This window comes from Oncorhynchus mykiss, chromosome 27 (genome assembly GCF_013265735.2).
Source record: "Oncorhynchus mykiss isolate Arlee chromosome 27, USDA_OmykA_1.1, whole genome shotgun sequence".
In the NCBI taxonomy this organism is placed as follows: Eukaryota; Metazoa; Chordata; class Actinopteri; order Salmoniformes; family Salmonidae; genus Oncorhynchus; species Oncorhynchus mykiss.
This window is the reverse complement of record NC_048591.1, coordinates 7135294-7207382: the sequence shown is the minus strand read 5'-3', so window position 1 is coordinate 7207382 and position 72089 is coordinate 7135294. Positions and strand designations below refer to the sequence as shown.

The 72089-nt window shown below is 43.9% G+C and overlaps 2 protein-coding genes across 2 annotated transcripts in view; both read right to left on the bottom strand.

Annotated features, from left to right (window-relative positions):
* Nucleotides 1-9933, bottom strand: part of LOC110507440 (G-protein coupled receptor 4-like) — a 12079-nt gene extending 2146 nt beyond the window's left edge. The window contains exons 1-2 of the mRNA XM_021587433.2: nucleotides 9435-9933; nucleotides 1-16 (exon numbers count right to left, since the gene is read on the bottom strand). The exon at nucleotides 1-16 is cut by the window's left edge and continues 2146 nt beyond it. The gene's annotated coding sequence lies outside the window, so the exon portion shown is untranslated. The remainder of the gene's footprint in view (nucleotides 17-9434) is intronic.
* Nucleotides 9934-23945: 14012 nt separating this feature from the next.
* On the bottom strand, nucleotides 23946-71861 carry LOC110507439 (serine/threonine-protein kinase D2). Its single transcript, XM_036964809.1, has 18 exons — nucleotides 70922-71861; nucleotides 38069-38207; nucleotides 36872-37003; nucleotides 35860-36161; nucleotides 35464-35647; nucleotides 35259-35330; nucleotides 34219-34381; nucleotides 34025-34136; nucleotides 32427-32504; nucleotides 31675-31996; nucleotides 31162-31214; nucleotides 30961-31033; nucleotides 30751-30857; nucleotides 29954-30115; nucleotides 26229-26327; nucleotides 25760-26027; nucleotides 25542-25627; nucleotides 23946-25311 (listed from the first exon to the last, which is right to left on the bottom strand). The coding sequence occupies exons 1-18, from the start codon at nucleotides 71246-71248 to the stop codon at nucleotides 25090-25092; spliced, it is 2901 nt and encodes a 966-aa protein (XP_036820704.1). The 5' UTR covers nucleotides 71249-71861; the 3' UTR covers nucleotides 23946-25089.
* Between the last annotated feature and the right edge of the window lie 228 nt (nucleotides 71862-72089).

Genomic DNA, 72089 nt, shown 5'->3' with positions numbered 1-72089 from the left:
CAAACTGGAGTAGTTCCTGAAAAGACAAACAAGTACATTTTGTATGTAATTCGTGTAAAATAAAATACAGTTTGAATTGCTTGTGATGAATGAACCCTGATCAGAAAAGCTTGATTATCACATCTATGCATTTTTCCCCCCTTTATTTAATCAGGAAAGTCATATTTAGTCTCTTTTACAAGGCCATGACTCATGAATGAGACAGACTAGTCTCTCTTTCCTTGAACTTCCCATAGTCTAATTTATCAGAAAGTTACTCACATAGGGCTCTATTCAATCCACGTCGCAGAAGGTCAACTTTACAGCGTGATTGGAAGTTAAGGGGCCCCCGAGTGGTGCAGTGGTCTAAGACACCACATCTCAGAACAAGAAGCATCACTGCAGTACCTGGTTCAAAATCCAGGCTACATCACAGCCGTCTGTGATTGGGATGTTTTAACTAAGCATACCTCTTTACTTGTTCAATATTAATGAGGTTGTCATTCTGACTGTTGTAAATCTCACATCTCAATATACGGCACAGGATATTACATCCAAATTACCAGACACAGTACATGGAACGATAACCCACATCATCAATACAGGCATATATCATGGCATCCTAATTAATACACAAATAACATATTTTCATTAGGTGACAGATTACATTTAAACAAAGTATTTTTTCTACATATCTAAGCATACCTGGTGGTTCTTTTTTTTTTTTTTAAGAAACAAAACATTATTTTCTGCTTCTCTGCTAAAAATCTGGGTAGACTATAGGAAGGTTTATAGCGGAGTCCGCATTCAAGGTAAACGCTGCATATATCGGGTCATTTGGAAAAGACCTTTCATTTTATATTGCGGAATCTGTAACGCTTCAGCTTTATAGATTCAATAGAGCCCAATAAAGTAATACTATAGAGACACATAAAAATAAACACACAATACTGTATAACATATCCATTGAACACAGTTGAACTCATCCCTCAAAAGATGACATCCTCTTTCTCACAATCATTTAAAAAAAATCTCAATATCCAGCTCATCATACTTTACTCCAACCCCATTTCGTTAGCAAAATCATTCATGTGTCAAAAATACACTTTTGACTATCCACTCTTACACAGTCAAAACTGTAACATACTATTTTAGCTTCGTAATGGGCTCTGGATGAAAAATATGAGTCTACCCTTCAAGATTGGGTCTCTGAGGTTTAGTAATAGTCTCACGGATATCTAAGCTTGATGCCCTCAATCTCACACAAGTTATCATGGAACCTACCAGGTACAACCCTAAATCAGTAAATACGGGCACCCTCATAGATATCATCCTGACCAACGTGCCCTCTAAATACACCTCTGCTGTCTTCAACCAGGATCTCAGCGATCACTGCCTCATTGCCTGCGTCCGTAATGGGTCCGTGGTCAAACGATCCCCCCTCATCACTGTCAAACACTCCCTAAACCACTTCAGCGAGCAGGCCTTTCTAATCGACCTGACCCGGGTATCCTGGAAGGATATTGACCTCATTCCGTCAGTAGAGGATGTCTGGTTATTCTTTAAAAGTGCTTTCCTCACCATCTCAAATAAGCATGCCCCATTCATAAAATGTAGAACAAGGAACAGATATAGCCCTTGGTTCACTCCAGACTTGACTGCCCTTAACTCGCTAACATGTCAAGAGTGTTTAAGGTGTGTCTTAGTAACATCTTGAGGAAGTTAGAGTTAAGTTTGCAGAGAGTAATATGAGCCCTGCTCAGTTGTAGCGAAGAATAGCTTCGTACTGAGAGTAGCTGCCATTTTATGTCGATTGTGAATGAACATGTGCGTTGTTAATGAGATATTTTGCTGTGTCATTTGTAGAATGGTTTTTCAGACACTTTATTGCCTGTTGGTTTACTGAGTTAAAGCTTTGTACTTGACAGTTGTATTGAAATTAGTATCTGTTTCAGTGAATTCCAGTGTTGTGACTTGAATAAGCCTTGTACCCTAAAGACTATCTATTTCCTGTAGATCTGTTGTTCTGTAAAATTTGTTACTTTTGTAAAATGATTTGCACTAAAAGTTATTATTGAGAAAACACGACCGTATCACTTATTTCTCCCCTTTTTCAGGGGCGTAACACTGGCCCTTCTTTGGACACCGTTAACAAACCTCCTGACGAGCTTCAACGCCATACAACACTCCTTCTGTGGCCTCCAACTGCTCTTAAATGCATGTCAAACTAAATGCATGCTCTTCAACCAATCGCTGCCCACTCATCTAGCATCACTACTCTGGACGGTTCTGACTTAGAATATGTGGACAACTATAAATACCTAGGTGTCTGCTTAGACTGTAAACTGTCCTTTCAGACTCACATTAATTATCTCCAATCCAAAATTAAATCTAGAATCAGTTGCCTATTTCGCAACAAAGCATCCTTCACTCATGCTGCCAAACAACAGGTCATGACCAAGATGGCATAGCAGAAAGATGTCCTTTTTCCTCGTCTTGTCGTGTCCCGTGTATATACAGTGGGGCAAAAAAGTATTTAGTCATCCGCCAATTGTGCAAGTTCTCCCACTTAAAAAGATAAGAGAGGCCTGTAATTTTCATCAAAGGTACACTTAAACTGTGACAGACAAAATGAGGGAAAAAAATCCAGAAAATCACATTGTAGGATTTTTAATTTATTTATTTGCAAGTTATGGTGGAAAATAAGTATTTGGTCAATAACAAAAGTTTATCTCAATACTTTGTTATATACCCTTTGTTGGCAATGACAGAGGTCAAACGTTTTCTGAAAGTCTTCACAAGGTTTTCACACACTGTTTCTGGTATTTTGGCCCATTCCTCCATGCAGATCTCCTCTAGAGCAGGGATGTTTTGTTATTGACCAAATACTTATTTTCCACCATAATTTGCAAATAAATTCATTACAAATACTACAATGTGATTTTCTGGATTTTTTTTCTCATTTTGTCTGTCATAGTTGCCCCACTGTATATATTTACATATTTCTTCGCATATCTTTTATATATTTTCTTTTCCAAAAACTCAACTTCAAAACACTCTCCTGAAACCCGCCTCACCATTTAAAAAAAATAAGTATTATTTACCTCAAATCTGAAATCCACAATAGAAGCTAGCCAGAAGCTAACCAGAAGCTAACCAGAAGCTAACCAGAAGCTAGCCAGTTTACTGGCAACGCGACCCAGACCAGAACACACCGGACCTATTTTTCTCTCCATATCCACAGATTTCAACCGCAAGCTCTGGACATTTACACCTGGATCTCGCAGCTAACTAGCTGCTATCCGTGTGACTATTGGCTTACGTCTATCCCAGAGCAAACATCAATTATTCCGGAGCTAGCCAGCTGAAGAGTTCCATCAGCCACTCCTGGGCTTACAATCACCTACCAAGACCCGTTTTACTGCCGATGCGGAGCCCCACCGGGCCTTCACGACTGGACTACCGACGTTATCTGCCCGAGGGAGTTATCCAACTGGCCCCTCTGTTGCGACGTTACCTGAACTTCCATCTAATATTATAGCTGTCTTATCGGCTGCTATCTGAATAGGTCTATCTGACAATTTTTCTTGGGTCACTATAACTTAATCTATTTTGGCAATTGGACGGAAACGCACAAGGTGGCTAGAAACAGACCTCCTTCCTATGCTAGCTTGTTACCGATGGCCCGGCTAGCTGTCTGAATCGCCGTGACCCCAACCAACCTTTCAGTTCCACCACCCACACATGCAATGACATCACCTGGTTTCAATTATGTTTCTAGAGACAATATCTCTCTCATCATCACTCAATACCTAGGTTTACCTCCACTGTATTCACATCCTACCATACCTTTGTCTGTTCATTATACTTTGAAGCTATTTTAGCGCCCCCAGAAACCTCCTTTTGATTTTACCTTTTACTCTCTGTTCCGGACGTTCTAGACGACCAATTCTCATAGCTTTTAGCCGTACCCTTATCCTACTCCTCCTCTGTTCCTCTGGTGATGTCGAGGTGAATCCAGGCCCTGCAGTGCCTAGCTCCACTCCTATTCCCCAGGCGCTCTCTTTTGATGACTTCTGTAACCGTAATAAACTTGGTTTCATGCATGTTAACATTGGAAACCTCTTCCCTAAGTTTGTTTTATTCCCTGCTTTAGCACACTCTGCCAACCCGGATGTTCTAGCCGTGTCTGAATCCTGGTTTAGGAAGACCACCAAAAATTCTGAAATCTGCACTCCAGCAGGTATATCTCTCTGGTCACCCCCAAAACCAATTCTTCCTTTGGCCGCCTCTCCTTCCAGTTCTCTGCTGCCAATGACTGGAACGAACTACAAACATCTCAAACTGGAAACACTTATCTCCCACACTAGCTTTAAGCACCAGCTGTCAGAGCAGCTCACAGATTACTGTACCTGTACATAGCCCATCTATAATTTAGCCCAAACAACTTCCTCTTCCCCTACTGTATTTATTTATTTTTCTCCTTTGAACCCCATTATTTCTATCTCTACCTTGCACATTCTTCCACTGCAAATCTACCATTTCAGTGTTTTACTTGCTATATTGTATTTACTTCGCCACCATGGCCTTTTTTTTGCCTTTACCTCCCTTATCTCACCTCATTTGCTCTCATTGTATATAGATTTATTTTTCTACTGTATTATTGACTGTATGTTTGTTTTACTCCATGTGTAACTCTGTGTTGTTGTATCTGTCAAACTGCTTTGCTTTATCTTGGCCAGGTCGCAATTGTAAATGAGAACTTGTTCTCAACTTGCCAACCTGGTTAAATAAAGGTGAAATAAAAATATATTTTTTTAAATACCCTCGTAAAACTGACTATCCTGGTGATCCTTGACTTCGGCGATGTAATTTACAAAATAGCCTCCAACCCTCTACTCAGCAAATTGGATGCAGTCTATCACAGTGCCATCCGTTTTGTCACCAAAGCCCCATATTCTACCCACCACTGCGACCTGTATGCTCTTGTTGGCTGGCCCTCGCTTCATATTCGTCGCCAAACCCACTGGCTCCAGGTCATCTATAAGTCTTCGCTAGGTAAAGCCCTGCCTTATCTCAGCTCACTGGTCACCATAGCAGCACCCACCCATAGCACACACTCCAGAAGGTATATTTAACTGGTCACCCCCAATGCCAACTCCTACTTTGGCTGCCTTTCCTTCCAGTTCTCTGCTGCCAATGACTGGAACAAATTGCAAAAATCATTGAAGCTGGAGATTCATATCTCCCTCACTAACTTTAAGCATCAGCTGTCAGAGCAGCTTACAGATCATTGCACCTGTACATAGCCCATCTGTAAATAGCCCACCCAACTACCTCATCCCCATATTGTTATTTGACATTTTTTTGCTCCTTTGCACCCCAGTATCTGTACTTGCACATTCTTAATTGCTAAACTGTAATTATTTCGCCACTATGGCCTATTTATTGCCTTACCTCCCTAATCTTACTTCATTTGCACACACTGTATATAGACATGTTTATTCCATGTGTAACTCTGTGTTGTTTGTGTCGCATTGCTTTGCTTTATCTTGGCCAGGCTGCAGTTGTAAATGAGAACTTGTTCTCAACTGGCCTACCTGGTTAAATAAAGTTGAAATAAAAAATTGAAAAAATAAAAAATATAGATTTCAGTGCAACTCGCCAATTCCAAATTGCCTATGAAACTACATCATCTCCCCACTTTTAACCCTTTCGTGTGAAAAGTTTCACCAGTTTCAGGCTTTGTGACTCATCTTTTCTGACCCCCCCCCAGTGTATGATAGCAGTTACTGTCATAGGGTTCAGGACCTTATGATTGGACAAAAATCTGTCATGGAAATATTGGCTCCCACCTCCTAACGGGTTTATATGACCTTATGTTAATGCCACTGTCCAGTAATTGCATCTAAATTTGCCATGGATATTGCTCTGCATGATTTCAAACTGGCTGACTATCTGCTACAGCACAGGTTGTGATTAGTGGGAGAGCATTTGCACTTCATTGTGACGTCCGATGTGCCAGAGCCAGACTCTGTGATTGGATTAACTAGATATTTGGAGGCAATAAGACTGACAGCGGGACAGTTCGTAGGTTTAACACTTGTTTAAATCCTTTACTCTAATGTAAGGACGGACATACAGTAGTTCTATAGAGTTCATATGTGTTGTTGTGATAATAGCAGGAAGAAATCTGTCCTGCGGCTGTAACTTGGTAATGACATTCGGACTGGTACTGCACACTGATAATCAGATCTAAGCTTCTGTCCTAGCTTGCTCATTAAATAGACAGGCAAGTCCGACTGTCACATGAAACCGAGATCATCATTCAAATCTAAATCCCAATTAGACTCTGGGAAACACGGTAGCAACAATCGGATGGATATCTGTATTCCTTTCAATACCACCTACACCAACGTGCCTTTAGATTATTAGTAGCACAATCACACAATTACCTTTTCAGGTCTCCTGTGGAGTAATACAAGGTATCATTTATTTTGCTGTTGATTGCACTAAAAGGTGTTGATTGGTATTGAGGAGGAGTTTGGTTCGAGCTCATTGGAGAAAGAATTAGTTATGAAAGATAAGACAGGAAATCCGTTTTTTATTTATTTATGAGGCTGAGTAGATCATGTTGCTATGTTCCATCCACCTCCTACTCGGGCTTTGTTGTTGTCAGTGTGCAGAAACAGAAGACCCTTAATGGTATAAGTGGATGATAGGGAGGAAGGTTGATTTCGTATCCAGCCTCATGAATTGAGATGCCATTTGGAAGTAGAGCGGAGTGCGTGTGTGTGTGCGTGTTGTGTGAGCGAGTGCCAGGCAATGTACAGTATGTATGATCTTAATTTGATCCAGGTTGCTAAAACAGGAACATATTCCTGCAGCAACAGAAAATGTGACTTATAATGTGGATTTTAATTAATGGGCATTCTTGTAGGGGTTGATACATTTTTCTTGAGAGACAATCAAGTCTGAAATTTGAAAGTGGAAATTCCAAACTTCAGAAGCCGTCTTAAACCTCAAATACACTACAAGTTGAGCATTTCCTGCATTTCCAAAAAAGTTATACTGTTACAGGGTGATCAAATTAAGATCCTAAACGCTAGGGGAAAAATGGTGCTCTCTAGAACATAAAAGAGTTGTTCGGCTGGCCTCATAGGAGGACCCTTTGGAGAACCCTTTTTGGTTCCAGGTAGAACACTTTTAGTTCCAGCTAGAACCACCTTCAGGGGTCTACATGGATCCCAAAGGGGTTCTACCTGGAACCAAAAAAGGTTCTCCTATTGGGACAGCCAAAGAACCCTTTTGGAAGCCTTTTTTCTAAGAGTGTACACGTGTAAGTATGGGTGTGTTGGTGTGCATTTGTGGGTGTGGGTAGGCCTATGGGTGTATGTAGCAGTGCATGTGTTACAGAAGTTGGCAGTCTCACTAAATTGGCATGAAATGTGATGTAAAGGTACTCTACAGTATATAATTAGTATGTTTATCTAGCCTGATAAAGCACTCAATCCTATTCCCTGGTTTAGTCCTCGTGGTATTGATCTAAAAGGTCATTCTTATGGGTGATCCACAGATGAGTCATTAATCTAAGCTCTCACCATGTGGATGACTGAGACATAACATGCAAAATAAAAAGAGCCTGCCTGACCAATGGTCCATGAGGTGGGATTAGTCGTTCATTATGTACCCTCTAAGACTGAGCATTGACTACGTGATGTTTTCATTTTTACCACGTAGTCTAAACCCTCGTGAATAGGGGCAACCTGAGAACTGTATTTAGTTTTGCTGAAAGACTACAGACCTGAAAGACAACTGGTGTAAATCAATAACCAGAACGTTCTGCTAGGCTGGTGTAATCTACAGGGTTTCCCAAACCCGGTCCTGCCCCCCCCCCAGTAGTGCTGGGGGGAAGAAACCCAGAGGGGGCCCCAGGACCAAGTTTGGAAAACCCTGTACTAGAGCACTGACTAGTCAAACCATTTGGCCCACAGTAATCACACTGTGGAATCTAAAAACATCTTCTAGTTTCAGAGACATTGGTGGGATAATCATTGCGTTGTTGAACCTTTTGCCAACAGCATGAGGTGTGAGTAACTCTGGTATTCCCCTCGTAGTAACAAGGATCACTAATGTTTCGTCGACTCCTAAAATACATTCATGTTGCGGACACATAGTGCATGATACTGTAACACTGTGACCGCTGTGCGTGTGTTCTTGATACCTGTGCTATTGTGGTTACCCTTCACTCGAACACAGTTCCATTTCCTCTTTCTTTAGAAAAGAAATGCTTGCTGAATGCCTGTCCAAACTTGTACATTCCAGTACATTACTGAAGAACACTGGAGGTCTACTTTCTCAGGCAAGCTTTGGTTATGTATCAAGTTTGACCTGGAGAATGCACTTTTTTTTTAAAGCTATCTGACCTGTCTCATTAATAAAGCATTGTGAGTGTAGCGGGCAACCCTTCATAAGGAGTCTGCAACTATACATGCTACCTGTCCTTGTGCTCGCTCCCACAGGTGTCTCGGTCTGCTACATGTCAGATTTAAACACCGTCTTGGATAACTCCCTGAGATTGTGGGTGTACTTTCCTCCTTGTATTGTCCATCTTCTCTCAGCGTCAAATGAACCTTGCTTAGCGCCTAGAAGAGTACATTTGACTGACACGACACGTAATATCTACCCACTGAAGCCACCCTTCCTAGCCCTCTAAAGACGTTTCTAATGAGGGTTTCAAGTTCATTACATCCATCCAGCAGTATATGCTAACGTTCTCTTCACCAAACACACAGGCGTGGACTCTCAGACGTCCAGTGACAACGAAAAGTCAGCCCCTCCCAGGCTACAGTCAGCCTCGTGTCCCAACGGTCTCGAAGCACAACTCGTTTACATCTTGAGAAAAATGTCCTCTTCTTTCTCAAATAAGAAGACTGTTCTCCTCCACATGTCCACAGTTCTCAGAATCCACCCTCTGTTTCGCCCTATAAGCACCTGTGGGAGCAATTAGCATGTCTTCGATCATTGAACCAGTCACTGGCTACATTCCCAGGCCTCTTTAGTCTAATCATTGAGTAAGGCTGACACACTGCTACAGGCTAGTCATCCTTCTTTTTACCACTGTCATCCTGGGGCCAGAGCAACAGGGGAAAGGGCGTGTTGGGGGGGAAGGGAGTTCTTTTAGGGCCGAATTCAAATTAAACTTGTCAGCGCAATCTTTAGGTAGAATATTTAAAAAGCACGCACCTGCATCTGTGAGGCGATTAAAGGACTCACCGATCAACATGAGAGAATGTCTTATCTTCTAAAACATACAGTGATACTCTGTGCACTAACTTTTAGTGAATGTCTTAACTCCATCAGAGACGAAGACGTTGACAAAAGCTTTATCATTCCTTCAGCTACACTTTTAAATCACTTCTGAGTCCTTGAACACCGTTTTTAGAAGCCCTCACCTGTCAGTTGTGGGACTTTGTTTGTTGTCGACAACGGTTCTCCACAGTGGGTCAAGAACTTCTGTCTCCTTCCGTAACCCTCATGCACAGGAGATTTCCGTTCAGTCAGCCTGAGGGGAGGCTTCAGAACATTTGAGGTACTGCCAGACCGTGAGAGTCCCACATGGCGACAGGAAGAAAACTGTGACCACTCCAGTCAGAAGCACTCCGATGAGAGAAGACAACCGACAGGCTGGTGTTTTTCAACCCAGTACACGTCCTCCGTGACGGGGAAATGCCAACCATTAGCAGTTAGTCCACTCACTGAAGTCAAGACGTCAGACAGACAGCCAGTGCACGAGAGGAGACACGGAGAGAGAATAAGTCAGCCACGAGAGGGGAAGAGAAGAGGGATGTTTAGGGCAAGAGGGTGGGAGTTTCATTTCAGAATACACGTGCATCTTAAAAGTAATGACTTTAGGGCGGGGGCGGGAGGGTAGAGACTCAGCTAGAGCCCCCTGTCACACACACTAACTCCCCCCAGCACCTCCAGATGGATCATTCTTACTGAAACATTCAACTTGACTGGCAGTCAGGCTGACCACAAATGGTAGTTTCCTCCACAAGAGACCACATTGAAACTAACAAGAGACAAAAGAGAGCTAACAGAAACAGCAGATTCTCCAGACATGCAGGCATTGTGAGTCAATAATACAATGGAAGATAACGATCTTTGATATCTGTCTAACGGGCTATTCCTGTGACGTAGATGTCCAATACAACACGTCAAGCGGACTGAAACCGCCAGTGAAAATGCCGAAATGATTCAACACGGGTCACGTCGTCCCTAACGTCATCTCTGTACTAGAGGTGAACCACATCTGGGGGGAATCACATGACTTGGACAGCATCTGCCTATTAGTACAGGAGGGAGATATGTGTATCACAGTCTATGTTTATCTGGGAATGGGAAGTGAATATCCTGTATAAACCGGCTCTCCCTACACTCTGTGTAAACATGTGTCATTCGGTCTTTGAATTTTGTCTTGTAGTGCTCTCTCAACATGCATGTGAGGTTCAATGAGTCACAGCTGTGACAAAAAAATATTTTTTTAATGAACGTCGCCGCAGGGAGATGTACAGTACAGGAATGCATGAAGGGACAGTGCATTTGAAAAGTATTCAGACCCCTTCTATTTTCCACATTTTGTTTCATTACAGCCTTATTCTAAAATGTATTAGATGAATTGTTTTGCTCATCAATCTACACATAATTATTGTATTTTTATTTAACAACGTCCCATAATAATTACAACGCGAAAACAGGTTTTTGAACATTTTTGCAAATGTATTAAAAATAAAAAAACAGAAATAGCTTATTTACAACCATTTTGCTAAAAGACTCTAAATTGAGATCAGGTGCATCCTGTTTCCATTCATCATCCTTGAGATGTTTCTACAACTTGATTGGAGTCCACTTGTGGTAAATCTAATTGATTGAACATGATTTGGAAAGGAACACACCAGTCTATTTAAGGTCCCACAGTTGACAGTGCATGTCAGAGCAAAGAACCAAGCCATGAGGTCGAAGGAATTGTCCGTAGAGCTCTGAGAAAGGATTGTGTTGAAGCACAGATCTGGGAAAGGTACCAAAAAATGTCTGCAGCATTGAAGGTCCCCAAGAACACAGTGAAGAAGTTTGGAACCACTAACACTCTTCCTAGAGCTGGCCACCAGGCCAAACTGAGCAATCGGGGGAGAAGGGCCTTGGTCAGGGAGGTGACCAAGAACCAAGAACCCGATGTTCACTCTGACAGAGCTTCAGAGTTCCTCTGTGGAGATGGGAGAACCATCCAGAACGACAACCATCTCTGCAGAACTCCACCAATCAGGCCTTTATGGCAGAGATGGAAGACACTCCTCAGTAAAAGACAGCTCGCTTGGAGTTTGCAAAAAGGCACCTATAGGACTCTCAGACCATTACAAACAAGCTTCTCTGGTCTGATGAAACCAAGATTGAACTCTTTGGCCTAAATGCCAAGTGTCACGTCTGGAGGAAACCTGGCACCATCCCTACGGTGAAGCATGGTGGTGGCAGCATCATGCTGTGGCAATGTTTTTTAGGGGCAGGGACTGGGAGACTAGTCAGGATCGAGGGTGAACGGACAAAGTACAGAGAGATCCTAGATGAAAACCTGCTCCAGAGTGCTCAGGACTTCAGACTGGGGCGAAGGTTCACCTTCCAACAGTACAACAACCCTAAGCACACAGACAAGACAACACAGGAGTGGCTTCGGGACAAGTCTCTGAATGTCCTTGAGTGGCCCAGCCAGAGCCCGGACTTGAACACAATCGAACATCTCTGGAGAGGCCTGAAAATAGCTGTGCAGCGACGCTCCCCATCCAACCTGACAGGACTTGAGAGGATCTGCAGAGAAGAATGGAAGAAACTCCCCAAATACAGCTGTGCCAAGCTTGTAGTTTCATACCCAAGAAGATTCGAGGCTGTAAACGCTGCCAAAGGTGCTTCAACAAAGTACTGAGTAAAGGGTCTGAATACTGTGATATTTCAGTTTTTATTTGTAATAAATTCGTTAACTTTTCCAACAACCTTGCTTTGTCATTATTGCGTCTGGTGTGTAGATTGAAGAGGGATTTTTTTTCTCATCCATTTTAGAAGAAGTCTGTAACGTAACAAAATGTGGAAAAAGTCAAGGGATCTGCTTACTTTCCTAATGCACTGTATGTGGGTAAGTGAGCAGATGTAAATGTCAGTGGTGATGCGTTTCAGAGATTAGAAGTTGGAGTTGGAGAGAAAAGGAAACTCTGTCCTGACGTGGGGATGTGTTGTGCTCAACAGGGAGATGGAGAGATGAAGTGAGAAAGACAGAGCCTCTACGGGGTGGCAACGCCGGGCGTGGTCTCACCAGACAGAATTTGTGCCCCCTGTGTTTTGTTTCCCTATAAACATAATGAATGGTATATGAATTACAATGCCTGGTTTTGCCAATGTAGTGTTGTTGGGCCTGCCAGTAGCGCAGACCGGGACAGAGGCTATGCCGGTGCGCTTTCATGATCTGAGGAGGGGGATGGAGGGGGGGCTGTAATAATATAATATATAATGTAATAATGTAAAGTAATGTAAAAATGCATTGTGATTGGGCACCTAGTCATGCAATGCCATAAGATACCGTCTTCATCACCTTCATTTACGAATCTAACTGGATCCCACCCAGGTCGGGGTCAAATTAACCGTTCTTTTTTCTCCAAGAGAGAAAAAAAAAGTTGTTCACTTTTCCAGACCGCTACAGCTAATAATAGGCTAGCTAGTAGCTACTAGCTTCGTTAAGGTCAGGAAGCGGTGAGCTGAATATTTATAGCTGCCTAATCAGCATGGATATCCGAAAATGGCTAGGCACTGCCTAAAGCAAAAAGAAAAGGACCACCATGTCGAGTGCGATGCCAAGCTCACCGAGCAGCCCACTAGGCCTACCCCCGAGATTGAGGAGCCTAGCAGCAAATGTAATACCCGCCCATCCCCCACGCTGCCTGCTGACCAACAAGATTGAGGAGAGCCAGGGCCTAGCACCAACACCACGAGGGTAACATCACAACAAGCACCTGCACCTCCATTACCCCAGCCACTAGTAACTAGCTCCCGAGGACTTGTTGGATCTAACCAAAACTGAACCAGTGAAAGCAGAGTTCATTGGTTGTTGCAAAACGAAATCGCCACCACAGGCAGCAACAACAAATGGACCCCAATCAGTTGTCTTCAAAGATACGGCGGGCCTTTGTCAGCAATGCAGACTGTGCTGTTGACACTGAAGCATGGGTTTGGATTAACATTTGGGGACATCTACAGCAATATGTGAAAATTCCTTCTCCACTCTTAAGGGCTTACTCAGTGAGCACAGGCGCAGCATGTTACATCAACGAAAAGCCTAGCTGGTCCGGCTGGCATATGAACGGGAGTTGACAAGTACATTTCGACAGGAAAGGAGAATGGAATCTGACATTTCTCATGAGGTTCAACACAGCATGGAGGAGGCTGCAACTCATCTAAATGGTAAACTACAACCTTTATGGCCCTGGCTACCGTGCCTGAATGATTCATTCGTTGGTTTTCCCTCATGCAACCCTACTTGTTGTTAGGCTCATTTTTTTGATGTAATGTAGAGTTTAGGCCTTTGCTTTTTACTTCAATTCGTCTTTTAGATGTATCTGTGATTCATGTCATTCCTTGCTTTTGTGGGACTAATTGCTATTGATAGATATACAGTTTTGTGTTATTTGACGGGTATAGGCACAATGACCAATGTAACCTATTGGGTGTGCTCGGAGGTGACGCTGCCAGCACATCTAACATTATCCTTTCATCGAGCTGACTGGCTGTAGCCTTCTGTCCACGGTCCTGAATGACGTTTCCAGTGTGTGTTGTTTTAATGAGCGCATCTTGGGCTACCAGTCTTCATGGGGACATCTACAGCTGGTGCTTTCTTGTGTGCAAAATGACAAGACAGTTGTTGTGTATATGACTGCATTTCAGATAGGCCTCCATTTGTTGTACATTTTGTATGTAGGACCCATACCGTGTGTAGCCTACTAAAACAAGTGGGCAAACTTTCACTCGGTTCTTATTCATTTGCTTTACAGTTATTGTGTGATAGTATTGACCACTTTACAATAGCCTATGATAACAATATAGCCTACTTTCTCACCTCTCCCTGCTCTCTCTCTATGCCGTTTGTGTTTGTGTGTGTTGAGCTCAGAATGGGAATTTACTCTTATTCACGGCAGATTCAAATTAGATACTGCCAGGTAGAACATTTTATTTCAGCTATGACTGTAGAACATTTTACATCAGCTATGACTGTAGAACATTTTACATCAGCTATGACTGTAGAACATTTTACATCAGCTATGACTGTAGAACATTTTACATCAGCTTTGACTGTAGAACATTTGACAACAGCTATGACTGTAGAACATTTTACATCAGCTATGACTGTAGAACATTTTACATCAGCTATGACTGTAGAACATTTTACATCAGCTATGACTGTAGAACATTTTACATCAGCTATGACTGTAGAACATTTTACATCAGCTTTGACTGTAGAACATTTTACATCAGCTATGACTGTAGAACATTTTACATCAGCTATGACTGTAGAACATTTTACATCAGCTATGACTGTAGAACATTTTACATCAGCTATGACTGTAGAACATTTTACATCAGCTATGACTGTAGAACATTTTACATCAGCTTTGACTGTAGAACATTTGACAACAGCTATGACTGTAGAACATTTGACAACAGCTATGACTGTAGAACATTTCACATCAACTATGACTGTAGAACATGCACTTACTTTGATTGAGTTTGCTTTCCTGAAACTCTCCCACACAGAAAATATTGTGCACCTGAAGAAGTGGTGGCTTGGTTACACTCATTGCAAAGTGTCTCAAATTCAACAGAAATATAGAGAAATATATAGGTGAATGCTATGCTATGAAGCCTGTAAGAATCTTTTAGCAGCTAGTGGTGCTCTCCCTGTCGAGTTGATTGATCTGTGCATGTTGGTAGCCTAGTGGTTAGAGAGTTGGGCCATCCACCGAAAGGTTGCTAGATTGAATCCCAGAGAAAGGCAGTTAACCCACTGTTCTTATGCCGTCATTGTAAATTTGTTCTTAACTGACTTGCCTAGTTAAATAATATATATATTTTTTTAAAAGCCACAAATTATTCATGGGCCTACTGCATCTACAGCTGCATTTCAGATACACATGTCCTAGTGGGGCACATATCCTTCTTGCAACCCAGTCTCTCTTTAATGATGTACTATATGTACAAATTAAGACTGGGTTACTTTCTTGTGTTATTCTGTTAAATGACGGTTGTTGATGTCCACGGCTACATTTCAGATACATTTTTGTATCTTGTGTTATTAGGGCTGTAACACAATAGTAGTTATGCCCCCTCAGGTATGTCATCCTGGAGCGAGGGAGGGAGGGAGGGAGGGAGGGAGGCAGAGACAGACAGGCAGGCAGAGACAGACAGGCAGGCAGAGACAGACAGGCAGGCAGAGACAGACAGGCAGGCAGAGAGACAGGCAGACAGACAGACAGGCAGGCAGACAGGCAGGCATATTTGAATTGACATGTTTCTGCGGACAACATGTCTCCTTGCCCCACCTCTGCTCTCCTCCCTGAATTCAGTTAGTTCCTGCTGCCTGTGTCTGCCAAAACTCTGCACTGCATCATACAGTAGTTATGGCGATGCCTGTCTCCTGTAACATTCTGTAACAGTTAGCACCAAGGTCATCTGTACTTAGCAAGTAGGAACATTTAATTTGGGTAGAAATGTCATGAAAAATATGGGTGATGGTCTTACTCTACTCTGAGTGCACAACTGAGAGTGTATATGTCCATCCATGCCTTTTGAATGTTTGGAGATATTACAAATACGATGTGAATGTATTACTAAGGCCTAGATTCAATCAGATGACGTGCTAACGTGTGATAGCAGACACCCACATAGGGCATATTGTGGCTGTGTCGGAGGGGGAATTGCGTTGGAGCACTCAATTCCGTGAGATGCTGCTCGTGCATCATTTTCATGAAGCCACACCTGCCACATTCATATTGGAAGTTCAGAACGAGTAAGTGTAGGCCATATAGAAATAATAACTCTCAAATTGAAAAATCATTCAACTAAATAATGAGGGTTTCGTTCATCTTAAATGGAGGTGTAGATTGCAACTCACATTCCAGTGCTTTAACTTGTTTACAAGGCTGCATGGGATTTCTGTTCATGTGATTCTGTGCAGCCAATGGCAATGTCTGCTTTAGGGGCCACTTGTAGATTTGACACCTCTATTATAGTTCCACCTCTGACACCGCCAAAACAGCTCTATGCGATTGTCAGCTAAATCGAATCGGATTGAATAGAGCTCTTAATACATTGTAGCCCAGAGGAGAAACTGATATCTCAGGGATTCTTGAAAGATGGGACGAGAGAGAGAGCTACACTACCATTCAAAAGTTTTGGGTCACTTAGAAATGTCCTCATTTTTTAAAGGAAAAGCTGATTTTGAATGGAATATCTACATAGGCATGCAGGGGCACATTATCAGCATTATCGCGGTAGGGGATTTTGCTATAGGACCGTTATTAAGGTACCCCCGTCGAGAGTGATACAAGTCGTCTCACTCAAGTTCTTATGTCACCCGGCTAACAGGTGACTCACAGGCCCGCCGGACTGGCCTGGTTATGTATCCTGCCCTTTTAAATCAGAGATGAGCCTTGTGTGATGCCGTTAGGCTGGTTTTGGGATCTTAGCTAATATCAATCAGACTTAGAGTACCTCTTGTTTTACTTTAGCTTTCCCTTTGTATGCTCTTATATCTATACTCACGCAAGCTATACCTTGGTTACGATTTACAGTCTATGTCCGTCGACTAATACTGCTTGAGTATTAATATGGAGTTTTACTATTACAATAAAATGATTATTCTGTCCAAACCATTATATTGTCTTTAGTGTAGAAACTAGACTTGTTTCCCTAGATTGGGAGTGTCAGAGGTTGTCACGCCCTGGTCTTAGTATTTTGTGTATTTTTCTTTATTAATTTGGTCAGGCCAGGGTGTGACATGGGTTTTGTATGTGGTGTGTTTTGTCTTTTTTGTTAGGTATTGGGTTTGTGGCTTAGTGGGGGTATCTAGTATAGTCTATGGCTGTCTAGAGTGGTTCTCAATCAGAGGCAGGTGTTTATCGTTGTCTCTGATTGGGATCCATATTTAGGCAGCCATATTCTTTGAGTGTTTCGTGGGTGATTGTTCCTGTCTCTGTTTGCACCAGATAGGCTGTATAGGTTTTCACGTTACGTTTGTTGTTTTTGTATTGTTCGTGTTTATTCTTTATTAAACATGTATCAAGAATACCACGCTGCATTTTGGTCCGACTCTCTTTCACCTGAAGAAAACCGTTACAGAGGTGTTCTCTCCCCTAGGGTTTTGGGTCTAGTTTCTGCTTTTTATTCAATGTTTGCAATTCACACAGTTGTACACGTTATTACAGTTTATTTTTAGTCCTTAATCTATAACATCAACAATCATCAAAACACTTACTACTATTAATGCCTTATATATGTATTACAACAAGCGGTTAATTACCTTAGAGCAGGTTGACCTGGTTGGTCCCCAAAGAGTATTCTTCCAACTCACAATTTCTCTAGAGGCTTATTCAATCACTCAGTATCTGTTTCTCCTATGATTTACTGATTAGTGAAGAGAACGGTTTGAGATCAAGACCCTTTGTAAAGCCACTGATGCTATTTATCTACCCCGGTTAAGGGGTGGATATCTTTAAGCAACAGGGGTGTAGAGGGTAGTTGTCTCAGTTTGTCTCGTTCAGAAATCAGAAGTCAAGAGATACAATTGTTCTAGAGTATGAAAGTCAGATATGACCTTTTAGGTTGATGATAGTTGAAGTATCACAAGCTGTCTGTCAGTGTTAAGTCAAGTAGCACTATCATGCCTATCTGTTGAAGGCATGCTTCTTATATACTCTTTTGTCGGGACCAAGTCAACCCATGCTCTGAATTATGTTTTTTTCACAGCGTAGCCTAGCACTGAAAATGCCGCTGTGAGCGTGTCGCAGCAGTGCTATTATTAGTTGCAGTACTTCGGGTGGCTGTGTCGTGAGGTGGCAGTGCTATTATTAGTTGCAGTACTTCGGGTGGCTGTGTCTATGCATCATCTAAACCCAAATCTTCCGTCAAGCTCACCCAGTCAAACTCTACTTCTGGTTTGACTCCCTCCGTCTTGCTTGATGACTCATCCTCCCCTTCATCTGGGGGTGGTGCCTGAACCCGAGGTATGTCATTGAACCAGTAGTTCGGCTCCCATTCCAGAGGCGGGGCCAATGGAGGAGGTGCCCTTTTTTGTACTCTTGCGTCAGCAACCATCACTCCTGTGTTCCAATGGCATGTTGTGTTAGCTAATCTAAGTTGATCATTTTAAAAGGCTAATTGATCATTAGAAACCCCTTTTGCAATTATGTTAACACAGCTGAAAACTGTTGTTCTGATTAAAGAAGCAATAAAACTGACCTTCTTTAGACTAGTTGAGTATCTGGAGCATCAGCATTTGTGGGTTCGATTTCAGGCTCAAAATGGCCAGAAACAAAGACCTTTCTTCTGAAACTTGTCGGTTTGTCCTTGTTCTGAGAAATTAAGGCTATTCCATGCGAGAAATTGCCAAGAAAATCAAAATCTCGTACAAACGCTGTGTACTAATCCCTTCACAGAACAGCGCAAACTGGCCCTAACCAGAATAGAAAGAGTGGGAAGCCCCGGTGTACAACTAAGCAAGAGGACAAGTACATTAGAGTGTCTAGTTTGAGAAACAGACGCCTCACAAGTCCTCAACTGGCAGCTTCATTAAATAGTACCCGCAAAACACCAGTCTCAACGTCAACGGTGAAGAGGCGACTCTGGGATGCTGGCCTTCTAGGCAGAGTTGCAAAGAAAAAGCCATATCTCAGACTGGCCAATAAGAAGAAAAGATTAAGATGGGTTAAAGATCACAGACACTGGACAGAGGAACTCTGCCTAGAAGGCCAGTATCCCGGAGTCACCCCTTCACGGTTGACATTGAGACTGGTGTTTTGATTGTACTATTTAATGAAGCTGCCAGAAAAATGTCGCCCATACAAAAGGGGAAACTAACAAAGAGTCACTGACAACAACCAAAATGAAACGTGGGGTTTTAGGAGGGGTGTCCACTGAAAGTTGACTAGCCAAAACACTTTTTCGGAGAGTTTGAAAGGGCATTGAAAGGGCATTTCTGGGTATAAAGTTGACATGGAAATGAATAATATTGAACATTTCCCCTTGTAAAATGTTTAAGGTCAAATAATGTAACCAAATGCAAAAATGTCAACTTAAAAAAAAAAAAAGTTTCCCTGCCGGATAAGGACTGTCCCGACTTTCAAGAATCCCTGCTCTACAGTTACCAATAGTGTCAACTTATCCACAGCAAATTCAGGAAGTTGTGCAAAATAAGATCTTGGACAGGATGTCTCTACCGTGTAATCTAGGTTGATAACAGGGCATTGTGTGTTCTCTGTTTGAAGACATTTAAGACTGAATAGACCGATCACTGGCACGTGACATCCATCACCACTAGGCCATCTAATTTCCTGTATGGGTAAAAAAAAAAAAAGTAAACTTGCCCATGTTTATAATCTTCTCTAAAATCTAACATATAACCTTTTTAGTGCCTGGAAACAGCTACTGGTCACAGATGCACATAGGGGCACAGAATTCACCATGGCACCATCATGCTACTTATGATTCTAGCCACATCACCCTGGCTGACAGTCCGCAGAGCAGCTGGTGCCAAGTCGAGTCCTGTGTTAGCTAACCAGGGACTGTTTTTCTGATGACTGCAGCTGTCCAATCACGGCTGTATGGTAAACAAGCCCTCAGCTTGGAGGACAGATAGCTCTGCTATGATTACACATGCTTCAGCTTCACATATCTTTACGCTGTTTGTTCATCTCACTTTTCTTTCTTTTTTTTTTTTAAATCTGTATTTATTTTTTGCAGATAAATGGTTGATGAATCATGATGCATTTAACCTCCAGCGTGACACTGTTTATCTTTTGTAAAAGTGTAGTTGGTATTTTAGAGCCAAACAACGTGTCACATGTATCCATGTTATACTATATTTTGTTTGAGCTGGAAAAAAATATGATAATGGACAGGTCATGTATTCTTCCACATTATCTGTGCGTAGTAGAGCAACTTAAGCTTTCCATTATCAGTTCCACTTGCTTTGCCAAAGTAGTTGTCAAACGACATACATTTAACATTTGTTATGAAGTCTTAAATCAATATGGCTGTACGTTACGTGGGTCAAAACAGGGATATATCAGCCCATTATTAGAAACTCTGTAGGACAAGGTGGGTGGATGCATAGAGGTGAGCGCTGGCCTGGTCTGTTTCTGAGATACAGTATATATGAGAGGGATTACAATGTCACAATGACATCCAGCACTGTACTTAAAAAAAAAGTAAAAAATAGTTAGTGTAGGTGTGTGTGTGTGTGTGTGTTTCCATGTGTCTGTGTGCGTGTGATGACTCCTAACTCATGACCATGTTTGGCATTGTACCGAGAGGAAAACTGAACTAAGTCTAAAAATGTATACTGTAGGCCTATTGTCTGTTGCCATGGCAGCTAAAGGTCTAGGCAGAGTCCTCTCATTGAAATACCCCCTTCCATAACTTGACTGTGAAGGAACCATCTTTCTGGATCACGTCGCATAATTTAACAAGTATGGGTTTCATACCTAGTTTAAAATACTATTTTGTGTATTTAAATGACTTTCAAAGACTTTTTGGGTTTATTTCTATGTTGTTTTTATTGAAAAGACAGTTGAATGTATTTGGAAATTCACTTGGAAAGTATTTGAAAATACTCAAATACCCTCACTCCAATACATTCATTTAACCCTGGTATTTGAAAATAGGATTTGAAATAAGTATTCAAATACACTTTCAAATGGTAGGCTTTTTATAGGAAATTATTTGACAGATCTTTCAAATAATTCCAATAGAAGTAGTTGATTATTTGAAAATACTCAAATACACAGAAAATACATATTTAAATAACAAATACCGAAGTATTTGAACTCATGTTTGATGGGTTTATTGTTGCCACCAATAAGTTCAGAGTGTGATGTCCTTTTTACCTGCTGTGTGAGATTGCCACTTACCAACCAGTAGGAGTAACAAGTGTTCCTCTGTCAGACCCAGCAGGCTAGTGAAGAACTCTCACCATTCAGTTTGGTCCTGTGCAGCTAAGTCGGTAGAGCATGGGGGCTTGCAACGTCAAGAGTCGTGGTTTCAATTCCAGCTGGGTCCACCATATGCAAATGTGAAATAAGCATCTGCTAAATGGCATATATATATATAGCAGGTACTTTCCTTCACAGCTGGCCACAAGGCTCTCATAATATGCCCGTGTAGAATCATGCAAAAAGCTGGCTTTGTATCCTGACAAGTGGCACAGGTGTCAAACTCATTTCATGGAGGGACGAGTGTCTGCGGTTTTCTCTCCTCTATTGTACATGATTGATCAATTAAGGTCACGGATTAGTTAGGAAATCCCCTTACCTGGTTGTCTAGGTCTAAAGTGGACACAAATTGAAAGAAAATAACAAGAATCAACAGACACTCGGCTCAGCATGGAATGAGTTTCGCACTACCGACTTCTAAACCATGAGAATTGAATGGAAGGCAGTTGGAAGCCATGTCTATCTGAAGCCCCAGTTCTCTCCCATCTGTAGTATGGCATTTACACTCGAGATCTAGGAGAGCTGATTGACAGGCTGTGAAAAGGCCTTGGAAGCAGAACCCCCAAAATGTGATGAAGATGTATTAAGTAGGCAGATATTGGCCTGTCAATCAGAAGGGGAGAAAACATCTTACGTGGAAAATCTCATCCCACACGCGTTGATTATTAAGCATTGTCGACGCTCTCGCTCTCTCTGTGTATTTCTCTCTCTCAATCGGTCATTCAATCCACATACTGTATGTGTTGCAGTGTGATGGAAACTCTGAGCAGATAATGTCTGATGAGCACCACTGATGCATGTCACAAAAACATACATGCCGGGGCGCAATTTGATCTAGATACGAGTGGCATGCACAACCATCATTATTCACCCCTGTAATTCTCCCAAGTTTTCCATATGCCCCCCCCCTAATCTTCCGTCTCATTGTTCAAGAGGCAACGCGCTGAATAAAATGACACAGATGAAAAATGGTATGTCAAGGTTTGTACTGATGTTACATATAAATGCCGGGATCTTCGATAGGTTTACATTCGCCAGGCATACATCGATCACACTACATAGAGACATGGTTATACGTGTACATTAATAGTCCTTCATAACTATGCTTTTCTCCTAGACAAATCTACTTCACATGGACACGCAACTTGTTGACACGCTAGGTTCATAGTCAGTCATCAATATCATAGCCCTCCTCCCACACTTTAACATCTTTCTACAGTATCTAAAAGAGCAATAGCATCCCCCCCCCCCCCCCCGACTGCCCATTGGTGTTTAATGGTGTCCATGACAAACAATTCAGAAAACGTCCACATTGCCTCCATCATAGCAGTGTCTGTCTACAGGTCTAGGGCCCACTCGAACCACCATGGCTTGTGATTTAGCACTTCCGGAAGACGAGTAGTCTCTAGTCTTCCCTAATAAGTCATCATCAAAAATGGTGTTGCACCAACCAGGACAGTTCCGTGAATATTTCCCTATTTTGTTGCATTACAACCTGTAATTGAAGTAGATTTTTATTTGGATTTCATGTAATGGTCATACACAAAAGAGTCCAAATTGGTGGAGTGAAAAAACAAAAAACGGAAAAGCTGTGTGTGCATACGTATTCACCCCCTTTGCAACGAAGCCCCTAAATAAGATCTGGTGCAACCAATTTCCTTCAGAAGTCACATAATTAGTTAAATAAAGGCCACCTGTGTGCAATCTAAGTGTCACATGATCTGTTACATGATCTCAGTATATATACACCTGTTCTGAAAGGCCCCAGAGTCTGCAACACCACTAAGCAAGGGGCACCACCAAGCAAGCGGCACCATGAAGACCAAGGAGCTCTCCAAACAGATCAGGGACAAAGTTGTGGAGACGTACAGATCAGAGTTGGGTTATAAAAAAAAGATCAGAAACTTTGAGCATCCCACGGAGCACCATTAAACCCATTATTAAAAAAATGGAAAGAATATGGCACCAGAACAAACCTGCCAAGAGAGGGCCACCCACCAAAACTCACAGACCAGGCAAGGAGGGCATTAATCAGAGGCAACAAAGAGACCAAAGATAACTCTGAAGGAGCTGCAAAGCTCCACAGCGGGGATTGCAGTATCTGTCCATAGGACCACTTTAAGCCATATGCTCCACAGAGCTGGGCTTTACGGAAGAGTGGCCAGAAAAAAAGCCATTGCTTAAATAAAAAAATAAGCAAACGCATTTGGTGTTTGCCAAAAGGCGTATGGGAGAAGATACTCTGGTCAGATTTAGCTTTTTGACCATCAAGGAAAGCGCTATGTCTGGCGCAAACCCAACACCTCATCACCCCGAGAATACCATCCCCACAGTGAAGCATGGTGGTGGCAGCATCATGCTGCGTGGATGTTTTTCATCGGTAGGGACTGGGAAACTGGTCAGAATTGATGGAATGATGGATGGAGCTAAATACAGGGAAATTCTTGAGGGAAACCGGTTTCAGTCTTCCAGAGATTTGAGACTGGGATGGAGGTTCACCTTCCAGCAGGACAATGACCCTAAGCATACTGCTAAAGCAACACTCAAGTGGTTTAAGGGGAACATTTAAATGTCTTGGAATGGCCTTGTCAAAGCCCAGACCTCAATCCAATTGAGAATCTGTGATATAACTTAAAGATTGCTGTACACCAGCGGAACCCATCCAACTTGAAGGAGCTGGAGCAGTTTTGCCTTGAAGAATGGGCAAATATCCCAGTGGCTAGATGTGCCAAGCTTATAGAGACATACTCCAAGAGACTTGCAGCTGTAATTGCTGCAAAAGGTGGCACTATAAAGTCTTGACTTTAGTGGGGTGAATAGTTATGCACGCTCAAGTCCTGTTTTTTTTGTCTTATTTCTTGTTGCACAATAAAAAATATTTTGCGTTTTCAAAGTGGTAGGCATGTTGTGTAAATCAAATTATATACAACCCCACCCAAAATCATTTTAATTCCAGGTTTTAAGGCAACAAAATAGGAAAAATGCCAAGGGGTGTGAATACTTTCGTAAGCCACTGTATCAGACGACAGTTTTAAAAGGGGCAATCTTCGATTACTACATCCATTTCTGGCTTTGTTTTCTTTGCTGTCATTTGAACTGCAGATTTCCTCTGAGACCATGACACCCCACAAGCACTGGTCTGCTGCCTACAGTTATAAGCCTTTTATCTACCAGTCACAGGCACTAAATGACTGGTCTGCAGCAAACAGGTCTGACAGCACATGCAGGGCGATTCCACTCATCACATTCAATGAAAATAAAAAGGAACGGTTCATACGGATTTGTTTATGGGTGGGTATAAGTTACGCATTAGTGGATCGATCGAGTCCTTAATGTTTTTTTTTGTCTGTCTCTCTCCCTCTCCATCCCCATCTCTCTCTCTCTCTCATCCAAACTGACCTTTGCCATACTGCAGTTTAGACTGAATGAGCACACTGCAGCAGCGATATTCTACACATCCCCTGACCACTGGATACAGTATGTCCTTGTGGGATATAGAAGAGCAGTCTGTTAAACTCAAAGAGTTCTAGGGTTGAAGAGAGAGTGGTCAAGGATGGGGTCTGGAGATTGGACAGGCTTGGGCAAGAGTGGGACACCATTAGTAGACGGACAGGGGCGGGATCATGTCTATAGAAGGCGCTGTTCTACAGCTAAACCTCCCAGCCTCACCCTCCCCAGACCTCCAACTATCCATCCAGCCAGCCCCTCTGTCTCTCCACTCGCTCCCCACACTCCCCTCCTCTTCCCTGGGTCAGTCTTGAGTCCCTTGGGCCCTCGTGGGTCCTGGTTCTGCTGGTTCTCCAGGTTCTCAGAGTATGCTGACCCTCTCGGTGAGTCCCTGCATGTCTGCATCCTCCCCGGCCTCATCGTCGGAGCCAGGCGCAGGCAGAGGGGGAACCAGGTGGGCCGGGTAGGGGAGCGTGTGCTCGCGGGCAAACATCTGCCAGCGGCAGTCGTCGCTCTCATGGGTGATGTAGCGCTCACCCAGCTTGGTCTCCAGCTCCCTCAGATCCAACCACGTCTGGTAGTCCTGGAGAGGAGGGAGGGGGGGGGGGGGAGGGAGGGAGGGAGGGAAGGAGGGAGGGAGGGAGGATAGGCATGAGGGGGAAGAAGATAAGAGCATAGAAGGAGGGAAGTGGATGAGACAAGAGGTTTGAGGATGGAGAGAAACATGATAAATAAGTAAGTTAGGGGGCCTTGTGTCTCCACTGTAGGTAATGGACTTCTGTATAGCCACCATGATTCTGTTGACTAGCGTACCTGTAGATAGGAGTGACTCAGGCTCTTGTCCACGCTGTAGCGTTTCCTCATCTTCACCTGGAGCAGGTTGTTGATCAGGTCAGTGGCTGAAGAGAAACACAGGGACACAGGTGAGAACAGTATGTGTATGCCAAAATAATCTGTATATTTGGCTATACTTAACCATGCACAAGACCTTGCATTGGCCATTTAACGGTGCAAGTGTGTGTGTGTCTTACCATCAGGTGAGATCTGTTTCCAGGGGTTGGGTGGGTACATGAAGGCAGCGTTGTGGATCTGGTCGTTGATGTCCTCATCCTCGTTGAAGGGGAAGGTGCCACTGAGGCTGACGTACATGATGACTCCTACAGACCACATGTCCAGGGAGCGGTTATAGCCCTGGTTGAGGAGCACCTCTGGGGCCAGGTAGGCCGGGGTGCCCACCACCGAACGCCTGAACGACTTCTCACCAATGATACGGGCAAAGCCAAAGTCACACAGCTTCACCTGGGGGGGGGGGAGACAGACAAGAGTGAGAGGGAGTAAATAAGAAGAAGAAATACTGCATGTATCGCTACTTTGGAGTAGAATAAAGTCAGGGTGAATTTGTATACTATGCATGAAGGTGCATTACATGGAGTAAAGGGCTGTCTACATTAGCTTGGATGTGTAGAGTCTGTGTGATAGTGCGATGACAGGGTTCTGTACCTGGGGGAAGGGCTCGGCAGAGGCCAGCAGGACATTCTCAGGCTTCAGATCACAGTGGACGATGTTCTTAAAGTGCAGGTTTCTCAGAGCTGCCAGAATCTACACACACAAACAAACCCGGATTTGGCTTTGACTTTCTGGGTCGTAACAAGAAACTAAAAAAAAAAAAAAAAAACACACAGAGAGTGAGAATACACCCCCGAAAAAAAACACATACACCTAGAACGTGTGTGTTACATAGTGAGTGATCTGTGGAGTAAAGCAACACGAAACGGTGACCAGCAAACCCTCAAGCGAATATGAACATTGCGGCTTAAATTGTTTGTTTTTTTAACTGTATCCAAAACAGTATCAAATCTTTTTTTATATATATTTCAAATGCATTTCAAATTTGAATCTCTGCTAAAAAATGCATGTACTGCCTGACCATATTCCAGAAATGCGTGGCTGTGACATCTAGTCTACAGGGTGGCTAAACGGGTTACTAATTTGGCTTCTTAAATGACTCGTTACGTATTGATCAGTAGTTAGGTTTCCATCCAAATTGGCACAGATTTGACTGTGAATATTCTAAAATCGGCATTTTCCCCACCAGAGATGTGTTTCCATCAAATTGACTTGTTGCAGATGAAAGGATGAAAGGGTGTCCTGTGATGACGCAGTGCACAAAAAAAAAATACATTTTGTGGTTAAAATTCCCAAGTACTGAATAAAAAATACAAGGTAGAAAATACAAGTTAAATGGGTTTCCATCACATTTTCAACTCTACGGAAGGTTTTCTCACAACTATCTGCTGTTGGCTAGAGAACACGTACACTGAGTATATCAAACATTAGGAACACCTTCCTAATATTGAGTTGCCAAAGTGGCTAAACTAGGCCCATCTTTGACTTTGAGTACTTGTGTTTTATAGTGAATGGCATTCTGGGATTAGGGAATTTTCACTTGTCAAACACAAACAAACATGGCTGCCGTCGTAAACAATTTATCTGCTGTTAGCTGACACGTCTCTCGTTGTGCCTGCCAGAGATGTGGTACATTGTAAACAAATCTAGCTGTTCGCTCGCTAACTTGTGTTTTATTTTTGTTGTTTAGACTGGTTCATGGATTGAGTTTGGCTGTGGATGTGTTCTGTGTGATGCTTGGAGTTCGCATTTATCTTTCACGATGAAGTTCGTATTTATCTTTTACAATGAAATATGAAATTGAGGAATAGAGTTGTGAATAACTTAATTTTCCATCAGTACAAAACATTGTTTAGAAATGTTTTCTGCATCATACGTTCTGTTGCTACTGTTCCAAATCACATATTTGCGATAGTACACTGCAGGGACCACTCAACAATGATCACAAATATGAACGTGAAAAACCCAGCAGCGTTGCATTTCTCCACACAATCCGGTGCGCCTGGCACCTACTACCATACCCCGTTCAAAAGGCACTTAAATATTTTGTCTTGCCCATGCACCCTCTGAATGGCACACATACACAATCCGTCTCAGTTGTCTCAAGGCTCAAAAATCCTTCTTTAACCTGTCTCCTCCCCTTCATCTAAACTGATTGAAGTGGATTTAACAAGTGATCATAGCTTTCACCTGGTCAGGCTATCTCATGGAAAGAGCAGGTGTTCTTAATGTTTGGTATACTCAGTGTATTGCCTACATAATGAGATTATTATGGACCAAAACAATTTTATTTTTATAAGATTTTATTTTATTTTTTTCCAAAGGGCAGCCAAGCATCAATTATCTTGTGACCAGAATAAAACAAATTCACATAGAAATGTGAGATCTGTCATTCTCATTGCAAGCAAGTCAAAGAAGCAGTAGATCTGTTCTGTGTGTGCAATTTCTATGCTTCCCGTTCTTAAGTTTCGTTTCTTGCATCTTTTACGTTCAGTTTTGTACACCAGCTTCAAACAGCTGAAAATACCGATTCAAACTAAATCTATACATCGCACAACTCCGCAATATGTCAAAGTGTAGGTCTAGGTCTTCTGCTTCCAAGAAGGGGTATTATACGGCTCTACAGTGGATGGTTAGCTGTGTTGGGGTGCGTTTGTAACCAAGGGGGAAGTGGGGATTTACCACATCTGGGGAAAATCCCTTGAACGCACTCCAACTGGTAATTACAAGTTAAATCAGCCATGAATCCCCATGTGACAAGGGTAATGGAAGCTTGTTATGTGCAACAGGGAAGGGCAATTACCGTAAATGCAAGAGAAAAAAACATGTAATTGTTCAAACATTTCTAGCCTGCCTATGTATAGGTAAACAAGGTTTATGTGTTATGCTCGACCCGCTCAGTTTTTCACCACAAAACAGCAGAAAATGGACAAAGTAGAACCAGATAAGCTGCTATTATACTATGATTTGACTGGTAGATGTTCAATGTTTATTTTCAAATAAATATATATTTTTAAAAAAAGGAATAGTTTCATCATAGTAAAACCAGTTTGGTTCCCGTAACGGGGTAGACCTTAAAAGGAGGGACATATGTAGACAAATCATTAAATCACATTAAATACAGAATATTATTCAGAAATAAGTTAACACAAAAACTAAGGCTTTACAAAAAAACAAGTTTCCATCCACAGTTGTTTTGCGAGTAAAGTCATACCCTATTTAAAAAATATTAAAAAACATCACGACAGCTGCAGTGGAAACAGGAAGTTTTGGTACAATTTTATAAATGGCGACAGATCGTTTGTTTGTTCAACATGGTGGGATCTTTTTGTGTCGGTAAAATTAATTATGTGAGAAATGGAGCAAAATGCCTTTTTGCTCAAATATTGGATATAATAACCGTCATATTGAAGTCACGCAATGTTATGTTGTGTGATCCTCCCACTACGACTGGGGTAACCATGCAGTTTACTAGGCTACAGATGAAATAAGTTACGATGAACTTCACAGGGTGGCGAAAGTGCACGGTGATTATAGCTTTATAACGCTCCTTTCCAATAAATATCGAGGGTCTTATTCTGGTGACATGACGATCGATGCTTGACTACTGTTTGACAAATACAAATAGCCTCGCTCTTATCCATAAGAATCTCATCATGTAGACTAGCCTACCTGCACAGCCTACCCGCAATGTATCTGTGAGCTGTTGGCTGTTGAGCGTGTGTACCAAGACCAGAGTAGGTACATTTGTTTTGTCATAACAGCTTTTTTTGTGACAAAACTTTCCGTAGAGTTAAAAATGCGATGGAAACACATTGAAATGTAGATTTTTATTCAGAACAAGAAAAAATCTAATTTTAAAATCTAAAATCTAATTTTGTTTGCACTACGTCATCACACACTGATTTTTTATCCGCAACAAGTCAGTTTGGTGGAACCACCGGTGGGAAAATGCACATGTTTTCTTTATGGAGATTTTTTAAATATTCGCATGAGAATCTGTCGCCAATTGGATGGAAACCTAACTACGGTGAAAACCTGGAGTATTTCGAGGGGGTTAAAATCTTCCGTTTTCAGGGGACTTCATTTCATATAAACAGACATTTACAAATTCAATATTAGTGCATAATTGTTACTTAACTTATCAAAAGGCACTCATTTCGTGGAACATTTCAATTGGACAAATACATGAATTGCCCGATTGTAAATATTTCACATGTATCCTAAAAGGATTATGAAAAATACAATTTTAAATGTATTTTTCCCCCCATATGGGAGCAAGAGTGCACGCACACACACACACACACACACACACACACCTGTGTGATGAGGAACTTGGTGAGCCTCTCTGGGAGCCGTCCTTTCTCACTGGACAGGATCATCTCCAACATGTCTCCATGGAGCTTCTCCATCACCACAAACACCTTCTCTGGAGTCTCAAACATACACTCCAGGTTCACTATGCCCAGGTGACGTAGACTCTGGGAGATGGAGAGAGGGAGGGGGAGGAGGGAGAGGGGGAGGGGTTTGAGCGAGAGAGGGAAAGCGTGGGGAAAGTGGGGAAAAAGTGCGAGAGACAGAGAGAGAAGAAGAGAGAGAGAGAACGGGCAGAAGAAGAGGGGGGAGTGACACACAGGGCGGAAGAGAAAGAAAAAGAGAGGTAGAGCGGAGGGGATGGAAGAGTGAGAGAGATTTAGAATGAGTATCAGTTAGTTAGAGTATAGTGTGAAGGCAGTGTTTACTGACCTTTATCTAACTACACCCCATAGAGCTGATAACGATGCTGCAAAACCTGCCAATGTAATTGAATGCAGTTGGCATGACAACCCCATGATGTAAAAATGAACCCTCGTGGCCTGTACAGACGTTGGACCTTAATTTGATCACTCTTTTGTTGCTGATAGCGTGTAGTGTATTTGAGGTTTGCATGCCAAATGGCACCCCATTCCCTACATATTGCACTACTTTTTATCGGGGTAAAAATATGGTGCCATTTGGGATGCAACGCTTGTGTGGCAGCAGTAAGTCACCAGCCAGCCAACAATTAGCTGATGAACTAGACTTGTAGTGGGAGACCCGTTGAAAATGTGTTTCTGCGTCTCCCCCTGGTGGTCACCTGCAGTATGGCCACCTCGTTCCTCAGCTGGCTCTCCTGCTTGGTGGGGAAGCGCAGCTTGTCAATCACCTTCACCGCCACGTCGCGCCCTGTCTTCCTGTGCTTCCCTGGTGGCGGGGGGGGGGGGGAGAAGAGAGGAAATTACAGGAGTCTGATTAACTGAGATTCAACGACTCAAAACAGAGAGTGTAGACGATTAGGGACACTCACCCCCATACACCACTCCAAACTGGCCAGAGCCGAGGATTTCATCTGCAAATATCTGGTACACCATACCAATGTCCTGGAGGAGAAATTGATTTTTTAAAAAGCATCATCACCATCATCATCACTACAAAGTCCTGGGTAATGATTGTGAACGGGTATAATGTACGATGGTGTATTACGACCGCGTGGCAAGAGACGACTCACCACGTTCTCCTGGATCACACTGTTGGACACTGAGATGCTGACTGAAGCCTGTCCTGCGGATCAAAGTCAAAAATGCTAACCATCCACACTAACATATACAGGACTTCCACCTGAGCTTATGTGGGGTCACTACAGAATGATTGAGCACACGCTCGTGTGTGTGTGTGTGTGTGTGTGTGTGTGTGTGTGCGCGCATGCAAAGAGCTCTGAAAACAGTGTGTGTGTGTGTGTGTGTGTGTGCGCGTGCAAAGAGCTCTGAAAACAAGCTTCTGAGTTCCTTGAGCTATGGACTGCATACCACTCAGAAGCCTTTCACTGTTAATCTCCCACAACACCAGTCCCCCCCCCACACACACACACACACACTAAATCCAGACTAAGAGCAGGACTGAGATCAGATCCAGACCTCGTGATTCTGTTCTTCAGATGGCTAACGTTAAGAACTAAGAAACTTGGGAATTAAAGTTTCGCTAAATTAACATATTATTATTGTAAGGTGATATTATATCTTACTGTGAGGAGTGTGTCCCTCTACCGGTGGTGCATCCTGGAAGATGACTGGCATGAGGGCCTGGCGAATGGCGCCCTCCCACGCCTTGGCCACCTCCCGCCCCACGCCGCTATTGGGCACCACGTTGCTGGGGGAGGGGGGTGTGGGGGGGAAGGCCTGGGGGGTGTTGGGGGGCAGGGCGGGGGGGTGGACGTTGGGGTCCTCCCCTACAAAGTAGCGCATGGTGCCCATGACAAGCTCGAAGCAGTGGGGGCTGGTGCCCGGCGGGACCAGGGTGAAGTCACCTGCGGGGCGCACCTCCAGAATCTCAGACAGAGGGATCTCCTACAGGACGGGGGGGAAGGACGTGAGGCCAGGGGATGTACGCAATCAATCATGTGAAGACAAGTGCAATCAAATTTTTTTTTTACTTTGAAAATGTGGAATAGGTTGTGTAGATCAATAGGATTGTTTGTTTTTTTCAATCCCTTTTTAGATGACATTTTAAGGCAGAAAAATGTGAAAACTCCGCAAGGGGTGTGTAGACTTTCACCAGGTCAATGTATGTGAGAGTGTCTACACATCTGTATCGCTTTCTCTTCTGAGTTTTAGGCTGGGTATCTGTATAAGCACTTTGTGACCACTACCGATGTATAAAAAAAAAGGCTCTATAAAATAAAGTTGACTGATCGATTGACTGAGACCCGACTCACATAGTACCTGTGAAGTTTATTGGCTTGCTAACCTAGTTGAGCGGAGCTGGAGAATACAATACCTTATAGTACTTGTTGGTGGTGTTGTTCTGGAACAAGATGATGCACTTGCAGTCCAGACGCCAGTAGTGCCGCTTTCTCTGTGGGGGGTGCCGGAGGAGTAGGAGGGGACAGGGGGGTAAAAGGGGTCAACCAAGGTTCACTGAGGGGGTCAGAGGTTAAGCTGTGGTCCAGGAAGAGTGGACAAGGAGAAGGATGAGGCGGGCCAGCTGATGGGTGGAGGAGAGGGAACGAAAGGGAACGGTAGGAAGAGAGAAGGAGAAAAGAGACAGTGACAGTGTCAGTAAAGCCAGGACAGGTTGGCTTTGAGAAGGCAGAAAGTGTCTCAGGCCTGAGTTCAGGTAAACAGCAACACTTTCTAAGAGGAAGGAGAAAGAGAAGAAGAGAGAAAAAAGGGCTGCGGATGTGAATTCAACACACGTCTCCCGGGTGTTTTCGTGCGGCGGGGAGCAGGTATACACTATCTATCCCACTCAGCCGGAGACACACACACACACTTTCACACAGATGAAAAAAGGGAGAGCATTAACGAGAGCATTAAAAAGGGGAAGGTCAAAGTTGCAGAGGTAAGAGAAACTCCGACCGAAAACATTGTGAAGAAGAGGCGGAGGACTGGAGGGGTAGGGGAGAATGATAAACGGTGTGTCAATGTCGCGGAGAACAAAGGTGGAGGAGAAAGCTTCTCTGAAAGTTCTAGAAAAGAAGGAGTGGAAACACTATTGTAAGGGAACCTAATAAACCCTTTCTACAGCATTTGTACGTGTTCACCATGTATTACTCATTACTACAACATGTATTATTACATGTATAAACCATTTACTAATCATTAGTTAAGTCTTTTTGCAGTCCCTAATCTAAAGTGAGCACTATTTGTACTTTTAAAGTATTTTTTTTGAGTGACCAGTGTAATTTGTCACAACAGGATGGGCATGTGATTGGCTAGCTGACTAAACTCAACTTCAACGTTTTATGATGGCGTTGAGCGGCGACTAGTGATGATGACTAGAGCGGCGACTAGTGATGATGACTAGGCGGACTGGAGCTCTGACGTCACAATTTTTAAAATATATATATATATTTTTAAATGTAAACGATTGATTTTAGCACCCAAAGAATAGCCCCCATTTACACAGAACTATGTGGTGTGTAATTGCGGGCTATTCCTTGGGTGCTGAAATCAGTCATTTTTTGATAAAAACATCCTTTTATGTGAAGTTAATGTGGAGCTCCAGTCCGCCCACACTAGTCGCCGCACAATTCTAGCGTAAATCGTTGAGTTTAATCGGATAGCCATTGGTAGACATTCCTGCAGTACCTGGTAAAAGAAGAAGCACACAAAACAGGATGTGTAAGAAATATATATATTCATGTTAATTAGGTACCCTTAAAATAGAGTAGAATAAAAAATAAAGGAACGTTTTAGAAAAGAAGTAGTAAAGAAGTAACATTTGGTGTGGTAGAGAAAATGTATTGTATGCAAAAGTTGAGAGAGAGAGAGAGAGAGAGAGAGAGAGAGAGAGAGAATAGAGAATAGAATCTGGTGTGGTACAGAAAATGTCTCACATTGTCAGTCGGTCAGTCAGTCAGTCAGTAGCATTACCAGTGTGTCCTTGTTGCTGTAGTGCACCACCCAGCCCTCTTTGATGGATGTGCTGGAGCGACGGGTGGTCTGCCTCATGGACTGAACCACCCTCATCAACGGGATGTTAGCGCTGAGGAACAAGCGGGACAGGGTTAGGTGGTCGGCGGGTGTGATGCGTGTGGGCGTTAGTGTGCGTGAGCGTACGCGCGTACCTCTGGTCCCCGCCGACCCCATCCTGGCTGCTCTCGGGGGAGAAAGAGCCAGGGATGCTGCAGGCCTCGTCTGAATCGTCCATCAGAGAAGACTTGTCTGAGTCGGCATACTCACTGCTGTAGTCCATAGGCACCTCGTGGTCCACACTGGGACTCAACATGTCTGGAGGAGAGAGGAGGACAGAGCCAGCCACACATGACTACAAATTGATCTAGAGAATAGACAGAGAAAACAGGGTAACACCACCTTCCATTACAACACCCCACTATACCAGTACGTACGTAGGCTGTACTTACCACTTGCGTTGTCTGATAAAATAAATAAAATGCGCAAAGTAAGTACTATATAATATTAGTGCTCCATATAAGTACTAATACTGTATATAATATTGGGGATATGGATGTGGGTACGCAGGCCCACAAGCCACTGCCGCCCCGCATGACGAGTTTCATTTTTTGTGTGGCCCCCACCCCCCCCATCAAAGTTAACCCTCCCTGCTGTAGACAACGTCCTCTCAAGTGCGGCTGGACAAATCATGGTACAACATGACACAACGTGACACAACCCGATGAAACATGACACAACATGACAAATCATGGTACAACATGACACAACGTGACACAACCCGATGAAACGTGACACAACGTGACACAACGTGACACAACATGACAAATCATGGTACAACATGACACAACGTGACACAACATGACACAACATGACACAATGTGACACAACCCGATGAAACATGACACAACATGACACAACGTGACACAACATGACACAACATGACACAATGTGACACAACCCGATGAAACATGACACAACATGACAAATCATGGTACAACATGACACAATGTGACACAACCCGATGAAACATGACACAACATGACAAATCATGGTACAACATGACACAATGTGACACAACCCGATAAAACATGACACAATGTGACACAACCCGATAAAACATGACACAATGTGACACAACCCGATAAAACATGACACAACGTGACACAACAAAGATGTGTTTTGTCAGCTTTACCTCCTATGGTCTCCCCCAGGCAGTCGTTGGGAACCTTGTACGCACAGCGCTTGTGGCAGTTGAACTTGCAGTCTACGACACAACGCGAACAATCAGCGGCATTGTTAAGACAGTCATCTTCCTCCCAATATGCACTCCAAATACGTTTATCCCCCTCTTGATAAACCCCTGGGGCCCCCACACTAACCTTTGACTCCATACTAACCTTTGCATTGCAGCCCTTGTCGGAAGAGGCCCCGGAGCAGCCTCTTGCAGTACTGGCACACGGTGGGGCGCGTGTAGGAGTGCACGGCGAACGTGTGCGGCACCTTCACTTTGCTCATCAAGATCTTGTCCAGGTGCACCGGCCGGCCCGTGTAGAACCGCCGCGCCTCGCTGGGGGTCCGCGGCTGGAAGGGGACGCAAGGAGACCAAGAAACTAGACTTACACAGATCTATCAGTGGCATTTCTACCTATGTAAATCAGAGCGCTGGCTTTCCCCTTAACTACTGCACAGAGCCACGGTTGTAAACCGACATCACTCAAATGTTCCTGAAAAGCCACGCGTCACATGACTTCTTGCATATATTGAATTGAAATAGAATGCGAGCGTTGGCTCACCATGTGAGTGTTGGTGCGGGCCATGGGTCTGGTGATGGAGGCGCTGGTGGACAGGCCCAGGGACGCTGACGCGGTACAGGTGGAGTTCGGGGGCGTCTGGGTGGTGTGAGAGCGGATCAGGCTGGCATCCTCCATGCAGGTGCTGACTGAGCTGGTCCCCACGCTGCTCAGGGACTCGCTGGTGGACAGACGCAGTGACGGGCTACTGGTCAGAGATGTGGTGGACAGGCGCCGCTTGCGAGCGCCGCTGCAGTTGTTGGGGATGCTGAAGGCACAGCGCTTGTGGTAGTTCAGTCCACAGCCTGCAAGGGGGGAAGGGGGCAGAGAGAGAGAAAGAGAGAGAGAGAGAGGGGAGAGACGGATATATATAAGAGAGAGAGAGAGAGAGACGGATATATATATATATATATATAAATGAGAGAGAGAGAGAGAGAGAGAGAGAGAAAGAGAGAGAGAGAAAGAGAGAAAGAGAGAAAGAGAGAAAGAGACAGCGTAATAGAGAGAGAGAGAGAGAGAGAGAGGGGAGAGACGGATATATAGAGAGAGAGAGAAAGAAGGGAGACGGATATGTATAGAGAGAGAGAGAGAGAGAGGAGAGACGGATATATATAGAGAGAGAGAGGGGAGAGACGGATATATATATATATATATATATATATATATATATATATATATATATATATATATATATATATATAGAGAGAGAGAGAGAGAGAGAGAGAGAGAGAGAGAGAAAGAGAGACAGCGTGATAGAGAGAAAGGAAGGGGGAGGAGATGGGGAGATGAGCTCACCCACGAAGGGGAAATGACTTTGCTGATAGCAACTGTATTTGAGAAAGAATACTGAGATGTGGTTTTCCCACCTAGCTATCTTGAGATGAATGCTCACAGTTAGTAAGTCGCTTAATGTAAATATAAACCCATATCCTTCGTCAGACAAAGTTCTTAACGGGCAAGCTGAACAGGCCCCCCTCCTCCTCCCCTCCTCTCACTCTCTCTCTCTCTCTCATACCGTCACATTTGAGGCCCTGTCTGACCAGTCCAAACAGCATCTCTCCACAGTGGTCGCAGAAGGCCGGGGCACGGTACGAGTGGACGTTCAGGGCATGAGGCCGAATCTGGAAGTCCTCGAAGGTGGCCGCAGCTGCAGACGTACAACACAACAGAGAACACAACAGTCAATCTGGGCATCAACCTGGGTATCAACCTGTCAAACACATTAGCAATGATATACTGTCTGTGAATATGTTTCGTACTTCAGCCTTTTGGAGTTGAGACCACATGTTTCACAGGCAACATTACAGAATGTCACCTTTCATTTGAGGGTATTTTCATACATATTTGTTTTTTTTTTCCGGATAGAAATGAAAGCGCTGTTTGTATCTAGTCCCCATTTGCAGGAGTCATCAGTATTTGGACAAATGCACTTATAGTGTAGTCAAACACTTCAAAAGTAGCCAAAAGTGTCGTATTTGGTCCTATATTCCCTGCACACAATGATTACATGAAGCGTGTGACTCTGCAAGTGGATGCATTTACAGGTTGTTTTGGTTGCGTTTCTGATTATCTTTGGCCCAAATCCAAAATGCTGGAGTACAGAGGCAAATTGTCCAAACACATATGGTGTTGAGTGCATGGTGTTATGCATGTTCCCTGTGGCTCTACTTAGCGTTCCATAAGGATACAAGGGATAGGAACAGAGAGGGTTCGGAGGAATAAGAGGCCGAGGGGATCAGAAAAAAGAGGAGGGGAGCAGGAAGACGAGGATGGGTGGATGAAAGGATGAGTAAGGGAGAAGGGGGTGGGCGGATGAAAGGATGAGTAAGGGGAGAAGGGAACGGGTGGATGAGTAAGGGAGAAGGGCATGGGTGGATGAATAAGGGAGAAGGGGACGGGCGGATGAAAGGATGAATAAGGGGAGAAGGGGACGGGTGGATGAGTAAGGGAGAAGGGGACGGGCGGATGAAAGGATGAATAAGGGGAGAAGGGGACGGGTGGATGAGTAAGGGAGAAGAGGACGGGCGGATGAAAGGATGAGTAAGGGGAGAAGGGGACGGGTGGATGAAAGGATGAGTAAGGGAGAAGAGGACGGGCGGATGAAAGGATGAGTAAGGGAGAAGAGGGACGGGCGGATGACAGGATGAGTAAGGGGAGAAGAGGGACGGGCGGATGAAAAGAGAGCAGAAGTGGATGAGAGACTGCTACCCACCGGAGAGCACCACCTCCACCAGGTCTCCCTCCTGGATGTCCTGGGGAGCCTTGACCAGCTGCAGGATGTTGTTGGTGCCTGTGTCATGTTTAAATAGCAGGATCTTGTCATAGATGCCATAGAAGCCGCACTCTGGGAACTACAACAGACAGACAGAAAGAATAGATGAATACCTCATTCCTATCTTCTTCTTTTTTGTATCATTTCACCATCTCTAAAAACCAAGGTAATCTTGGAGACACTGATGTACCGTCTTGACGCATATGAGAGTGAGAGACGTATCATGTGTAGTCTACGGAATTGCTATATGGTGTCACACCCAAGTTGTTAAATAAATGCTGACAAAACAGATTTATCTTTGCATAGTGATAGGCTGCAGGTGTGCCCCCAGTGGAAAACTCTATTCAGTGAACCGTTAAGGATGGCACAAAGGGAATGGGGGGGGGGGGGGGGGGGGGGGGCACGCACATACACAGGCAAACATGCACATACACACCTGGCAACTGGGTGGTGAGTTAGGGGGAAGGGGGGTAATTAACCGTTTCCTGTTGTGTGTGTGTGTGTGTGGCTCTCACACACACTCACTATTCTGAGAAAACCATGCTGGTCACATGGCAAACACATACACACATACAGTGGGCTCCAAAATAATTAACACCCTTGATAAGGATGAGCAATAATGACTATATTAAGTAAATAATTAAAATAATGTGCTATATCATGAGACTAATGTTTTCAAATGACTTTGTGCCCAATAGAATTGAATGGTGAATAATGTACTGTGTCATTTTTGGAGTCACTTTTAGTGTAAATAAGAATAGAATATATGTTTCTATACCACTTTACATTCATGTGGATACTACAATTATTACGGAAAATCCTGAACGAATCGTGAACAATGATGAGTGAGAAAGTTTCAGGAGGGTCAAAGGCCATATCTCTAGGACACGCTAACCTCTCGTGTCATTGGTAACGGCGAGAGGTTAGCGTGTCTTAGGGCTATGTCAATCATTTCAGACCTCACTGTATATAATCCAGAATCCTATTTCAGATATCAAGCGGTTAAAATGTACTGACAGAGAGTTTTCGAAAAAAAGATTCATTCTAAACGGTGCAAAATGAAGATATCTCAGTGAGCAGCTGTCAAATCAAATTCACAGCTGACTGGGGGTCAGTGTTAAGATAACCCATCCCCGAGCCACAGAACTGAGAAGCAACAATCAAATCTTATGTTATTTGTCACATGCTTCGTAAACAACAGGTGTAGACTAACAGTTGAAATACTTCCTTTGTCCAGAGATAAATATAAAATAAATAAAATGTATAGAAATAAATACACAGGGAATAACGAATAAAAAATGAACATGCTATAATACAGAGAGTACCAGGACCGAGTCGTTGTGCAGGGGTACGAGGTCATTGTGGTAGCTATGTACTGTACATATAGCTAGGGGTGAAGTGACGAGGCAACAGGATAGATAAGACAACTCCATATCATACGGGGATGGGCAGGGGTGCTCTGCATGGAACAGACAGAACACATCGAAAAAGCCACAGGGGTAACACTATACCCCTGTGTCTCTCACTCTCTCTCACACACACACACACACACACACACACACACACTTCCAAACGTGCCCTGGCAGTTATGAATGAGTCAGTCAATGCCACCTAAGCGAGGCTAGTGGTTTGTATGGACAGCCCTGTGCTCCTGAATAGTTTGTATAGTCTGGTTCAAGTCAGCAGCACTATACATGTTACAGGGCGCGGGTCAACAGGGCTGGGACATGACCACTTCATCCAGCACCACAAGAATCCCCAGGGTGATGTATAAAACAGCCGGCACGCACAGTATATGGGCCTATGAAATAGGATTGCTTGATGGCGGCATAAAATGCAACATGCTGCTAATGTTAGTAAGGGAGTCGGTGTATCTGGGTCATCGAGAACAGCGAGGTGGTGACCTCTCCCATATGGGGCGTGGCACAGGTACGTTGAACTTGTTTACTAGGCCTGTCAAAGGGATGATGGGGTTATGGGATAGCGTTACTCGTTTACTAGGAGAGAAGGCCTGCGTGCTGGAACGGACATACTGTTAACAGAGCACTGGAGCTGGTCGAGAGAAAGCAGCCCCGACCTCTCGCTCGCCCCCTACCACCTCACCCGGAAGGCCCTCATGTTTGTCGAATTCCAGACTGGCGAGAAGAATATCAAATAAACCCATCAACTTCTGGAAGCAATCGGGACTCGAATGATGCAATTCCATATTCCACATGATGAAACGAGCATGAATTTCAAAATAACAATTCTCCCTGTCGTTTTACAATATACCGTGTCGACCTCGGTAACAATTCAACCGTACACCCTCGATCAATTTCACTCCCTCCGTTTTGGGACATTTGTCGTGCAAATGGAGGGCTGGGACTGGTTTGGTATTCAGCATCTGTCTCTCTCCTTCTCTGTTCCACCCCCACCCCCCCCCCCACCCCCCGGTTGTTCCCATGATTCCACCCTGCAGCCCATCTGGCCAGACCCTACACACTAACAGGAAGAGGGAAGCGGAAGGGGGAGAAGATAGGGAAGTTGTTTTTTCTTCCCGTTATCAAAGACCAGAATTAGCAACTTTCTGTTTGGTGGGGGGACCAAAATGTTGACTGCGGTTGCAAAAATAGTTGGAAAGAGATTCTCGACGTGCCGATTCCATGCCACATGGTTTACGAACTGATACGCAAAACAACATTTGATTCAGAACTGAAGTTGTTTGTTTTTTCTTCAATTTAAATGACAGACGTTATGTATATGGGGCACACAACGACCTGAGCTCTGCAGATTTTGCTAGGAAGAGACAGAATTATTAGATAACTTATTCTGGAATTGCCCCTACAGTATGTGGCTTGTTTCTGGTCACAGGTTCAGGAATGGCTGAAAAATCACATGAATTATAAGTATATACATTAGCAGTGAAAAGTTTGGACACACCTACTCATTCAAGGGGGTTTTTCTTTATTTTCTACATTGTAGAATAATAGTGAAGGCATCAAAACTATGAAATGACACATGGAATCATGGAGTGACGTTAAAAAGTGTTAAACAAATCAAAATATATTTTATGTTTGAGATTCTTCAAAGTAGCCACCCTTTGCCTTGATGACAGATTACTTCATTCATGCAATGAATTTTTTACATTTTTACTAATAATGCCATGTATGTAAAATGTCTATATATAAACAACAAAAGAACAAGCTGTAAAAACAACACTACACACTCCCTGCCTGTACACATTACACACACTCCCACAGTCCCTCTGTTTACGTCTCTGCTGCTCACCAAACACACCCTCTTTCTTTCTCCCAGCGGGGAATCAATAACATCACATCTGAGGGAGGCCAAGAGCTTTGCTTGACTCCCTGCCAAACAACACAACCCTGTTAGCCCACCACACCCAGCTGGGTCATGCTACTATGCTGCCGAACAGGAGTCAACAACACACAGAGTGAGACCCAAACCAGGCCTGTCCCAATACCCAGAACCACAAAGGAACCCCCCCATCCTTACTGCTCCCACACTAACCTTCCAACTCTGTTTGTCAACATCACACCCAAACCTGCTATAGGGCCAGACCAGAACGCTGTCACCACAGACCTACTCAAGGTTATAATGTCCATCGTCCCAAACCACAGTGGTGGGCCCTAATCACAACACTGTCACACTATCCCAGTACGCCACACACACTGCCATGTTGCTGCTGCAGACGCGACTCCGCAACCACTGCCTTCCCACCCGACGACAGGCCCCAGTCGATCCACGCGAGGCGCCCCTGCTAGGCGTCCTAGGGCAATTGCCGCGCTTCTACTGAGGCAAACAGGCGTTCAGCAGCTTCCAATGCTCTCAACACTGCCTCCTCCTCACACTGTAGCACTGCTAGCCTCCTGGCCTCGATGCGGACGATAATAACATCCTTAGCCTGGCTGCCAGCGTCTTTAGCCAATTTGGGTTGGGCCAAACTTAAACTAGGAAACGATGTAGTATTGTTGAATTCATTAACAGTCTGACACCTCGGCTAGATGACATAACCAAACCTCCCTTTTCATTGGCCTGGCTCTTCTACTTTTAAGTGGAGCGACTTGTGGTGTGGGTAACAAGACATCCTCTCTTTCCTAGTATCTGGGTTAGCATAGCGCATGGGCGGCATAGTGTACTAGGCTTCTAAGCAGTCTATATCTAAATGCATGTAGACTGTGTGAGTATTTATTTGCACAGGCGCGTTTGTGCAGTATGTATTCAGACAATGGGAGCGGGTGCAATCATATCTTGTTGGCAGATTGAGTTAGTTAGTTTGCCTGGAGACAGGGCTGTGTCTCTAGCCAGCGTCTTTGTGTTGCCAAGGATCAGGTTTCCCGCCTGCTCCCTCCTCGGGCCAATGCCTTCATTATGACTGACTGATCAATTATGGAGGCCCTCCTCTCCGCCCATTCCCACTCTCTATCCTGCCATATTCCTCCTTTGTTTTTCCTCCCCCTTCCTACTTTCTCCTGCCCTACTCTCTCTCTCGACTCCCCTCTTTCCTGGTTCCTCCACTCTCTCAATTCTGCCTCCTCTCTCACACCCCTGCTCTTTCCATCCCCATCATCCACTGCTTCAGAATAAGTTAGGAAGATGAAGAGTTGCCCAGCCCAAGGTAAAACCCGTCAGGACGGCAGGGCTTTAAAAATCTAACCAACCACTCATTCTAACCCCCGTCAATCTCGACGAAGTACCTCAGGTTGTCGCTAATAAGCAGTGATGCCATTGCCACGTTTGTCACCTCCAGCCGTCTGACCTCTTCCTGCCCCGTCGTTCAGAAGTCCAACAAACATGGGGAGAAATGTGTCCACCAGCGAGGTGGGTTCATTCCCTCTATTAGCAGATGAAGTCATGTTGCTGTTGGCTGTGACTGAGGGGAGGGAGTTCTGTTCTGGATTGGCTAGTGGTTGGAGGAGCTCTGCTGTTTCTGGGTTTGATGTTAGATGATCAAATTCTCCAGGATTTCTGTCGGTGGGCTATTCATTCTAGCCTGGGTACTAGTCTGTTTCTGCTCTTTTGCCAACGCCATATGGATTGTCATGCTTGACAATGGAGTACGCAAAAAGCACAAACAGATCTCGAACAAGGGAAGGGCTTGCCAAGAAAAACTTCCAAAAGGACTAATTTGAGGTTGAAAGGAGTTGGAGCACTCAACAAAAAGCTGAGATCTATTAAAGTGAGATCAAATATATCAATTGTACAGGATCTATTCTCTCTCATTCTATTCTCACTGACTGGACTATGTTGAGTCACACAAAGAGTAGAAGGGAGAGAGATGACCCTATAGCAGTCCCTATAGCAGCTAGCCCTCATCAGAAAATGTCCTACAGACTGCACACTGTCCCTTTCTCCAAGTGTCCACCATGTTGACGCTGTCAATAACAACTAAACTCAGCAACAAAAAAAAGAAACGTCCCTTTTTCGGGACCCTGTCTTTCAAAGATAATTCGTAAAAATCCAAATAACTTCACAGATCTTCATTGTAAAGGGTTTAACCTTTCTAGCGCAGGCATTCCGCTAGCGGAACCCCTCGACAACATTCTGCTGAAAAGGCAGTGCGCAAAATTTTTTTTTTTTTTTTTTTGAAATATGGAACTTTCACACATTAAGTCCAATACATCAAATTAAAGATACACTTCTTGTTAATCTACCCATCGTGTCCGATTTCAAAAAGGCTTTACAGCGAAAGCACAACATATGATTATGTTAGGTCAGAGCCAAGTCACAAAAACACACAGCCGTTTTTCCAGCCAAAGATAGGAGTCACAAAAAGCAGAAATATAGATAAAATTAATCACTAAGCTTTGATGATCTTCATCAGATGACACTCATAGGACATCATGTTACACAATACAGGTATGTTTTGTTCGATAATGTGCATATTTATATCCAAAAATCTCAGTTTACATTGACGTGTTATGTGCAGTAATGTTATGATTTTAAAAAATCCAGTGATTTTGCAGATAGCCACATAAAATCCCAGAAATACTCATAATAAACATTGAGAAAAGATAGACTCTCCTTAATGCAACCGCAGTGTCAGATTTCAAAAAAACTTTAAGGAAAAAGCATAACCTGAGTATGGCGCTCAGAGCCCAATCCAGCCAAGAAAATATCCGCCATGTTGGAGTCAACAGAAGTTAGAAATAACATTATAAATATTCACTTACCTTTCATGATCTTCATCAGAATACACTCCCAGGAATCCCAGTTCGACAATAAATGACTGATTTGTTTCATAAAGTTCCATAAAGTTCATAATTTATGTCCAAATAGCCACTTGTTGTTAGCGTGTTCATCCCAGTAATCCATCTTCGCGAGGGGCGAGCACTACATCCAGAAAAAAATTGAAAAGTTCCGTTACAGGTCGTAGAAACATGTCAAACGATGTATAGAATCAATCTTTAGGATATTTTTAACATAAAACTTCAATAATGTTCCAACCGGAGAATTCCATTGCCTGTAGAAAAGCACTGGAACGAGAGCTAACTCTGTCGGGACCACGCGTCACGAGCCTGAGACACTCTGCCAGACCCATGACTCATTCAGCTCCCATTCCCCCCTCCTTTATAGCAGAAGCCTGAAACAAGTTTCTAAAGACGGTTGACATCTAGTGGAAGCCTTAGGAAGTGCAACTTGACCCCATAGACACGGTGTATTCGGTAGGCCAAGCTTTGAAAAACTACAAACCTCATATTTCCCACTTCCTGGTTGGATTTTTCTCAGGTTTTCCACTGCCATATGAGTTCTGTTATAATCATAGACATCATTCAAACAGTTTTAGAAACCCAAGAGTGTTTTCTATCCAATACTACTAATAATATGCATTTATTAGCATCTGGGACTGAGTAGGAGGCAGTTTACTCTGGACACGCATTTCATCCAAAAGTGAAAATGCTGCCTCCTATCCCAAACAGACTGTTTCCCATGCTTGTTCAATGAACCATAAACAATTAAGGAACATGCACCTGTGGAACGGTCGTTAAGACACTAACAGCTTACAGACGGCAATTGAGGTCACAGTTATGAAAACTTAGGACACTAAAGAGGCCTTTCTACTGACTCTGAAAAACACAAAAATAAGAATGCCCAGGGTCCCAGCTCATCTGCGTGAATGTGCCTTAGGCATGCTGCAAGGAGGCATGAGGACTGCAGATGTGGCCAGGGCAATAAATTGCAATGTCTGTACAGTGAGATGCTTAAGACAGCGCTACAGGGAGACAGGGCGGACAGCTGATCGTCCGCGCAGTGGCAGCCCACATGTATCAACACCTGCACGGGATCAGTACACCCGAACATCACACCTGTGGGACAGGTACAGGATGGCAACAACAACTGCCCGAGTTACAGCAGGAACGCAAAATACCTCCATCAGTGCTGAGACTGTCTGCAATAGGCTGAGAGAGACTGTACTGAGGGCTTGTAGGCCTGTTGTAAGGCAGGTTCTCACCAGACATCACCGGCAACAACTTTGCCTATGGGCACAAACCCACCGTCGCTGGACCAGACAGGACTGACAAAGTCTTCACTGACGAGTTGCGGTTTTGTCTCACCAGGGGTGACGGTCGGATTTGCGTTTATCGTCGAAGGAATGAGCATTACACCGTGGCCTGTACTCTGGAGCGGGATTTGTCATTGCAGGCAATCTCAACACTGTGCATTACAGGGAAGACATCCTCCTCCCTCATGTGGTACCCTTCCTGCAGGCTCATCCTGACATGACCCTCCAGCATGACAAAGCTGCCAGCCATACTGCTTGTTCTGTGCATGATTTCCGACAAGACAGGAATGTCAGTGTTCTGCCATGGCCAACGAAGAGCCCGGATCTCAATCTCATTGAGCACATCTGGGACCTGGTGGATCGGAGGGTGAAGGCCAATCCCCCCAGAAACTTGCAGGTGCCTTGGTGGAAGAGTGGGGTAACATCTCACAGCAAGAACTGGCAAATCTGGTGCAGTCCATGAGGAGGAGATGCACTGCAGTACTTAATGCAGCTGGTGGCAACACCAGCTACTGACTGTTACTTTTGATTTTGACCCCCCCCCCCCCCCTTTGTTCAGGGACACATTATTCAATTTCTGAGAGGTCACATGTCTGTGGAACTTGTTCAGTTTATGTCTCAGTTGTTGAATCTTGTTATATTCATACAAATGTTTACACATGTTAAGTTTGCTGAAAATAAACGCAGTTGACAGTGAGAGGACGTTTCTTTTTTTGCTGAGTTTAGAATCTTTACCTTGGGCAGAGGGTAGATTGTCCAAACCGAAGTAATTGAAATAAACACACATCGAAAATATAAAAACGTCAGCACTCAAAACAAACATAGTGAAGTCAAGGGTACACACACACACACACACACACACACACACACACACACACACACACAGTACAAACAAATGAATAGGCTGGGTGTCATGGAGAAGTCTCTTTGATTTTGAAATGGGAGCTCAGAGAACAATATATTCTATTCAGACCAAATGACGTCATGCTTCATAAGCAGCCCTCTCCACATCGCTGCTCTCGATCAGTTTGTTTGTTTATTTGCTTCCTTGTTTCTTTTAACAGTGCTATCACCTGACCTCGTGGTCATCTGTTGTGATCATCCAGGCTGTATTCAGTAGCCTCTGGCAGAAAGCTCCTTGTCCTGATTCTGGCCCGGCTTCTCCTGACATATTTTCTCTCCATCTCTTTCACTTTCTCTCTTGAGGCTAAGGGTTTGATTAGATTCAATCTGTGTGATCGCTCGATTGAAATGAAAAGGTAATTTCCGATTGAGCCGAGTGTGCAGTTTTTTACAGTGAATGCAAACTCCGCTAATGTGGGAACATTTACATTTAAATGTAAATTGAGCTACAACGTGCTACGGATTTAATCCCACCCTAAATCGTTTGACTTTCGCTCCTGTCCTGGATTGACCAGACATATCACTGCCATGTGATCATATGGTAGAATAGGATATGATGAAAATGTGTTGGAAAACCACAGGGAAATGAGGCGTGTATTTACTATAGTGTTTCTGTTTTATTATCTTTGACATAGAAGTGGAGGCTTTCTCCTTGAGGAAACCTACTGGAGAAATGTTAAAAGGGCACATTTTCCAGAGCTTCTTCTCTTTTCTATAACCTATAGGGAACACAGTATGTTGTCTATACTTGGCATGTACTGTAAGGTTTCTCACATATGGGTGGCAATAAATCGGGAAATGGGGGCGGGGGATGCACAGGGTATACTCAAATTAAATACTGTAGTGTTTACTACAGGTTTTTTTTTAAAGTGTAGCGTTTTTGCGGACATTACTGTAGTATTTAATACAGTGTTTTTATGGATACTATTTTAGCATTTTTTATAGTATTCTACAATATACTACAACATTATTTAGTAAGTAGTACACAATTGAGGGATACTACAGTATGTACTATAGTATTCTACAGTATACTACAGTTTACTACAGAATTCTATAGAAAGTACTGTAGTATTCAATAGTATTTTTTCATGTGGGTTCGCTCAGTAAAACACAAAGCCGTAATAGGAAACAACAACATGATGCGAGGCAAAACCACAACTCCCCGACATTATTAAAGAGGTGCCCTGACAGAGATTAGACATGTGAGGTTTTTTATGGTGACCTCTCCTAGGAAAAACTCTCATTTAGAGCATTCATAGCATTCTACAGTGCTTACACCATGGCCTCACAGCAACAGAAAGAACTGTGTTTATGACCTCACAGAAAGAGCAACTTTGTCTATGACATCACAGACAGAGAGAAAGCAAGAGAGAGGGACTGTCTTTGGCATGGTTCACCAACTGGTGACCCGCGGGCTGAATTTAGCTTGCAGGTGGTTTTATGTGGGCCCCCAAGTTTTCTGAGCAAATTATTTTAATTATTATTTTTTACAGATTTTTCTTTTTTGGACATAAAACACTTAAAAACACCAGGAAATCAGATTCAAGTGGTTTTAATTTTGGAAATCTTATTTTATTTGATGAAAAACAATCAATCAATCATAATCACTAGTTATAACTACGCATGGTTGATGATATTACTAGTTTATCTAGCGTGTCCTGCGTTGCATATAATCGATGCAGCGCTGGAGGTTGATTTCAACGAAAGCGCATTAGTGAAAAAAGCACAATCGTTGGAGACTGTACCTAACCATAAACACCAATGCCTTTCTTAAAATCAATACACAGAAGTATATATTTTTAAACCTGCATATTTAGCTAAAAGAAATCCAGGTTAGCAGGCAATATTAACCAGGTGAAATTGTGTCACTTCTCTTGCGTTCATTGCACGCAGAGTATATTCAACAGTTTGGGCAGGCTAGCTCATTGCAAACTAATTTGCCAGAATTTTACGTAATTATGACATAACATTGAAGGTTGTGCAATGTAACAAGAATATTTAGACTTAGGGTTGCCACCCGTTAGATAAAATACCGAACGGTTCCGTATTTCACTGAAATAATAAACGTTTTGTTTTCGAAATGATAGTTTCCGGGTTCGACCATTTCAATGACCAAAGGCTCGTATTTCTGTGTGTTATGTTATAATTAAGTCTATGATTTGATAGAGCAGTCTGACTGAGAGATGGTAGGCAGCAGCAGACTCGTAAGCATTCATTCACTTTCATGCGTTTTGCCAGCAGCTCTTCGCAAGCACAGTTAATGTTAAAAGGAACCACCAACTTTCACATGTTCTCATGTTCTGAGCAAGGAACTCAAACGGTAGTTTTTTTACATGGCACATATTGCACTTTTACTTTCTTCTCCAACACTTTGTTTTTGCATTACTTAAACCAAATTGAACTTGTTTCATTATTTATTTGAGGCTAAATAGATTTTTATTAATGTATTATATCAAGTTAAAATAAGTGTTCATTCAGTATTGTTGTAATTGTCATTATTACAAATGAATAAATAAAAATAGTCAGATTAATCGTTATCGGCTTTTTTTGGTCCTCCAAATATCGGTATCGGCGTTGAAAAATCATAATCGGTCGACCTCTACGGTGTACCCCTCCAGCTATTCTGACAGCCTTTAGATCGCCAAAGTGATGACATTTTCACACAATCTATGATCGCAGGGACACAGAAATACCGCTTTTATCCTCCCTCTACCTCAATACTATGCAACTATCCAAAAAGTTGCTTTTATCAATAACATAACTCGTGTTGTGAACAAGGCTCCTCAGTACAATATTTCAATAGCCATACATGGCTTTACGACAGAGTCAGAAACAGAAGAGTTCTCACGATAGCTTTGTCCTCCTGTTCTTCTAAAGGTAAGTGGAACATACACCCTCCTCAAACAACAGCCATTGTTTAGACAGCCATGTCTCGTTTTTCAGCTGAAAACACTGTGCAGTATACAGCACCAATGCCAAACCCCATCACTGAGAGTGTGAGTACCTCCAGACAGGGCGTGGAAAGTCCTCCATAGTGGGAAAGTCCTGTGGGGAGTTGGGACCCTCCCTGTTCAGGGACATGTTTAGAACGGGGCCTAACAGAGGACATGAAAGAGAACCATGCTGCCACTGAACACAGGGACAAGTGTTTAATGAGGCGTTGCCGCGGCGACTGGGGTGTAAAAGACGTCAGCGTGCAGCCTCATTAGCACCTGACAACAGCTTGGCTCGTAGCTGGAATTTCTCCTTTCTCATTGTGGGTAAGCGGGGCATGGGCTATTCTTAACCCCGTGAGGTCACTGTGACGGAGGGATGAAACAGACGACAGGAATGTCTTCTATTCCTGTCCTCCCTTTGCCCCTGAATCAGCACCGGCAGGGTAAGAGTGGCAGCACAGGCCAGTGACGTCAGAGTTTATAGAGAGAGAGAATGACAGATAGAGGTGAAGTCGGACATTTACATACACCTTAGCCAAATACATTTAAACTCAGTTTTTCACCATTTCTGACATTTAATCCCAGTAAAAATTCCCTGTCTTGGGTCAGTTAGGATCACCACTTTATTTTAGGAATGTGAAATGTCAGAATAATAGTAGAGAGAATGATTTATTTCAGCTTTTATTTCTTTCATCACATTCACAGTGGGTCAGAAGTTTACATACACTCAATTAGTATTTGGTAGCATTGCCTTTAAATTGTTTAACTTGGGTCAAACGTTTTGGGTAGCCTTCCGCAAGCTTCCCACAATAAGTTGGGTGAATTTTGGCCCATTCCTCCTGACAGAGCTGGTGTAACTGAATCAGGTTTGTAGGCCTCCTTGCTCCCACACGCTTTTTCAGTCCTGCCCACAAATGTTCTATAGGATTGAGGTCAGGGCTTTGTGATGGCCACTCCAATACCTTCACTTTGTTGTTCTTAATCCAATTTACCATAAATTTGGAAGTATGCTCGGTGTCATTGTCCATTTGGAAGACCCATTTGCGACCAAGCTTTAACTTCCTGGCTGATGTCTCGAGATGTTGCTTCAATTTATCCACATAATTTTCCTGTCTCATTATGCCATCTATTTTGTGAAGTGCACCAGTCCCTCCTGCAGCAAAGCACCCCCACAACATGATGCTGCCACCCCCGTGCTTCACGGTTGGGATGGTGTTCTTCAGCTTGCAAGCATCCCCCTTTTTCCTCCAAACATAACGATGGTCATTATGGCCAAACAGTTCAATATTTGTTTCATCAGACAAAAAGTACGATCTTTGTCCCCATGTGCAGTTGCAAACCGTAGTCTGGCTTTTTTATGGCAGTTTTGGAACAGAGGGTTCGTCCTTGCTGAGTGGCCTTTCAGGTTATATCGATATAGGACTCGTTTTACTGTAGATATAGATACTTTTGTATCTATTGATTTGCACTTTTCACGTCGTCTCCTTCCTGAGTAGTATCATGGCTGCGTGGTCCCATGGTGTTTATACTTACGTACTATTGTTTGTACAGATGAACGTGGTACCTTCAGGCATTTGGAAATTGCTCGCAAGGATGAACCAGACTTGTGGAGGTCTACAATTCTTGGCTGATTTCTTTTCTGATTTTCCCATGACGTCAAGGCACTGAGTTTGAAGGTAGGCCTTGAAATACATCCACAGGTACACCTCCAATTGACTCAAATGATGTCAATTAGCCTATCAGAAGCTTCTAAAGCCATGACATAATTTTCTGGAATTGTCCAAGCTGTTTAAAAGGCACAGTCAACTTAGTGTATGTAAACTTCTGACCCTCTAGAATTGTGATACAGTGAATTATAAGTGAAATAATCTGTCTGTAAACAATTGTTGGAAAACTTACTTGTGTCATGAACAAAGTAGATGTCCTAACCGACTTACCAAAACTATAGTTTGTTGAAAAGAAATTTGTGGAGTAGTTGAAAAACGAGTTTTAATGACTCCAACCTAAGTGTATGTAAACTTCCAATTTCAACAGTAAAATGAAAAACAGAGAGGAGAGCGGTGGTAGGAATATTGCCTATTGTTAATGCCATAAATCCAATGCGGAAGTGTGAGAGTGACCGGTTGTTGCAAACTGGGAGATGACTGCAGAATCGCTGATATCCAAACCTACTAACTACACCTAGACACAAGGCCCAATACTCTCTGGAAGACAGGAAGTCAGATCGTTCGCTAGAAGAGTGTTTGTGTCACAAGCCTGAGTGCAGTATTCCCCTGCGTCCTCACATTCAGCCTAATATATATATATATATATATATATATACATATACACACACACACACACACACACACACACACACACACACACACACACACACACACACACACACACACACACACACACACACACACACACACACACACACACACACACACACACACACACACACACACACACACACACACACACACACACACACACAGAGGAAGAAACAGGCCCGGGCCTCCTAATAGCCAGACTGTTGGCCCAAGTTTCAGAGAGAAACCCTGGAATTGAGCAGAGACTAGATGTGTAGGACACCAAATTATTCACCACTAGCTTAACTTAAAGTTATAGTAATATTAACCCTAAGTATGTGATTTTAACATTTGCCCTCTACATGGTTATAGGCATAGTGCTGTGTAATGCAGTGGAGGCTCCTCCTCTGAGGAAGGAAAGGACCATCCTACTCAGTGAATTTCATAAAATATAAATAACAATTGTGAAACCTTAGTTATAATTTTAAGATAAAACTATACTAAATATATTCACGTCACCAAATAACTGATTGAAACACTATTTTGCAATGAAGGTCTACAGTAGCATCAACAGCACTCTATAGGGTATCGCCATGGTGTATCCGGAGGACAGCTAGCTTCCGTCCTCCTCTGGGTACATTGGCGTCAGTACAAAACCTAGGAGGCTCGTGGTTCTCACCCCCTTCCATAGACTTACACAGTAATTATGACAACTTCTGGAGGACGTCTTCCAACATATCAGAGCTCTTGAAGCATGAACTGACATGCAGTCCACCCAATCAAAGGATCAGAGAATGAATCTAGTACTGAAAGCATAAGCTACAGCTAGCTAGCACTGCAGTGCGTAATGTGTGGTATGTACTTGAGTCAAAGAGAGAGAAAGGAAATAGTTTAACAATTTTGAGCAAATTAATTTGTTCAAAAATGCAGGAGAAGCAGCAGAGAGAGCTAACTATATTTCATTTTATTTGTTTACCTTTCACTTAATTAGCTAATGCAGCTAATTTAGTCTAATCAACAACCTGACTCAAACAGAGAGGAATGCTATTTATGTGTTCTTGTTCAGTGAACGTGCCTTTTTTCGCGGACTGGTGGTTAGCGGTGGAAGGAAGTATGAGGCAGTGCTCTGTCTGAACTTCGTCATGGAGAGTAGGGCATGGAAAGGCACACAGGTTTACATTCCTGACGTGGCTGCTGCATACCAGAACACGCTCTGTAAACCAGCAGGACAGGAGTGGGAGAGGAGTGGAAAAACTGATGACACACACACACAAGCGTGACAACGCAGATACACACACACTAGAGTGCAAATACAGATATGCCCACATCTAGTACCAATAGTGCCAATCTTGACCAGCAGGGCCAGGATATGGAGCCAATCAGCCTGCTATCTGGATCCAGGGCTATATGACATATTCTACACAAACCGGAATCATTTTTGCTCCAGTATACAACAAGGGAATAAAAGTCCAGATTCATATACCTCCTCTTGACCACAGAATGTGGCAAGCCTAAGAAAACCGGCCTACTTATTCAACAATGGACCAACATATCCAACCTGGACTCAGGGGTAGACGTAACATAGTTACCGTAAATCCGAGACCATCAGTATGATATGTATTCATTTGTGGACATCCATCATCCATTTTGTGTGATACTGTATGTTACGAATTACAATTCGTATGATGTATTACACATATGCTAAATGTATGATATTTTACAAATTCCAATCTGTTGTTGCTAACGTTAGCTGGGTGGCTAATGCTAATGTTAGCTAATGTTAGCTAGGCTAGGGGTTAGGGTTTGAGGTTAAGGTTAGGAGTTAGGTTAACAGATTAAGGGTTACTGTCAGATAGTGCGGCAGCACTAGGCTAGGGGTTAGGGTTTGAGGTTAAGGTTAGGAGTTAGGTTAACGGGTTAAGGGTTACTGTCAGATAGTGCGGCAGCACTGTCATCTGACCAAAGACCCCCATTCCATCAATTGAGTGCAACTATACAGCAAATGTCCCTTTCTCTCCCTAGCATTGGCATGATGTGTAATATGTAGCTCTTTAGGTAACTTTAACATTATAACCGAACCACTACTTGCCCTTTTAAGTTGTTTCCTCCATTCATAATTCACAGACCATACTCTTTCGCGGTACCTGCTTGACCTGTTAATAGTCTTGAGTATGTAAATGTTGCTCCATGCAAATTGACAGTATTATGCTCTAACACTTTGCTGGTAAACAACCTATTGAATTCAACTTTTTCCGACCCCTGTATCATCTGCCATTATCATCCTTCAATCTTACTATTTTTATTATTCACCTTTTCCCCCCCACTGTATCATCTGCCATTATCATCCTTCAATCTTACTCTTTTTATTATTCACCTTTTCCCCCCCACTGTATCATCTGCCATTATCATCCTTCAATCTTACTCTTTTTATTATTCACCTTTTTCCCCCCACTGTATCATCTGCCATTATCATCCTTCAATCTTACTCTTTTTATTATTCACCTTTCCCCCCCCCCTGTATCATCTGCCATTATCATCCTTCAATCTTACTCTTTTTATTATTCACCTTCCCCCCCGTATCATCTGCCATTATCATCCTTCAATCTTACTCTTTTTATTATTCACCATTCCCCCCTGTATCATCTGCCATTATCATCCTTCAATCTTACTCTTTTTATTATTCCCCTTTCCCCCCCCCCCCGTATCATCTGCCATTATCATCCTTCAATCTTACTCTTTTTATTATTCACCTTCCCCCCCCCGTATCATCTGCCATTATCATCCTTCAATCTTACTCTTTTTATTATTCACCTTTTTCCCCTCCCACTGTATCATCTGCCATTATCATCCTTCAATCTTACTATTTTTATTATTCACCTTCCCCCCTGTATCATCTGCCATTATCATCCTTCAATCTTACTCTTTTTATTATTCACCTTTTCCCCCCCTGTATCATCTGCCATTATCATCCTTCAATCTTACTCTTTTTATTATTCACCCCCCCTGTATCATCTGCCATTATCATCCTTCAATCGTACTCTTTTTATTATTCACCCTCCCCCCCGTATCATCTGCCATTATCATCCTTCAATCTTACTCTTTTTATTATTCACCCTCCCCCTCCTGTATCATCTGCCATTATCATCCTTCAATCTTACTCTTTTTATTATTCACCTTTTTCCCCCCACTGTATCATCTGCCATTATCATCCTTCAATCTTACTCTTTTTATTATTCACCTTTCCCCCCCCCTGTATCATGTGCCATTATCATCCTTCAATCTTACTCTTTTTATTATTCACCTTCCCCCCCCCGTATCATCTGCCATTATCATCCTTCAATCTTACTATTTTTATTATTCACCCTCCCCCCCTGTATCATCTGCCATTATCATCCTTCAATCTTACTCTTTTTATTATTCACCTTTCCCCCCCTGTATCATCTGCCATTATCATCCTTCAATCTTACTCTTTTTATTATTCACCTTCCCCCCCTCCTGTATCATCTGCCATTATCATCCTTCAATCTTACTCTTTTTATTATTCACCTTTCCCACCCTGTATCATCTGCCATTATCATCCTTCAATCTTACTCTTTTTATTATTCACCTTTCCCCCCCCCTGTATCATCTGCCATTATCATCCTTCAATCCTACTCTTTTTATTATTCACCTTTTTCCCCCCACTGTATCATCTGCCATTATCATCCTTCAATCTTACTCTTTTTATTATTCACCTTTTTCCCCCCACTGTATCATCTGCCATTATCATCCTTCAATCTTACTCTTTTTATTATTCACCTTTTTCCCCCCCTGTATCATCTGCCATTATCATCCTTCAATCTTACTCTTTTTATTATTCACCTTTCCCCCCCCCCCTGTATCATCTGCCATTATCATCCTTCAATCTTACTCTTTTTATTATTCACCTTCCCCCCCTCCTGTATCATCTGCCATTATCATCCTTCAATCTTACTATTTTTATTATTCACCTTTCCCCCCCTGTATGATCTGCCATTATCGTCATTCAATCCTACTCTTTTTATTATTCACCTTTTCCCCCCCACTGTATCATCTGCCATTATCATCCTTCAATCTTACTCTTTTTATTATTCACCTTTTTCCCCCCACTGGTGAGATGGATTCAACCATTTCAAAGGACATGGATATCTGGACACTTGTGGATACAGATAGTACCTTCTCCACACAGCAAAGCCGACACAGAGCGTTAACTCGCTAGCTGCTTATTCAGGCCTGCAATCTGAAGGCCACATACTGTCAGCCTAAGTACATGGCTGAGACTCCTGAATATCAGCCCCACAGGCTTGCGATGATAACCAAAGCTACTAAGGTGTAACAGAAGGGGCTGGCATTTCAGTAAATTGTCGGCAAAGGTCTGCTCCAAGTAGGAGCTGAAAAAGCAACCCACTACCAAAATAAGCTCCTCCCTCTGGCCTCCCCCCCACAACAACATCTGGCATATTTTACACACACACACACACACACACACACACACACACACACACACACACACACACACACACACACACACACACACACACACACACACACACACACACACCTAGCTATTATAGTACACAGAAACCAGCAGCCCAGTCCTGTGAGGTGTCTCTTATGAAACGGGAGGATTATGCGTAAGAGAGAGGGATAGCTTATACGCTATAAGCAAGGTCTGTGTTCATTTCCATGTGTGGGTACACATGCATTTAAGTTTGTTTGGTGGGATCGGTGTGTTAGAGGGGGCTGGTCTCGGGTGGGGGCTCGGCGACAAAGCGTCTTATTCTGCTCTGGGGGAGCGGGGAGGTAATATGAGAGACGTGTCCAGACTGGGGCGGGGGGGGGGGGGATAAAGGAGCTGCGCTCCGCTGCACTGGACTGGGCTTTTGTGGGCCTGCCTCTCCCTCTGCCTGGCCAGGTAAGCCGATAGGAACCTGGCCCCTGATCCCCCCGGGCCTCGCTCTACACACTCGGAACTGAGCACAGCTTTCTTTATTCACAAAAGAGAAGGAGGGAAAGGGAAAAAGGGTGATGGAGAGCGAGACCTGAAAGAAAAAAAAGAGAGAAAGTAAAGGAGTCAGGGATATGAGAGGAACAGGTGTACGAAGCATACCGATGTAGGATCTTCATTTGACCATGTTTCTCACAGCAGGAAAATAAACCTGCAGCAACAGGAAATTGTGAATTGTTGTGTGGATTATAATTCATGGACATTTTTCGTAGGGGTTGATACATTTTTTAGTTGGGTCAAGTCAAGTCTGACATTTTTCAGTGGAAAGTGCAAACTTTAGAAGCCTTTTGAAACCTTCAATGCACAACAAGTTTACATTTCCTGCTGTGCAACAACAGGGGGATCAAATTAAGGTCCTGCATCTGTAGAGCTGGAAAAGAGATGGAAGAGGAGGAGATTAAGATGGGCAAAATGTAGAGAAGATAGAAAGACCCCCTCTTCTTTTCCCTACAAACGCCTCCTCCTCCCTCCATCCCACCTCCACTCAGCAGGCCGGGTGTTATAGATGGGACTCTCCAGAGAGATCTCAAAAGAACACTGCACAACATGTGTTTGCTGAACATTCCCAAGGCGTGCTGGGAGTGCATGGTCGGTCACACACACACATCCCTCCCCATCCACACTGGGAACCACAATGGACACATTACTGGGCTGTGAGTCATTCCCTTTATGTAGGCTCCCTCTCCTCCCTCTGTTTTTGTTCCTTCCCTTCTCCCATAACCCGTTCTGGTTTTTATCCCTCATTCCCAGGTCAGGATGGAGGGGTTTTCACTGCTTTTGTGTGTGTGAGTGAGTGAGTGAGTGAGTGAGTGAGTGAGTGAGTGAGTGAGTGAGTGAGTGAGTGAGTGAGTGAGTGAGTGAGAGAGAGAGAACAAGCGAGAGAGAGAGAGAACAAGTGAGAGAGAGTGGAGAGAGAACAAGATTGAGTGAGTGAGTGAGTGAGTGAGTGAGTGAGTGAAGAGAGAACAAGATTGAGTGAGTGAGTGAGTGAGTGAGTAGAGAGAGAGGGTGGAGAGAGAACAAGATAGAGAGAGAGATGCAGGCTAGTGCTGCAGCTCCAGTCACATGACTAATGTCAGCGCTCCCCTCTACAAAGAGTTTGTCTAGACATTTTTACAAGAGACATCAGCGTTCCCTTCTAGTGATTCTCCCAGTATAATACTAGAAACAAATCATTTCATTCTGACTTCATCTCTCTTCCTAACCTTCCTGCTTCTCTCTCCCATTTTCTCTCCACTCTTGTCTTTCCACTGCCAGAGTCCTCTCCTCAGCCCTAATGTAATTTGTTTACCTACTTGAGGTAGCTCCTCTCCTGCCCTCCCACCCCCCATCCCTTCCCCCAGCCAGTCTGGCAGTCCTCTCACCCCCTCAGGCTCAGTCCCAAAACAGCCCCAGGCGGACAAGGGTGACCCCACCCAGCCAGCTAGCACACTGACCCCATTGTCGTCAGGCTTACCTAACACGGCCCATTACTAAAACACCAACCTTAACTCTTAAACTAAACCCTTCTTGTCATATGGCGGCCATTTTGGTATTGCTTCATGTTGGATTGTAATGTGGAAATGAAACTACATACCGACTTCTGTAGAATTGATCTTTAAGGTTTTTGTACTTCCTGTGTATTTTTTTGTGTTTTTTTTAGGTGGTAGATGAGCTTTAATACTGCAGATAGATTGTAGCTTTCATCAATGTAATTGTCTGCATCATTTCCAATCCCCCATATATTTTTTGCAAATATCTAGATTTATATTGTATATACACACACATATTTAAAATATATAATTTCCTTCATTATTTTCCCCTAACCTTATTGTAGTAAACTAATGGACAACAACACTTAGGCTTCTACTTCCAGCTTATACATACTATATACATTTTACGGACACACTATATTTTACAGTAGTTATCTTTTGTTTGTTTTTAGTCCTGGCCTTCCTCAAACCACACACCACGGCTCTAACAAAATCAAAGTAGCATGTTAGAAGACCCATAAGAGTGTGAAACCACTAGTTGGGAGAAATCACGTTTGTCAGCCCACATACTCAAAGTAATTAGCCACGGTTGAACAGCTTTTCACTGTGAGCCCAGCGCACGAGACCGAGAGGGTTGAAGACCCACATGACACACCTATATCTTTCTCTCATATAATCTATCTTTGATAATCGTCTATGTCCCCTCCTTCCTCTTTTTATGAAAGTCACAGCAGTGCCAGCCTCAGTGTTAAGTGTATTTACTAAATGCTTCTCTAACCTCAGGTTCCCCGAGTGCGGAAGAGTGTGTGTGCGCGTGCGTGCGTGCCTACGTAGGCCTCCGACACACGTCGCGGACCAGCACCGACACGCGCGTAACCCTCTGAGTATCTGCTGCCGTGCCTGGTAACCACGGATGCCATCCGTGACCTTGTAGAAAAAGGCCGCCCCAGACCCTCCAGAGCAAACACGGCTTTTCCTGGAAAGCACCGAAGAACATCGTCCAGGCAGCATCTCCAAAAGAAACGGCATCTAAGTTGAAGCTGCAATATGGGCCGATCTGACCAAATTCACCTAAAAATGAAATGTGAGTTACAGATCTGTCATTGTCATTGAAAGCAAGTCTAAGAAGAGGTAGATCTGTTCTATGTGTGCTATTTTTATGCTTTCAGTAATTTTGTTTGTGCGTCTTTTACTTTCGATTTTGTACACCAGCTTCAAACAGCTGAAAATACAATATTTTTGGGTTCTGGAAAATATACACTATACATACAAAAGTGTGCAGACACCCGTTAAATGAGTGGATTGGGATATTTCAGCCACACCCGTTGCTGACAGGTGTATAAATTCGAGCACACAGGCATGTGTAGACAAACATTGGCAGCAGAACTACCTTACTGAAGAGCTCAGTGACTTTCAACGTGGCATAGGATGCCACCTTTCCAACAAGTCAGTTCTTCAGAATTCTGCCCTGCTAGAGCTGCCACGGTCAACTGTAAGTGCTGTTATTGGGAAGTGGAAACGTCTAGGAGCAACAATGGATCAGCCACAAAGTGGTAGGCCACACAAGCTGAGTGCTGAAGCGCTTGGTGAGTAAAAATACTATTTACTCAGTTCCAAACTGCCTCTAGAAGCAACCTCAGCACAATAACTGTTCATCGGTAGCTTCATGAAATGGGTTTCCAAGGCCAAGTAGCCGCACACAAGCCTAAGATTATCATGCGCAATGCCAAGCGTCAGCTGGAGTGGTGTAAAGCTTGCCGCCATTGGACTGTAGAGCAGTGGAAACGCGTTCTCTGGAGTGGTGAATCACGCCTCACCATCTGGCAGTCCAATGGACGAATCTAGGTTTGGTGGATGCCAGGAGAACGCTACCTGCCCCAATGCATAGTGCCAACTGTAAAGTTTGGTGGATGAGGAATAACAGTCTGGGGCTGTTATTCATGGTTCGGGCTAGCCCCCTTAGTTCCAGTGAAGGGAAATCTTAACGCTACAGCATACAATGACATTCTAGACAATTCTGTGCTTCCAACTTTGTGGAAGGCCCTTTCCTGTTTCAGCATGACAATGCCCCCCGTGCACAAAGCGAGGTCCATACAGAAATGGTTTGTCGAGATCGGCGTTGAAGAACTTGACTGGCCTGCACAGAGCCCTGACCTCAACCCCATCGGACACCTTTGGGATGAATTGGAATCGCCCAACATCAGCCGACCGCACTAATGCCCTTGTGGCTGAATGGAAGCAAGTCCCAGCAGCAATGTTTCAACGTCTAGAGGAAAGCCTTCCCAGAAGAGTAGAGGCTGTTATAGCAGCGAAGCGGGGACCAACTCCATAATAATGCTCGCGATTTTGGAATGAGATGTTCGACGATACTTATGGCCATGTGGCGTATTTCACAGCGGTTTAAATGGTACAGCGATTTTCTAACCGACACTTGCTTGTTTCGTCACCAAACGGAAATTGGAACTTTAGCAACCAGGAAATGGCAGAGCCATTTCTGAATAGTGCACCTTTAGGAACCCCTTCCTCGGGTTTGAATGTATACCAACTGGGTTAGGGATTCATGGCATTTACGTGAGTGAGTGTTGTTGTCTGAAGAGATAGAAGTGCACATGTCTGTCTGCCCTTGATCCACAGAGCTCTCTCCCTGCTCTCAAAGAGCCCTGTGTGTTCCGTCTGCTGCCCTGGAAATGTGAGGAATTTTCCTGCCTGCTTGCTTGCCTGCCTGCCGGACCAGCTGGGAGGGTTTTGCATAGTAACATGCCACCGAATGCTTCTGCTGCTGCTGCCTCAAATTGGATTATGGTACAAAACGGGTTTTTAGCAGAGCTAAATCATTGGATTAGTATCATAATGTCTTGGTGTGATCTGGAATGCAGGGCTCTACAGTAACAGTAAGTATGGACCTACTCTACAGCCTTTGACACCTTCTGTAGAAAAACACTGACAAGGTTGTTACTACCTAGACTAACTGAGTGACGGACGGGCCTCAACATTTTCGAAATGATCGAGTCCACTTTCATTGCGCTTAAAAGAACGATTGCTCAACTCTAGAAAACCGTGGCTTCAAACTAGGTACAAAACCACAGCATTCCCCTTGATCCTAGCAGCGTATGGCCTGAACCTTGCTTCCCATCTCTCTCTTTCTCTCACTCTCCCTATTTCTCAATCTCTGTAAATGTCCTTTTCCTCTCTTGCTCTCTTTCTCTCTCTCCCTCTTTCTAAATCTCTCAATCCCTGTCAATACCCCTTTATATCGCTCTCTTTCTCTCTCTGTCATCCTCTCTCCCTCCTCTAATTGATAAGTGGACATGTCATTAGCAGTGCTTTGAATAGTCAAATGGAGGAGTACGCTGCCTGCTAATGCCCGCCAGGAAACACTGTACGTTCATGCAAAGCTGCTCCGAGCTGCTCTGCTATGATGCAAATGAACAGAGTGGGGAAGAGGGAAGAGTACGGGGTTTGGGTAAAGGAGCCCTGTGTGGATCAATGGCGGAAGCTGTCGTTTCAATATGGGACACCATTTCCTCTAGAAGCCTGCTGGTTGTGTGTGTGACTTCATAAAGCTGTGGTGTGGTAAAGGTGTGGCGGCTCAGACCATTGTGCTACCACGCTTTCCTGACTCACTGAGCTGTGCACCTGCCTGGGTTTAGCCAATTGGTCTGATAAGTCTAGGTCCAAGAGGCTTCTAAACAGCTTCTACCCCCAAGTCATAAGACTTCTTAACATCTAATGAAATGGCTACTCAGACTATTTGCATTGCCCCCCCCCCCCCCCCCCTTTCACTCTTTTACGCTGCTGCTACTCTCTGTTATTATCTATGCATAAGTCACTAAAATAACTCTACCTACTTGAATATATTACCTCAACTAAACGGTCCCCCCCGCACATTGACTCTGTACCGGTACCCCCTGTATATAGCCTCCACATTGACTCTGTACCGGTACCCCCTGTATATACTGTATATAGCCTGCACATTGACTCTGTACCGGTACCCCCTGTATATAGCCTCCACATTGACTCTGTACCGGTACCCCCTGTATATATCCTCCACATTGACTCTGTACCGGTACCCCCTGTATATACTGTATATAGCCTCCACATTGACTCTGTACCGGTACCCCCTGTATATAGCCTCCACATTGACTCTGGACCGGCGGTACCCCCTGTATATAGCCTCCACATTGACTCTGTACCGGTACCCCCTGTATATAGCCTCCACATTGACTCTGTACCGGTACCCCCTGTATATAGCCTCCACATTGACTCTGTACCGGCACCCCCTGTATATATCCTCCACATTGACTCTGTACCGGTACCCCCTGTATATAGCCTCCACATTGACTCTGTACCGGCACCCCCTGTATATATCCTCCACATTGACTCTGTACCGGCACCCCCTGTATATATCCTCCACATTGACTCTGTACCGGTACCCCCTGTATATAGCCTCCACATTGACTCTGTACCGGCACCCCCTGTATATATCCTCGCAATTGTTATTTTACTGCCACTCTTTAATTATTTGTTACTTTGTTTACTTCTTTATTTTTTATTTTATTAGGTATTTTTCTTAAAACTGCATTGTTGGTTAAGGGCTTGTGAGTAAGGATTTCACTGTAATGTCTACACGGTTGTATTCCGCGTGTGTGACAAATACAATTTGATTTAGGGCCCCCAAAACACACACACGCACACACACACACTCAACCAAAATGGGTTAGAACAAGATCAAAATGTATCAAATTAACATATGTGATACACGCAGATCAATCGTTCGGAGGGCTGGATTGGTTGAGGCAGACAGACCTGGATTAGGTGGAGTTGTCATGTAGCTACAATAACAGCAATAATATTGAATGCTAGAGGATTGTCTTCCGTCACACAATACAACGTTGTCCATCAGGCTGGACCCTTTTCGTCACGATCAGGACTGGCGGTGCAGTGTGTATGCGTGCGCAAGTATTCTTTACTGCTTTCTTGTGTGTGTGTGTGTGTGTTTGTGTGTGTACGCTCCTGCCTGTGTGTGGTGTGTGCAGTGGTGTATTTTGGTAAAAATACTTTAACGTTTTCACATGTGAGTTCCAAACATCTCTAACGGTCGCCCCAGCGGGAGTTTTTTTATATGCGTGATGTCAGAATGCTCTCACTGTTCCAAAATGTGATTGTTACGCAACAGGACAGTTGCAGTGCTAGAGGCGTTACTACAGACCCGGGTTTAATCCCGGGTCTGTAGTAATGCCCAGCGTCGTCTGGGTTAGGGGAGTGTTTGGCCGGGGGGCTTTACTTGGCTCATCACGCTCTAGCGCCTCCTTGTGGTGGGCCAGGTGCCTGCAGGCTGACCTCGGGTCATCAGGAGAACGGCGTTTCCTCGGACACATTGGTGCGGCTGGCTAAACGGGAGGGTGTTAAGAAGCGGGTCATGTTTCGGGGGGATGCATAACTCGACCTTCGCCTACAGAGCCCGTTTGGGAGTTGCAGCGATGAGACTAGTTTGAAATTGGGGAGAAAAAAGGGGGTAAAAAAATAAATAAAATGCCATTATTTTTTTTTTGCCCATTTCATTGTTGTGGACAATTTTTGGTTGAGGCTTTACTGAGTGGAGATACTTCTCTCTTCAACAAGAGCCCAAGCACTTCCCCAGTGTTTCCCAAGATTAACGATGCAGGCATTTGCGCATCTCCAGTCAGAACAGGCCTTGAACAAACTTTTTCCCCCTGGCACATTTTCCGGCTGGTACCCGCATTGCCTTCATTGTTGTTTTCCTTACAAATAATAACTTTGGACATGTCTGTCAGACCAAAGATATTATAACAAAATGAGGTGAAGGGATGGTTCACTCATCTTTCGAGTAAACTTCCAGAAGTGAATGATGGTAGATGACACACCCCCTTCAACATGCACACTGCGAACAGACCGAACTCATCTTGTCTCCTCTTCTTATCTTGGTTGACGCAAAAAAACAAACATGGCGGCGTGCACAAACCACCCATCGTCGGATTACTTTTGATTTTTAAAAAGTGTTTCAGTTATTTGGATCGTAATTGCTATTAGCTCATTCAGATGATGGATTCTGTCAGCCAAGAGTTAACTAAATATAACCGCTTGTGTTATGTCAATCTTTCCTCAGTTAGCGCTATGACTAAATGTAGCCTACATTTTCCGGTTTGGATGAGAATTGTGTTATGCTGTCGCTACATCTGTGAAAGTCTGAAAAATGCATCCAAAAATAAATTGGTCACATTGAGGACATAACCTTGTAAAGACCGTGTTTGTGCAAAATGCATCTGTGAAAAAACAGTGTAGCCAGCTTTAACACGGACTGTTGCGTTGGGCATTCTAAATAAGTGCTTTGTTCAAAGCGGTTTGAGGTTATGCTGCAGGGACAACTGTAGAATGATCACACCTGTGTGTTGATACGCGTCAAAGGGTTAAATAACTACTTAAAGTTGTTTTGTGGGGGAAATGTACTTTACCATTTATACCATTTATATTTTTTACCATTTATATTTTTGACTACTTTTACTTTCACTTCACTACATTCCTAAAGGAAATGATGTACTTTTAACCTCTTGTAAACGGACTATTTCTCAGGACCAGATGCTAGAATATGCATATGATTGACAGATTATGATAGAAAACACTCTAAAGCTTCCAAAACGGTCAAAATATTGTCTGTGAGTATAACAGAACTGATATTGCAGGCGAAACCCTGAGGAAAATCCAATCAGGAAGTGCCTCTTATTTTGAAACCATTCTGTTCCTATGCATGCCTATCCTCCATTTAAAGGGATATCAACCAGATTCCTTTTTCTCTGGCTTCCCTAAGGTGTCAACAGTCTTCAGACATAGTTTCAGGCTTTTATTTTGAAAAATGAGCGTGAAAGATCACATTGCGTAAATTGATAGGTGGGGGCTCTCAGAGTGAGTTTTTGCGTTACAGAGTAAAACCTACACACTCAGTTGATATATTATCGAATATATATTTTAAAAACTACCTGAGGAATGATCATAAAAAACGTTTGACATTTTTCTGTGGACTTTATGAAGACTATTTGGAATTTCCATCTGCGTTGTCGTGACCGCTCTTTCCTGTGGATTTTTGAACATAACTCGACAAACAAACGTTGGTATTTTGGGTATAAAAATAATCTTTATGGAACAAAAGGAACATTTGTTGTGTAACTGGGAGTCTTGTGAGTGAAAATATCCGAAGATCATCAAAGGTAAACGGTTAATTTGATTGCTTTTCTGATTTTCGTGACCAAGCTTCCTGATGCTAAGTGTACATAATGCTATGCTAGGCTATTGATAAACTTACACAAACGCATGGATTGCTTTCGCTGTAAAGCATAATTTCAAAATCTGAGACGACAGGTGGATTAATAAAAGGCTAGCTGTGTTTTGCAATATTGCACTTGTGATTTCATGAATATGAATATTTTTTAGTAATATTATTTGACTGTTGCGCTATGCTATTCAGCGGTTGCTGACGAAAATGATCCCGCGACAGGGATGGGTAGCGTCAAGAAGTTAACTTCATACATTTTTCCCTCACACCCAAAAGTACTCGTTACATTTTGAATGCTTAGCAGGACAGGAAAATGGCCCAATTCCCACACTTATCAAGAGAACACCCTGGTCGTCTCTACTGCCTCTGATCTGGCGGACTCAATAAACGCAAATGGTTCGTTTGTAAATTATGTCTGGGGTTGTAACGTGCGCGCTGGGAGTCGGGAAGCAAGTTCAGGGAGTGAATAATTGAATAAATAAATGAAAACATAATACAAAACAAGAAACACGAACAGACATGAAACTGAAACAGAGTCCGAGTCACTAACACCTGAGGAAAGAACCAAGGGGAGTGACAGGTAATCAAGGAGGTGATGGGTGTCCAGGTGAGTGTCATGAGGCGCGAGACGATGGTGACAGGTGTGTGGGATAATCAGCCGGATGATGACCTAGAGGCCGGAGAGGGAGTATACGTGACAGAGGTTTGGAGTGTGACCCTGGCTATCCGTAATAATAAAAAACGTGAAAGTTGTGCAGTCTAGTTTGCTTAATATAAGGAATTTGAAACTATTTCTACTTTTACTTTTGATACTTGAAGTACATTTAAAACCAAATACTTTTAAACTTTTACTCGAGTAGTATTTTACTGGGGACTTTCACTTTAGTCATTTTATATTAAAAAGGTATCTTTACTTTCGCTCAAGTATGACAACACCACTGGGTGTCTAAGTGTGCTTACATGCGTGCGTACACATGGGCGTGTGTGTGTGTGTGTGTGTGTGTGTGTGTAAAAGAGAGACAGAGGTAAACAGGAGATAGTGTGTGTGTATGATCACATTCCCAGGCCCAGCTCCTCCAGGGAGGCAGATAAAGAAACTGCCAATTCCAGAACGGAGGTAGAAACAATGGCCAGGGACTTTCAGTTGCAGCTGTGTGTGTGTGTGTGTGTGTGTGTGTGTGTGTGTGTGTGTGTGTGTGTGTGTGTGTGTGTGTGTGTGTGTGTGTGTGAGGGGATATGGCCCACCTGTCCAAATCGCTACACCTCTTCCTGTGTACAGTTCCACATTTCAATTGCTCTCTGTCTTTATCGCTCTGTCTGTGTTTTTTATTTTAAACTCTTTCTTCTTCTCTCTTGGTCTCTCCATTCCTCTCTATCACTCTGTGAGACTCATTCACTACAGATGCCAATCTAGAGTGCAGGAGTAGTGAGGGTGGCCACGTGTTGTATGCTAGACTGAGAATCACAGACACCTACACTAAATACACACCTCGCTTTGCGCACGGGGACATTGCCATGCTGAATTTTGAAACCTAAATAGCAAGCAAACAAGGTTGACTTACAGTAGAAATCTGTGATCCTGAGAGTATGTTCTCTCCGTCTGCGGGAAACCAATGAAGGGTGGGTTTGCTATTGTTTTCTTAGTGAATAACCATACCAACCTCAGTGCAACGTTCAGGCATCAGTTATTACAATCCTGTTACAACAATCATCTGACATGATGAAACTATGGTAACACTTCAAATGACACAGTCAAGCCTCGACAGGTCGGCCCTCCCCAGTCTCACGCGCGCACACACGCACCATTCATTACAAGTCCAATTAGTAAACAGGTTATTGGTCTGAGAGGTAAGGATCAGCTTGAATAAACACACCTCTTGGCAGAGTGAGACTTGATTGGACGATGAAAGAGACACAACAAGCTCACAGCCACATGGGACTGAATGGCTCTATGACGAGACACAAATTGCCACTTTTCAACTGGTGCTTGTTTGCGACATTAAAGCGTCTCTAGCATGCAGTACAACATCCCCGACACACATATCTACTGTATATTGTCCCGTAGGTTTGCCTTCCAGCCATGGTCTTATGGGGACTTAACGTTTGATCCTGTGGCTTCACAGGAAGTCCATATTAGCCTCGGACCAATGGGAAACGGGGGTGGTCTCTATGAGTCAGAGTTACTGTATGAAACTCAGCAACACACTGGGAGTGGAGGCTCAATAGGCCCCAATTGTCCGGAAACAATGAGGGAGATCTGCCCAACGGTCAGCACCAAATTCCCCCTACCCTACCTCGTCTCCCACCAACCCCAGAGAGAGGGGGAGGCGCCCTGGGGGAATACGTGAAGGACGACGGGAGGGGATGGAGGTGGAAGGATGAGGAGGAAGAGGACGTGGATCGCCCCCGGACGGAGTGGACTCCAAGAGGAAACAGGCCTCATTTCCTCCTCTTTATCTGTCAGACAATGGGCCACCGTTAGCAGGGAGAGTGATGGGGAGAGGAGGAGTGGGGAGAAAGGGAGAGGACGAGGAGGGAAGAACAGATGTGAGAAGAAGAGAGGGAAGGACAGAGGAAGAGAGGAGCAGATAGGGGAGAGAGGTGAGGATGGGGGAGAGGAAGGGAGGCGAAGAGAGAAAAACAGCTTTTGGGAAGAAGAGAATGAAGGAAGGAGAGAAGATGAGAGTAGGAGGAGGGAATGGAAGGATGCCTGTCCACAAATCACTGAATAAACCTTCAAGTGTTGTGCTGTTTCAGGGTTGAACAGACATACACAGCACTAGCGTTAAGGTCTTATTTGATCTTATGCCACTAGGAGCAGGGGCTGGGGGGCAGGGAAAGAGAGTGTCCTCCTACATATTGTAGGCTCTGAAGTTAATGGAAAAACGTGTCAGTGGAACACAGCGAGGCTGGCTGGCTGTTAAATAAACAGAGAGAGAGAGAGAGAGCAGCCTGGCCTGGCCGTGGCTGGTGACTCAACATTTCTGATTGAGACGGACGGACGGGAGAGGAGAGCTGAAGGGAATGATGGAACCGTGACAAAACACCCCTACTCCTGACACACACACACACACACACTGCCAAACCTGAAATCTCCCTAAATACAAAGCCCCTGTTATGCCATTCATATGTAAGGACAGGGGGACTGACTGACTGGTTTTCAGTTGCTGGTGTTCATTAAAGTGGCCCTCCAGTCTCCTTTGAACCAATAGCATGCACCCATCCACATCGATGGGGCTGCAGTGGAGCGGGTAGAGAGCGTCAAGTTCCTCTGGTCCAAATCACTAAAGACTTAAAATGGTCCACACGCACGCACAGTCGTGAAGAAGGCACGGCAGCGCCTCTTCCCCCTCAGGAGGTTGAAAATGTTTAGCATGTGGGCCCTCCAATCCTCAAAAAGCTCTACAGCTGCATCATTGAGAGCATCTTGACTGGCTGCATCCCTGCTTGGTGTGGCAATAGCACCGCCCTCGATCGCATGGACAGCCCAGTACATCACTGGGGCCGAGCTCCCTGCCTTCCACCCTCAAGCGGCGTGAAACAAAGTCCCGGAAAACCGTTAAAAGACTCCAGCCACCCAACCCATCAACTGTTCTCCGCGCGGCACCGGTGCATCAAGTCTGACACCAACAGACGCCTGGAACAGCTTCTATCCACAAGCAATAAGACTGCCCCACACGGGACTCTACACACTCACGCACACTGACACTCCAACACACACATAACATGCACACACACACACACTCCAATGCAATCTTCCTTTACGCCCGCTGCTACTCTTGTTAATCACACATCCTGATGCCCAGACTCCTTAACCTCGATGCATATCTGCCTCCGTCACTCCAGTATCCCTGCACCTTGGAAATATGTTATGGGAACTGACCCGGTGTCATAGCTTCTTACCATCTCGTGTTCTTCCTATTTCTTGATTTTCCGTGTGTTCTTGAGTTCTATTTATTTGTGGCGCCACATTGATGCTGAAGACCGCATCGTTGGGCTCAGCGCTTGCAAGCGAGGCACCTCACTGTACTCGCGCACGTGACATTAAAATGTGAACCGTGACGAGTACGGTAGAGTGTTTCCCGAAGGGGGAGAAAAGGGGAGTCCTAGCATAAACATCTACAGTTGACACAGGGACTTCTGAAACCCGTCACAGGGATATGAAGGGGCAGGCGTGGAGCTGATTTTGTTCCCGCAAAACAATGAACAGATTAGGGAAAGCAGCGTTTCCTGGAACAGTTACCCCGTTGCACATTTTTCAAGCTGCTGTTGGCCAACCTCCAGTGACTGGCTTTGGAAATCTGGTAATCTAACCATCTCAGAGTGTAATTGGCTGAGAGAAACCAACGCCTCTCATGCCAGACACTGACTTGAGGATTATGCTCTCCTGCTGGCTGCTGCAAAATGGCCGCCTTCTTCCCTGTACTGCACATGCATGGCCCAGGTAAAAACCTGGCTGTATGGTAAGACACCACGGCGGATTACTCAGTTATTGTTTCCTTTTCCTTTTGATGCACATAGATTGGGTGCCACTCTGAGCACAACCAAATCAAATGAAAACATCATCAGTGGCTTTAAATGCGTTTCATAAATTGGACTGCGAATGCAGATTATGGAAGGTATCCTTTCAGACATGGGATGCTCAAGCAGGGGTACTTGTCGTTATTAGAGTGGCCTGGTAGGCGTCCTGGTTTTGTGACCTTTTTAGCTCATAGTCTGTCACAGTGATGTAACGGTGTTGGCCTGGATGTCATCAACTGCTCGTTACATGAACATGGACTTACTTCGAGACAAAATCATATACATCTATACGTCACTTCATGGCACCTGGATGTACTCAGTGTGTGTGTGTGTGTGTGTGTGTGTGTGTGAGAGAGAGACATTCACTGCCAAAATTCCTCACCATTAGCTATGAGATGTCAGAGACAGCTGGATAAAGATAGAACTGGCATTTAGGGCTCATCGGCGATTACTAAACAGATAAACACGACACACACACACACACACACACTCACACTCACACTCACACACACACCAATTCAGGGCAAATATAGTATTCCGTAGGTAAATCTCACACACGCCGACATGGTCTCAGAGCAATTTGTATTATTCTGTACTTAAATATGTGACACATCGCGACTCAAAAAAGCAACCTTTGGATTGCTAGACGGTCGCAGAGTACGCCCACCCATCCTCCCTGATCAACCTCCCTACTTTTGTTTCTGTCTAAAGTAACTAGACCATACATCTTGGAGATGCTCAGAAATACGTCATGTATGTTTCGTACGGCTCGGAGGCCAGGCTGCACACACACACACACACACACACACACACACACACACACACACACACACCTTGTGCTCTCACCTTGATGTCGACAATGGAGCAGGCGATCTGTTTGACGTAGGCAAGGTCAGCGGTCTGGGGCAGCAGCACTGACTCTCTGGTCAGCCCAATCTGGATGATGAAGGAGACCCCAGCTGGGGTGGGGGGCACATAGGAATTGGCAACCCCCCCAGGGCCCAGCCCAGCCCCCATTTCCACAGGGGGGAGACCACCGTGAGCAGGGGAAGGAGGCACGGCCATGGGGGTCCCCTGCTGCATCACCACAGAGCCTGGGGGAGAGGGGCCCCCCGTGTGGAAGAAGACCTGGGGTAGGGGTCCCGACGACATACAGGGGCTGGCGTTGGCCATCCCTCGCTACACACGCGCACGCTCTACCTCCCTCAAAAGAGCAGGAGCGCGAGGGTGTCGACACGGTGATCCACAGACAAATACACACCTCTACTGGGAGTCTCTGCCCTGTGACCACCCCTTCTCACAGAGGAGTCAGGAGGAGATCCCTATCCAGGAAGACCTGCTTCTTCTTTTCTTTCTTTCTATCTCTCCCTCTTGATTTTTTGTCATCTGCACTCACACGTCTTCTTTCATTATCCCGGCAAGGCAAGCGTGAGGGACAGACTGAGAAAAACTTCTCCCCTCCTACCCACCGCTCCTCCTTCTCGGGTGAAGAAGTTGTTCTGCTGATGAGAAAGTCTCAATTTTCACAGGAAACACTTGAGGAAGGAGAAAGAAGGGGGGAAAAAGTTTGTTGTCCTTAGACTCCAGCCTGTACAAAATGGCTTCCTTGAGCAGGAAACTGAGAGAATAAAGGAGAGACAGCCTGGTGGTGCTTTTCTTTAACAAGTCTTGTCCTGTTTCAGTTTCAGCCGAGTTAACTATTTTTCTGTAGAAAAGCAAGACCGAGAGTACCTCCCTCTCCCTCCTGCTCCCTCCTTTCTGAACTTGCAACAGCCAAGGAGGAAGTGATATGACTGACACAACTCTCGGCCAATGGGTGGAGGAGAGCTCTGGATAAGCCCATGTCAGTCCCTCCCACTCCCTGGTCTTCTCCCATGCTCTATGTTTTATGTTGCAGTAATTTGTCTTGTTTACTCCTTCTCTAACAGCTGGGCTCTTCTTACTCTAGCCCGAGGGGAACTGCACACAAATATTTATCTCTCTCCCTCTAAAACACTATCCCTCTTTTCTCTGT

What these genes read in the sequence shown, in the direction of transcription:
- LOC110507439 (XM_036964809.1), bottom strand. Translation starts at nt 71,248, where the DNA reads ATGGCCAACGCCAGCCCCTGTATGTCGTCGGGACCCCTACCCCAGGTC. An exon ending in ACAAGGGCTGCAATGCAAAG is followed by an intron (nt 35,331 to 35,463) that starts GTTAGTATGGAG and finishes GTTGTGTCGTAG; the next exon opens with ACTGCAAGTTCAACTGCCAC. An exon ending in AGAGGGACACACTCCTCACA is followed by an intron (nt 31,215 to 31,674) that starts GTAAGATATAAT and finishes TTTGATCCGCAG; the next exon opens with GACAGGCTTCAGTCAGCATC.